The 61,888-nt window shown below is 40.6% G+C and overlaps 6 protein-coding genes across 10 annotated transcripts; 3 read left to right on the forward strand and 3 right to left on the reverse strand.

The window, feature by feature from the left end:
- Positions 1–11,871: 11,871 nt before the first annotated feature.
- Positions 11,872–16,233, forward strand: nr2c2ap (nuclear receptor 2C2-associated protein). The gene is made up of 5 exons (XM_008300248.1): positions 11,872–11,946; positions 12,130–12,220; positions 14,322–14,427; positions 14,547–14,614; positions 15,635–16,233. Exons 1-5 carry the CDS (start codon positions 11,909–11,911, stop codon positions 15,755–15,757), a joined length of 426 nt encoding a protein of 141 aa, XP_008298470.1. The 5' UTR covers positions 11,872–11,908; the 3' UTR covers positions 15,758–16,233.
- Positions 16,062–19,659, reverse strand: rfxank (regulatory factor X-associated ankyrin-containing protein). Of its 2 annotated transcripts, none has more exons than XM_008300237.1 (9): positions 19,552–19,659; positions 18,909–19,013; positions 18,683–18,784; positions 18,532–18,597; positions 18,356–18,456; positions 18,159–18,284; positions 16,685–16,751; positions 16,517–16,597; positions 16,062–16,429 (listed from the first exon to the last, which is right to left on the reverse strand). In XM_008300237.1, the coding sequence occupies exons 2-9, from the start codon at positions 19,006–19,008 to the stop codon at positions 16,377–16,379; spliced, it is 696 nt and encodes a 231-aa protein (XP_008298459.1). In that variant the 5' UTR covers positions 19,009–19,013; positions 19,552–19,659; the 3' UTR covers positions 16,062–16,376. The 2 variants fall into 2 exon arrangements, with proteins under 2 accessions (XP_008298459.1, XP_008298450.1); XM_008300228.1 differs by lacking the exon at positions 19,552–19,659 and adding an exon at positions 19,108–19,214.
- On the forward strand, positions 19,388–25,051 carry borcs8 (BLOC-1 related complex subunit 8). 3 transcript variants are annotated; one of them, XM_008300202.1, is made up of 6 exons: positions 19,388–19,514; positions 19,732–19,844; positions 21,791–21,855; positions 21,963–22,070; positions 23,135–23,226; positions 24,661–25,051. In XM_008300202.1, the coding sequence occupies exons 1-5, from the start codon at positions 19,478–19,480 to the stop codon at positions 23,202–23,204; spliced, it is 393 nt and encodes a 130-aa protein (XP_008298424.1). In that variant the 5' UTR covers positions 19,388–19,477; the 3' UTR covers positions 23,205–23,226; positions 24,661–25,051. The 3 variants fall into 3 exon arrangements, with proteins under 3 accessions (XP_008298424.1, XP_008298438.1, XP_008298431.1); XM_008300216.1 differs by having other exon boundaries at positions 23,162–23,226; XM_008300209.1 differs by lacking the exon at positions 23,135–23,226.
- On the reverse strand, positions 23,314–27,486 carry tmem221 (transmembrane protein 221). The gene is made up of 3 exons (XM_008300191.1): positions 26,578–27,486; positions 25,197–25,282; positions 23,314–24,381 (listed from the first exon to the last, which is right to left on the reverse strand). The coding sequence occupies exons 1-3, from the start codon at positions 26,877–26,879 to the stop codon at positions 23,840–23,842; spliced, it is 930 nt and encodes a 309-aa protein (XP_008298413.1). The 5' UTR covers positions 26,880–27,486; the 3' UTR covers positions 23,314–23,839.
- Positions 27,487–34,914: 7,428 nt separating this feature from the next.
- mef2b (myocyte enhancer factor 2b) lies at positions 34,915–48,663 on the forward strand. 2 transcript variants are annotated; one of them, XM_008300265.1, is made up of 9 exons: positions 34,915–34,950; positions 39,090–39,166; positions 40,967–41,170; positions 41,446–41,574; positions 41,730–41,919; positions 42,877–43,025; positions 43,290–43,404; positions 45,414–45,534; positions 46,380–48,663. In XM_008300265.1, exons 2-9 carry the CDS (start codon positions 39,113–39,115, stop codon positions 46,687–46,689), a joined length of 1,272 nt encoding a protein of 423 aa, XP_008298487.1. In that variant the 5' UTR covers positions 34,915–34,950; positions 39,090–39,112; the 3' UTR covers positions 46,690–48,663. The 2 variants fall into 2 exon arrangements, with proteins under 2 accessions (XP_008298487.1, XP_008298483.1); XM_008300261.1 differs by lacking the exon at positions 34,915–34,950 and adding an exon at positions 35,050–35,112.
- Positions 48,664–50,245: 1,582 nt separating this feature from the next.
- tmem161a (transmembrane protein 161A) lies at positions 50,246–58,086 on the reverse strand. Its single transcript, XM_008300276.1, has 11 exons — positions 58,004–58,086; positions 57,422–57,525; positions 57,259–57,342; positions 56,459–56,550; positions 56,114–56,270; positions 55,571–55,786; positions 55,246–55,389; positions 55,033–55,146; positions 54,723–54,897; positions 54,484–54,580; positions 50,246–53,285 (listed from the first exon to the last, which is right to left on the reverse strand). The coding sequence occupies exons 1-11, from the start codon at positions 58,004–58,006 to the stop codon at positions 52,981–52,983; spliced, it is 1,491 nt and encodes a 496-aa protein (XP_008298498.1). The 5' UTR covers positions 58,007–58,086; the 3' UTR covers positions 50,246–52,980.
- Between the last annotated feature and the right edge of the window lie 3,802 nt (positions 58,087–61,888).

The following is a 61,888-nucleotide window of genomic DNA, read 5'->3' on the forward strand; positions in this document are numbered from 1 at the left end:
TTATCGCGTTTTGAAAATGCACCAGAGGGGGCTCATATAAGATAATACTGACTGGGCCGATAACATGTGTGACGGCAGGAAGAGCGACGTAGATACAGCTCAGTCTACATATATGTTTCTACACGGTTGCAGATCTCTAATTTTTAAGTGATTGGTATCTGCAAGAACCGAAGTCCCATTATTTGATTAGATCCATTGTCACACGCATTGCAAATCTGAATAATTCCTAATATGTGCAGCAATATCAATCAATAATTCCCTTTTTTAAAAATAAATGTAGCACACTTTGTATAGTCATCCACTGATGTTGCTAGTGTTAGAGAATTACTGTCTTCTCCGCATGTTCGTTTCTAAAGATGAGATCGGATGCAATTCGGTCTCAATCAATCAATTTAATTACACATTGAATATTGCATTACAGAGCTCTGGGTCAAACTCTCCCTGGCATCAGACAAAGCAAGACTACTCCTGTTGCCTCTGACCCTTCTTTTTACTACTAAGTCACGTGATGCCTGTTCAGGTCGTAAAACAACTGATTGGGGCCCATCTTCATCACACTGAATGGTTGCATCCTTATATGGACTTCTTTTCCTCCGTCTGTTGCTTGTCCTGTGAAACCATAAAAGAAACAGACCCAAGCAACTTCTTCAAAAGAAGACATTTCATGACTATGTGCATATATGTAACTTCTTTTATATCTTTAAACCTTAAGGACTATACTTCACACATGATATAATATATTTATACACTACACGAGCCACCAGCAGACACATTATAAGCCACGAAAGCAACTGTGACACATGCCACATGGATGTACAACTAATGTACTACCTAATCTCAACTGGCCTCAATTTATGGGCACTAACCGGGGGTCATTAGGCCTTATAGACGACTTTGTCATGGTGCCCCTTTGCGAGCTAAAAACCCATAATATGCCACAACTCTAACTGCGCATCTCCTTTGGTGGCTATATTATCAGTAAGAGGCTTGTGGCGCAAAGAGGTACTACAACTAATCTGCAATAGTTGAAGTGTGTATTATCTAGGAAACTCTTGTTGTTGTACATCCTGAATATTAAATGACTCAAATTGAATCGGGGCAAAAAGATTCTGATTGTGACATCTTAAAAAAACTGTATTTGAATCCAGATAGATGCCATTGCACGCCATTCCCAATCTCTCTGTCTCCATCTCTTTCTGCCCAAATGTTCTGTTATCTTTTTGCTATCAAATCTCTTCTTGGAAGACAAACAGACAAGAAAACCCTGAAGTTAGGGCTAACACTCCTTGATTAGGTTAGAAATAATAGTACACAGATGCAGTACAAAGAGATCCAGACCAACAATGTTGTCATTTTTTTCTTGATGGTACAAGCACAGTACCTCCTTGAGTGAAATTCGCAAGGAAGTGGAATCATCACAAGGCAAAGTAACTCCACACACACACACACTCTCTCTCTCACACACACACACACACACACACACACAAACAGCAACAACAACACTGAGACTAGAGGAGAAGTAATTATTCGCTCTCTTGTAGCTCATTCCCACTCACATTATAGATGACAGTTTTCTAGTCTGGACCTTTTTGTTGTCAGCACTTATAAATCCTTTTCCAACCTCATTTAGAAAGTTGACTTTAAAAAAAAAAGAGAGAAAAGAAACTCCTCAAAACACAGGTTACCACTTAAGGGAGCAATATCACAAAAAGGCTGGCAAACTCTGCAAAATCATGCAGCATAAATGCGCAAGAATGCTCTCAGATGACTGACATTCAATGAAACGGGACCACTTGGCCTTTTTGAGTCATTATATTTTCATAAATACAGACTCTATTTTAAGACTATCTATGACATTTGTTTCCCCCAGAAGTTAAGTTAGATTTCCCTGATCTTTCCTGACAGACAAAATTTCCTCTCTGTCTCCCAGCAGGCTATTCCGGAAGCTATTTACATATGATCTGCATTATTCATGGGCAACTACTCTTTACTGTGCTATACCATCATACTATAAAACTACCTCAGGTTTAATGCAAATTTCCTTTTGCTGCATCCTTAGTGCAAATAATGGCCGCAACTTGAGACGGGTAAAAAACAGTTGGCGAACAGAAGAATGATCACCAATGGGAAGAGAAGAAACCTGCTGATGCACAGAATTGTATACCTTGCCTTCAGAGAAATAAACCCTCCAAAAGGTTGAATTTGAAAACGGCACTCACGTGTCTTAATAAAAACATACATTTTTAATGGCAAGTAAGCATAAAGACACCAAAGGGCCTGAAATGTTTACTCTTAAAGCAGTTTACTGTTTATCTTAAATGCAGAACTATAGCTACATGAGTGTAAGTGCACAAATAAATACACAAATACTGGACTGAGCAGATACTACAAACAGCACAGCCTGGAAGTAATCCAATAATGACCGTGGAGGTGCAGTTTTCTGTCAAGAATATTCTCCTCATTACGATCACAAGGGCCTTTTGCATGTGTATATTCTGTAAATGAAGTGTGCATTAGTGTGATCAAAGAGTAAACGGCAAAATAAACTCTCTGTTCTCGCTGGAAATGAGCGACAGCAGCAAAATTCTGTTCAACAAACTGACCTGTCTGAGCAAATAGAGATACAGAGCCTTTAATGTGACATCTATTAGCGAATTAATTTCATGTTGCATGCTTATCTGTTACTGTTTGGCGAGGAGTGTTTAACAAGACACCTTAAGCTGTGAGTGCTTGCAAATAATTGAACTTCACGTAGTTGGTCATGCAATTAACTGACTGGAGCAGTTCTCGGGATTCCTGCCATCAATGCACTTCTGCAACAGTAACTAGGTTAGTTGTGCTACCTGTGCAATACAGTGTAATTAAAAAGATCTGACCACATGCTCTGCAGATAGACTTGGGATGGATGGGTCTCTCAGCCACTTCCCCTGATGGATAACTCATTCGCCTTTAGATGCAGTAGTTAATTAGGCTTGACCAGGGACCCTGTCTCGGTTGGCTGTTAGTTCTCTGCATACAGCCTGACCTGATCATAAATAGTGTCTCAAGAGTTGCTGCGAGTCAGCTCCACTGGAGATACAGGCGCGAGGTGGTTGCATTATGAGACTATGGGATATTATTTTAGCGGCGGTGCTGGAGCATACTAATTTGAAACGCACAGACATTTCTTTATTGTTGTAGAAATACGGCAAGATTTTTTTTTTTAAGCACTTCCCGTCCATTTGGTGTCATCTAAAAATGAGCGGTAAGACAGCACTGATACCATTTGTGCCCATGAAATGAATACCTGCTGCCTGCTCGCTTGCATATGGACCGGTCTTTTTATTACGACTTTTATGACAGACATCTCCCCTAACAGTTGCATAATATGCTATGCTTTTCCAATTTGAAATATGCTTCTATTGTGAACACGTTCCAGTGAAAGCACTCTCCTCTGCGAGCTTTAACATTAAAGTGCCTGACAGAGACAGAGGAGGGGGGGGAGGCGGGGAGGAGGGGACAGGAGGGAGCTGTTGAGTGTCTGCTGATGGGCTAACTCAATTTCAGGGAACACAATGGAGCCAGAGGCTGATTTCCAAAAGGCAAATTGTCATTCTGAGCAGTATGGCACCTGTCTGGTGAGTTCATCTCCTGTGCGGCGGGTGTACTTTGGGGGGAGGAGGCTGGGACCAGAGCAGAAGACCACATTATGGCGGGGGCCCGTGATGGGGGAGAATTGAAAGTGAAACTGTTTGAAATGCATCTGAAAGGCATTGAAATGAAAATCGGGCAGACTCTTACGGCTGCCTTTGGAATCCATTCAGACAGCCACTCAATTGGTTTTGACCAGATTGAGCGGGCGAACAGGTGGAGGATCGAGTGAATCGACCCAGACAATGATGCTGTTGCCTCGGTGACGGACCGACAACCTCCTGATCCCGTCGCCGCCAGCCCCCGTGCTCTCAACCCCAACAACCCCACCACTACAGAAACACACACACACCCACAACACGTGCACCCATCCTCCACCTCTATTATTTCTCCATCCTTCCGACCGAGGGTGCCCTATCAGCTGCAGGTCCTCCCCTCTTCACGCGGTGCTCCAATTACAAAGCTGTCTGCACAGATTAAAGAGGAAGCCCATCTGACAAGCAGCTAAACACATACACACACACACATAGACGCCAACACACAAACTGTGCTGCGCATGCAAATAATACATCTCACCCCCATCAACCCACGCACAAGCATCTGCACCTGTACATCCCCTGGCTGCTCTGCTCTATAGCATAACAACTTAAGCGACACTCTCAGTGACACACACGTAAACACACATCTGTCAGTCCGACACGCTGACCCTATTGACTGTGCGCACACCTACGCAGCAGCAAACCCCCACAGCAACCTGCACGTCTTTGCCACTGCTGTCTGTCACATCCAGGAAGAAACAACAAGCCATAATGAGAGTGAGAGCTCCTAATTGAAGGTGCCATCGTTTTTAATTGTTGTAGAAACAATTTGCCAGGGTTAAACTAGATAGCCCTGCCCGTTTAGGTGCACGATCACAGCTGCTCGAATGTTTTTTGTTTTTTTTCTTCCCCCCAGCTCACGTACCTGTGGCTGGTCCTCCAAGACGAAGACACAACCTGGAGAGGGCAGGCTAATTTTCCCGCTATTTAAGTCTTTTTATGTCCCCATCATTCACTCACCTGTCTCTGGGATCATTATCTGCTTTATATGTGAATAAGTACCTCATGCTTGGAAAAACAGTTCATCACAATCAAGAATGACAAGTGTGAATGTGGGAAGAACCATATTGCCTGTGACACCTATTCAGAACGGAATGAGATTAAACTTGTTATATTTACTGGTAACCAAGTGAGGACTGTGGTATGAAAACAATTCTAGTGACTAATTTTGCTTATCTGTTGTGTTATGATGGGTGGGTAGCAGACAATCAGCTTATCAGAAATATATATAATTATTATACAAGTATTATAGAAAATAGAAATATAGCCAACTGCGTCTGGAAACAGTAGTGGGTCATAAAATTCTTCAAAGTGCAAAGTAGAACAAAGCCACACTACAATCTATAACTGCAAGCATCACCTTTCAACATACACATTTTCTCTCTAAATCTGTAGTCTCCAGGTCTTGTGGTCGATTAACGAGCTCAATTCTCATTGGTCAGACGATCACCGCAGTTATTTTCATAAGAAAAGTGGCGCTACATAAATAGCCTTTTATTCTTGACAGCAGGAGGAACAGACTACTTGAGAACAGCCCCGAGTTTTCACAGCTTTGAACTCACCCAACCTAATGCAGAGTGCTTGGTGTAACCGAACACTTACTGAACTTTCACTCAGAGTTGGCCCAGACTAACTGACATTGTGTCAAAACGGTCATGGGTGTGGCTGTATTTTGTGACCAAAACATCAAGTGTAAACTTTGCAGCTCAACACCCATTATGGAATCGTTATGGTCGAACCTTTGAATTCAGGGAGACAAGCACGAGCATTAAATGAGGTATTCCATCAAATAAAGTAGCAAGGCGGCCTTACTGTCTGATCCAAATTCTCAGCAAAAGTTGAAACGTTCTCTTTCAGAGGTTGTTGTAATTCTTACCAGTAGTGGAGTGGATTTTGAAAACGGTCACACGCAGACAGCAGAAGTAGAGGAGAAAGTTAGGTGACAGGAGCGGCCAATGGCAGACTTATACCCTCGGTCTCCATCCAGTGAGTCAGACTAAATATCATCTAAAAACAGGAGGCTCAGTTCTCTGCCATATTATCAAAAATCATGTGAATACAGGCAGTTGCATGCTTGTCTTTTGTTGTAATTTCAGGATAAAATAACTAGATTATAATTACTGTTTTAATGTTAATTTATTGTTCTTTTAAGCCAATAAGTTAAGCAGGTAGAACGCACTCAACGCACTGACTGATTTGGTTCGATAAAATGTTATTTTTTCAAGGTTTTTTTTTTTGCAAATATAATTTCAGACTTCAAATTTGAAGATTATTGGTACAAACATACTAATTACAGAAGCTGCAGAACATGGCACGCCAGTGTGCAGGTATTTTAATTTGATAAAACTCCTTTCTGTGTACCCAGAGGAGACTATTTATTAAAAACAAAGAATAAAAAACATTTACCATAAAGTGTTTGCGTGTGGTGATGGTGGAGTGGTCATGGTGCACATTGTGAGTGTATCAGTGCTCAGGTGAATGACTCTACAGCATTATTTTTAGATTGTGACAGTACAAACAACTGCAACAAACCAGCACTGATTCTGCCTGTCATGAAGTGAGCTACTGCTGTATATACTGCAGCTGCAACACCCAGCCTCAGGGGCTTTGCGGTAGCTGGAAACAGCCTTCACCTTTTTATTGTGATGTTGTGACTTTGAGTTTCTCTCTTTTTAATCAAACCGTTTTCGCTTTCCTTCCACCGACCTTCATACTCCTCCATATATAGTGGGAGAATTTGGAGGCAGAAATTGGGTAATTAAAAGTGTGTACATCATTGGTAAGGCAGGAGCATGGCTGTATATTATCACCACAGGCTGATTCAGCTCCGCGTGATAGTAAACTCGGATTACTATAATCGCACCACATCATTGTCAGGCAAAGCACACAAATAAAGCTAAAGGATCCGCGCTTTCAAGTTTTCTGCTTCCATCTGTCAGCAAGTATTTAGGAAATCAAATACCATTGCCCCATCCCAGCCTTCAAGCCTGACATGGAAAACAACAACTGACAAATGGTGCAGAGTGATCTCTGATGATGTAGTGCATTTCCTTCTCTTACCTTGAGAGAACGGGGAGGAGGACGGCCTGTGAAGTGCCGCTCTGATGCTTGGCTGCTCATGTTCACAAGGTGTGTTGCTGTGAATAAAGTGAGACAAAGAGATTAAGAGGATGGGAGGTTGGGTCTCGCATGCAGCCGGGCTAGCCCGCCGGAATACAGAGCACGAGGATTAGTTCTCCTCCTCGTCTAGACAGCTGGAGCTGAAAAGAGGTGAAAACAGCCACGTGTTTGACATCAAAGAACAGAAAACCAGCGCTGGTTGTATTGTCTTAAACATGTGCTGCTATGTAGCTGGTGTGTACTCGCAACAGCACCTTCTAAAAACAACAGAATGTTACAGTAGTTTCGATTCTATTGTTCTACTCTCACACTACAAACTGAATCTGTACATTCACATAAAACTCCCTGAACCGTGAGATTCCCTGCTATTCCTCAGGACAAATCCCCACGACCTCGCCATAAAATGATACGCTCGAGCTTCTCCTCTCCCTGCGGTCTCCTGTGAGGCGTGCTGGTGCTCCAGTCATTACTACAGGCCCGTGTCCTTGCTCAGATCTCAGAGGCCAGGCATGCAGTTGCGGTGTTGAGACTGCAGACTGAGTAGGGGTGAGCGAGGCATGTCCTGTGAGCCTCCAACCACATCATGAGCAAGCAGGGATTCTGACTGCTGATGCATGAAGTAGAAGAAGGCACACTTCATAAATCCTGCCCGCAGCGCCACTGCACATGGTCAGGGTTGGGAAGCCTGAGGAAACAAAGACCCTGCTGTCCGTACACAATGTATTCAGCTGCACGCCGTAGTGGACATACACCTGTATTATAGCCTGCTGTCTTCGGGCAGCGCGGGTATTACGCTGCTCCATCTCGCATTCGTAAACAAGTACTGAATTATTTAAACTGATATCTGAAATTCATGGTCTATATTTGCGTGTCACCTTGTATTGCTGCTGTCCACGAATACGCAATTACAGTATATTCTCTCTAGAGTTCTGCCAGCAAAGTGTGTCCAACCTCTTGGACTCAACACTTAGTAATCCCAGAGTTCCATTATGCTCCAGTCATCCATCAATCTCTCAGTAATTTAAAGCCGTGAAGGCATGAATGTCCACCTCTACACTGCCCGCAAGAACAACACAGGGACGGGGAAGAAAGCGAGCTCGCCCAGCGTTCGCACAAACACATCTGCAGACGGCAAACGAAATCCGACGCTCCCTCAAATAAATCACAAGTGATTGTGCTTTGTAATGAAGGCAGCAGAGCATATTGTGCAAATGCTCTGCTTTTTAATGACTTAATTAGAGAACCTCGCTCAAACTGGAGCAGAAAATTTCAACATGGAGATGAGCAGAAGAGCCCTGCCAGGAAACAGCACCGCGACTCAAGATCCTGTTAATTGCTGCAGCAGCCGACAGATGTGCCTCACGTTTCTGCCCATTTCCTGCTTTATTAAAATTAGTTGGACCCCAAAGAATGCCAAATGTTGTCTGACTAAACTAAATGATTTACGGCCACTAAGCGGCGTCGTGTCATTCTAATTTCCGACGTGCTCGCAAAGGATGCTGTCAGTAGCTTTAGGCAGCTGAGCTTCTTTAATCATTAACCACAACCATCATCAGCTACAGATTTGTCTTGACAAATCGAATGGAAGCTTCGGAAGCTCTATAGATTTGTGTAGTTTAGCCTCAAAGTGCACAATCAGTATGACTATTTTCACACTAACTGATTCCCCCGTCTCCTCAGAAAATTTAAACTTTCCAGGCAGAAAGTCAAAGAACCAGTCAAAGGGAGGAGAGCTCGATGTGCAGCCCGAATGCTGTGTCCCTCGGAAGCATTAATCACCCAACTCATTAAGGCAATCTGCACAAGCACCCACAGCTCATAAAGCCTGGAATAGACCACAGCGACTGTTTTACCTCCTGAAGCATCAGCTTATTTACCTTAATGCAGCCGACCCACCCATAGAGCCGTTTCACAAGACACAGTGCCACGACTTCTAAAATCCATCATCCGCATCTGTAGTCTGAGTTTCTTATAACAAAATCCTTCTCACATGCTCGCGAGAGACAGTTGCAGAAGGTCACGTAATGAACCGTAACCTTTAACAGTTTGATTTAAATGTTAAATCCCCCCAATGACAAACACTTTTCTTTATGTATCTGTGAACAATAAAAAGAAAATTTGATTTCTTCAATAGCAGTGCCAATGAGAAATTGAATTGAAATCACAAACGAGGGAAAATGCAGCTAAGAAATAGATTTTTTTTTTTCCTTTTCTGAAAAGAAAAACTATTAGAATAAATAAAAAATGAGCAATATAACTGTCAAGCATGATCCTGATTCTGTTGCCAAACCGAGTGAGGATTGCTGGAGGCAAACTGTAGATAGCTTAAATGTTTATCATCTAAAATAAGTAAAAGAGAAGGGAAAAATAAAAATAAAAAATGCCTCCACTTCATCATCCAGGCGCAGTGGGTGTGTGTTTTTTTTTAGTGAAACCATATTTAATGGTCATGTCGAGGCTTTGAAAAGATTTTCTGCTTAGAAGGACAGCCTCAAGTTCACCCAAAGCTGCATTAAATGGAGCACTCCAGGTGGGAAAGAAATAAATTTCAACTGAATAACATAAAGTCTTGCTGTTAATTAATAAATGTTTTGGTAGAAGCTCTTTGTTGGAAGTCAGTGTGAGCAAACACACTGTAGCGTCACCAGTAAAGGTGAAGAGGTTCAATTCAAACAGACCCTTTTGTTGAAAATCAGTGAATGAGGAAAAAAATAATCTAAAAATTCTGGCGCCATTCGCCGAGCGTGGATTGGTGAGGACTCGAGACTTTTGCGCACTTTAATCTGACGGCCCACTCGGTTACGTGAGCCGGCTAAGTTACCATGGTGATAGTGAAAAAGCGAGTCACTGCAGCGAGACCACAAACCCGAGCCGAGGTTAAGCCCAAAGTTGGTGTGCTAACCGCTAATCCTGCCTCATGGGACGTAACCCAGAAACAGAGGTGACACACAAAAAAAAAAAAAAAAACCCAGAGAGCAACAGCAGCCGCTTCGGTGAAAGAGTGACGAAGACGGCTGAGGGAGGGAACACGAGGGTTTAAGCCGTATCAGTGACAAGAGGTGAAGATAATCCTCTAACAAGCTCAGGAAGCAACAAAGGCCGGAGATGTGTCATTGCAACGAAAACTGACCAGAACAAAGGTGCAAACAAAAGCTGATTTTCCACAATACAACCAAATCACTGCATATTTTTAGACATTTGAATATTTAAATTGACTGTGTAACATTTCACTTACATGTACAACATCGTCAGTGTAGTGTGCAATATTTCCCTTTTTTTAGGAGCAATGATTAATTTTCATGTGTCGTCACTTATTATCTCACTAGAATTACTTTTACTGTTAGCCTCATTTAGGCTTATTTTATTTCAGTTATGTTACATCTTGATTCTTTTCTACGCTGCATTTTTTGTGTCATTTTGCAGTTTTTGAGCAAAATCTAGCACAAGAATTTCCTTTAAGATTACTACTTTTATCTTATCTTATCTAAACAGTTACGTGTTTAACAGAAATGTTAATTTGCTATTAGCCTGACGGTTAGATGAGATATGAAATCTGGATACAACCAGCAGCCATTTAGTTTAGCTTAGCATAAAGAATGGAGGCAGGAAAAAAAAACTGCTTTTTCCATTCAGATGTTAAAAAAATACACCTACCAGCACCTCTTCAGCTCACAAAAGCTGTTTTCTTGTTTGTATAATCCACACACTACCTGAAGTGTAAAAATGACAAGTTGTGGTTTCATGCGAGTTATGTGTGCACCGACTTCCTGGAGTCCCCCGCTGGTTGCCTGGCAACCTCACAGTCTCTAACTGGTCCTTTAATGGACACAAAAAGAGCTCATGTGGTTTCTGAGGATGACTGGCCCACTTGCAGCCCACCTTGGCATTATTAGCGGCCCACATGGGCACAGTTTTATGGCTCCCAACGCCAGCTCATCACTCACCCATGAGAGGCCCCTCGTGGGAGTGTTGGCCAGGATGCTATCCAAGAGGGACAGAAAATTAGTTCTGGCGTGCAAATTAAATGTTAAGGCATCATTTCTGTGTAGCAACTTTCACAACAAAAAAACTTCAAATACATAGCCTAGTTCTGCAGCTTTAAGGTGCCATTTAAACTCAATTGCACGACAGAGGGTTTGCAGGAGCTGAAGCACCAAACCAACGCTGGAAAGTGAAGCGAGAGTGCTGCAGGTTGTGCAGAGGGTGAGGATGGGGGTGAGGATGGGGGTGAGGGTGTGTGTGGGGGGGGAGTGTCCAAACTTTATAATACAGTCACTCTCCCCCCAAACCCCTGCGCAATTTTCACGGAGGCTGGGTTTCATCAGGTTTTGTATTTCAGACCTATTGATTATCTGCAGTGAGGGGGCACTGTGACAAAACCTCAGCAGGAGTTCTCCATCTGCAATGAACCATGTGCCAAACACACACCAACACACACACACACACACACACACACACACACTTGCTCTCCTGTGTTATTGGCTCCCAGGTTATGAAACAGAGATATAGGGATATGCTCGGTAATAAAAGCAGTAAAGGCTGCAGCTGATATTGGTTCTTTTATGAGATTACCCAATCTGCTGCGAATCAACACCAAGCACTTTCATCTGTAACACACATTTGCCTGATTGTCCTTTTCTTTTTTTTTTTTTTTTTGCATGTTTCATTTGAAGGTTGCAGTGGATCGATTAGCCTTTAGTGACTGTGGTTCCCCCTCTTTTCTAATCGATTCTTATCTCTATGACCTTTGAGTCTCGCGTGGGCACACCACAGCGGAGACAAAAACAAAGATGGAGAACATCGCAACACCTCACTGGACACGCAGCAGAATTAAGCTGAATATTTTATGCGCTTAATTATTAACTACGAGCCGCCAGGATGTTGCATGAAGATGACTTTACCTCGTGGTTTGCTTTTGCTTTGGAGTCCGACGCTGAATATTTCCGCGGAACGTGATTTCCATCTAGCGGTTGAGAGAAAAACAGTGACCGTCGCTGTCGTAAAAATACCAACACGCGGCAGCAACATTTTACGGCAAAGTGTAGTTTAAACAAATCGGCATGGCTTCCTCGTTGGTTTGCAGCGAAACACAGAGCAGGTAAGCGGCATTTAAATGTTAATTAAGTGAAATTAACCCAGTAAAGCATGTCTGGTGTGTTCAGCTGTCGTGTTTGAACGACAGTCTCTCATTTCCGATAATATCCTGCTTTTATTTCACCTCTTTTAAGCTAGCAGACGTGCTGTTTAAAGTCATATTTTGGATGTTTGACGTTAATTTCAGGGTGAGCTCAGTGCTGAACAGAGACGTAAAGCAGTATGGAAAGAAGTACATGTTTGACTGTAATGAGGAGACTTGCTGGAACTCGGACCAGGTAAAAATACATGTTTCATTCTACTTATTGTACATAGCATATGCTAATTGTCACAGTACTGTAATTACTGTACACAAAAACACATGCCTTATATTGGCAAGATATGAAATAAACTACACTAATTCAGTAAACCTCACCAAACAATAGTTATGTTTCTCAATCAGTTTGATCACTAACTACAATTTTAACAGCATGCAAAATGGTTTCTTTCATTTCTACCTTAGAGAAAAGGTTAATAATGTATTTTTCATTGTTCTGAAAATAATTAAATGTAGCCAATTGTGTACAAAAAAATTTGAGCTGTCCAACTGGTGGCAAATTCTTAACCATGAAGTTAACTCACATCATAGTCAGGAGTGGCTTTAAAGGACAATAATCAGATATGTGGCCAATACACAGACAATCCTCTGACCACCAATGCCTCCTTAAAGTGCAGCTTTATACAGATAACATGATGCCAAAGATGACAATAGAAAAATGAGAATGGGCTGCCGGCCCAGTGGATGCTGGCATGTAGGTTAGGGCTGTAGCCAGGCACACCAGTGTCCACTACTTGACTATTTGTTGTCAGAGAAAACAGACAGTGTGGTAGTAAAACAGACGTCTGCCACATGATGCCCTGGATGCATATGTCTGACAATATGAGCTCATCCCCCAAAATACCGACTTCGCCATTTCCTTTAGGAAGCGTGGAAAACATTCCACAGGCCAGCATCAACAACCTCAGTAACTTTTTGTATAACAGATGTATGACTGGTGGCTGACTTGTGATTTCTGGTCTGTGACTTCACTTTTCAATATGGAAATTATAATTTCCAGTGTAGTGACGTAGTTTATGACATCCATTCTTATTAAAGATGCCACGTGTTAGAGTAACAAGTTATGATTCTCCTGTGTTATAAAACATGGACAACATACAGCTATTTTGGGTCAAAATCATCCTTTCTGTTGCTGAAATTTTCCATAAAACCTGATGTTGCATAAGTTTACACAATTACTTTTTTTCTGTGCAGTATTTCTGTCCTGTTCCTCGCTCATTTCGCTGCACATATGTGAAGCCTGCATGGCAAACAACTCAATATCTTGTGTTTTAAGTTTTAAAAAGCTCAGAGTATCCAGATAAAGCAGAGTACATTATGTTATTTTAGACTTCTCTTGTAGATTAGTCATGGAATACGTGAAGTGTGCAGGTTCTCTTTTTGTAGGAAGCAGCAAAAGAAGTTGTAGCATAGTGTGTTTCAGTTGATTAGCCTTACTTTACATTGCATTTCCTGCAGTGTGCATGGACAATAGTCACTATTGTGATTGCACACACTGATGTCACTGCTGAACTGATATATTATGCAGTCCTACTTGAGGCTGAATAATGCAGCATTCTTAAGCTTCACTGTCCAATAACAACAAGATATGACACAAAAATCAAACTACACTTATTCAGTCAGTAAACTTCTGCAGTTAATAGTTATATTTCTGAATCTGTTTGCTCATGAGACACGATTTGTTTCAGTATTTCGCAGTTTCACTTTTGTTTATTGTGAAAAACGAACATACATCAACAGCACATTTTTTAAAAAGTGCATTAGTTAGTGTGCATACCGACTTGTTTGCGATGTTTTCCCCAGTTTTCCAGAATGCACGAACTATGTTTAAAACCTACTTGAAGCAAAAGGCTTCAACTAACAATTATGGTCATTATTAGTTCATCTGCTAATCTTCTGTTGTTGTCAGTAAAACAGTAGAAAACAAAAAAGTGCATCACAATTTCCTAGAGCTTAAATTTATGTTGGTAAATGTGTTTTTTTAACTTGACAAAGAGTTTGAAATACCAAAATATTCAATTTACTCTAATATAAGACAAACAAGACAAGTAAAAGTAGAAAAATCTCAAATTTCAGACCTAAAATATCCTTTTTTTCCCCCATAAGATGACAGTTGGCATTAAGTTCCTTCCATTAAATCAAAAAACTAATTCTTGCAGCTCTGCTTACAGTTCCTGTGTTAAATGGAATAAAGAGATACACAAATGTTCTCCACACATGCCTGGATGTTGTACTGCACGCATCATGGTGAGCTGCCATCATCACTATCGTATCTTTGGCAGGGTGAATGTCAGTGGGTGTCCCTGGAGTTCCCCAAATCTGTCAAAGTGTCAGAGCTGAAGGTCCAATTCCAGGGAGGCTTCTCAGCGAAAACATGTAGACTAGAAGGTAAAACCCGGATATTATATCACATATGGCTTTTTTAATGTAATTACCCACTTCTTTGTCATTTTAATGCTTACTTTTGCAGGTTTGTGTGCGTTATTTTTTACTTGTGCTTTCTGCAGGTTGTCCAAAAGATGGAGACTTTGCAGTTCTCAGTCATTTTTACCCAGAGGACGACAACTCTCTTCAGATATCCTTTATTCTCACTCTGCAGCATTTGCACGAGGACATTTGATCAATCAGTGGGGGAGTTATGGTGAAATTAGACCTATCCTATGTTGGAATTTTCTTAATTTAATGGCAAATGGGGGAGCAAATTTTGAAAAAATAGCCCTGATATTTAAAAAAGCACATCATTTATTTACCTGTAGCTGTCAAGGTAGCTAGAAATGTTGAATTTAACTGCAATAATACATAAGTTATAGTTTACCCACATTGACGTCTGCTGTAAATAATCTGAGTCCAACAAAGCTGCTATATCACCATGTATGTGAATGAGAGATGGTGTTATGCTGGGCACGTTAGTGTTAAACAGCAGCGCTGCACAAAGGATGTTGAACTACTGGCAGTTGGTTTGCGGTCGTTTTACCTGCCGAGGGAGTTTTCACACGTCCTGGCGATTGCAGTTTACATCCCCCCCTTAGCTGATGCTGCTGCAGCCATTGAACTCATCCATAGTTCAGTGTCCCAGCTGTAAACATCACACCCTCAGTCTCTGATCGTCATCTCAGGAGAGTTTAATCTCTCTCTACCACTCTCCCCACATTCAGCCAGTATGTGGACTGCCCAGCCATAAGCGGTGGGGCCTTGGACCTGCTGTGTGTGGACACAGAGATGCATATTACTTAATTATTGTTATTTTCTTGTACTTTCTACATTTTTGGATGCTCCTGTGGCGTGTAAACTTCCCCCAATGGAGGATCAATAAAGTATTTTATTCTATTCTGTTCTATATCAGGCTAAAATTGCTATTCGGTGATGATTTTTCTACAAATAATAACAAATGCAATTTTGTTTTAATATGGTTTATCATCAGTCTATGAGTCCAAACTGGGGATATTACAGCAGCTCAAGCAGCACCTGTCACACAAGGAACACAGCGCGTTTCCTGTTTCTGTACTAGATGGTTCATAATAAGCATCAGACAATATTTTCCTGGACATCCTTTTCATTATTACCACGCTTATCTTGTTCTTAACTCCACACCCACAGCTTTCCCATACAGGAGGCCCCTGCAGTGGACAAAGTAAAAATAATGTTTGAGAATAGTGCCGACTTTTTTGGGAGAATTATTGTTTATTCCCTCGATGTCCTGGGGGAAAGAGCCTCTTGACCATTTTTTTTAATCCCCTCATGAGAGAGGAAATGACCCCTGAGTAAAGTACAGGATGCAGGGTGGTGCGGTGGCACTCGGGAAGCATGTCATCTATACTGCCACCTCGTGAACTGATGTGAATGTGGCCTTTTTTGGTATGAACGCATTCAGGGATCCGTCGGGCGATCTCGCTCTTCATTACTCAAACACATACAGGGCGCGTTGCAAGTTTTGACTGCAGATTTAATCGGTTGGCTGCGATCATAAGAGCACTTGTATTCTGCTCGCTACACCTTTATTGTGCCTTTGAGTTAAAGCGCCATTCCAGTATAAAAATAAATTTTTATTAAAACATGTTTACTGCCATTTCTTGCTGCTGCACAACTGTCACATTTAGTCCTTGTTCATACAAAGTTGCTGTTTTTTTGTTTTTTTTTACATTGTAATGCTTACAAAGTAATGCATTCAACTGGAATAAACAGTTTGGAAATCAACAAACACCGTTTACTGTGTGAATGTTTCTACATATGTATTGATCTGCTGCAGTGACGCACATCCTTGTCCTCTCACCATCCATCATAACTGATTGGAGATCAGCTATGTCACTGTCCTCTCTATTTGTTTATTTTAACTTGTGTCATGTCGGTGGTTTGTAGAGTTTCAGGATATGGTCCTCCAACACTTTCTGAACTGGGAAACAAAAAGAAACTTCATGTAGCAAAAGCAGTTTTTACAAAAAAAAATAAAAAATGTCAGATAAAAGAACACAAAACATACTTTTTTTGTGTCCAAGTGCAACAGCTAAAGCCATCGGACTGTACCCAGAGTCAGACTCAATGGTCATATCTGCTCCTTTGGCTGAAAAAGAGCATAGCAATAGGAATTATTAAAGCATTTATACAGAGTTAACCAGGATTTATAATGACTTACAGACATTGAATGTACCTAGTAGTGCCTCGACACATTTGATATGGTTCCCTCGTACGGCATAAAGAAGCGGTGTTCCACCATTCTGAGAATAAAATATAGTGTTCGTTAAAACCACATTAGAAAAATAACTTTGTAGTTATACTGTTAGATACAGGGTTATTCCATCTTAAATCATCAGGGGCCTTCTGAATCGACCATCTCTGATTTGTTTGAACATTTAAAATGGTAATTGAGTCTTTTGGCTCATTTTTCATACATAAAAATTTGAGGCTATGTTTGAATAACAACATCCCAGAAACTTTAAAAGATAAAAGCCTGAAATGTTCACTGCCAATCATTTCATTGATTCAAAATCTGCAATATTGGACAAGTAGATCAAACAATCTCTGATTATGGCTGATTTGAAATCTGAAAACAAAATAGAAGCCGTCGTGGAGGGTCCATCTTTAAGCACACATTACCATAAACAGGGATGAAGCGGGAAGCTAGTAATATTTTCTGAACCATATGTGGTTTCATGTCACAACAATACAAATCAAAACATATCAATGAAATACTTTTTGTGGTACAACTTGATGTACCCTCTCAACCAGTTATGAAAGTTACACCATTCTTTCATTTTGTGATAAGTGTTTAATGTTAAAGTACCTGATATGTTTTGTGTTATTGTGACATTCAGCTACATATTGTTCAGAAAATATCACAAGTTGACGTCTGCATTTTTTTTTGTTAACATGTCCTCAAAGAAGCCATAATTAGAGAATATCTGATCTACTTGTCCAATATCGGGGCTGCAAGGTGGCGCAGTTGGTAGCACTGTTGTCTCGCAGCAAGAAGGTTGCCGGTTTGCGTCCGGGATGCCAATCGGCGACCTTTCTGCGTATAGTTTGCATGTTCTCCCCATGCAGCGTGGGTTCTCTCTGGGTTCTCTGGCTTCCTCCCACACAGTCCAAAAACATGTTGCGGTTAATTGGTGATTCTAAATTGTCCGTAGGTGTGAATGTGAGTGTGCTTGGTTGTCTGTCTCTACGTGTAGCCCTGTGATAGACTGGTGACCTGTCCCCTGCCTTCACCCTAAGTCAGCCCCCCATGACCCTAGTGAGGATTAAGCGGTGTATAGATAATGGATGGATGTCCAATATTGCAGATTTTGAATCAATGACATGATCAAAAATAATAAAAAATTCTGGCTTTTATCTTTAATAAGTCCTAAGATACAGTTGTTCAAATGGCCTCAAATTTCAATGTGCAGAAAACATGCTAAAAGATTAAACGATTTAAAAACGATATCTTCACAAGTATTTGATATATCGTTTAACGTTTTTATAAATATCTATGTTTTATGCTATAAAAAAATTCTGACAAATCAGAAATGGTGGAGCAGAAATTGTTCTACGAGTCTAAAGATCTGAGATGGAATGACCCCATAATTTTTTTTTTAACAAATCATACAGATTTATGATGGCAAGTCATAAAGGCATGTTCATACCCAGTCGTAGGTGTTAATGTCCACTCCATGTCTGAGAAGAGACTCAACAATGTCCACGTAACCTCCAGAGCTGGCCAGCGTCAGGGCACTCTCCCGCTCCCTCGCAATGGTTTTGGGGTCTGCGCCCTAACACATAAATTCCATTAATCATCAGTGATGTAGTGCATTTTGTCTTAAAGACATGTCTTATTTCTAACCTTTTCTAAGAGAAAGTCCACCACTGCTTTCTCTCCAAACGCTGCTGCCCACATGAGAGGCGTGAAGCCCCGTTCGTCCTGTCTGCTGAGCAGCGAACTGTCTGCAAGATACAACAGGTTACAGTCCACCAGTGGGTTTAATCCTTGTGATGTACTGCTTGGTTGTGCTTTCTCACCTTTGCTCAGGTGTGCGGCCACTTGTGAAACCTCGCCTTGGGCTGCCAGCTGGTGTATAGACAGAGCTGATGAGGGTAGAGAAAAAGTTTCATATGGTTACGACAGTGAAAACGCAAGACCAACGTCAGAGCATCTTGGCCTTTAACTTACAGTCTAATGTTGCTGGACGCACTGTAACCTCATTCCCACGCTGCTTGTTGGTCAGAGTGGTGGAGTGTTTGAACAAATCATCCTCATCCACATCCAAGTTCTCTGGAGCCCAACGCACATGTGAAGCAAGATATTTGCTGTTTAACTGGGAAACATCATGTGACTTCCAGGTGTTGCACACAAATAGATATGAAAGTGTTCACAGATAGGAAACGGGATTAAATACCTGTCGACTTGTCCTGTCTCGATTCGGAGGGACATGCATTAGCGCTGGACGGCGGAACATGTTGGCCATCTGCAACCTCATCATCACCTCTGGCCTCCATGATCACTGCAAGAAAAACAAAATATGAACTACTGAACAGTGCGATTCTTCTATGAGGAAAGAAAGTTAGTTTACAAAGCAAACTGCATTTTCCACTCACCACATCCAGCCTCACGGTCTAAAATTGCGCTAACTTCCTCTTGGAAAAACTGAAACTAAATTATTTCAGATCGCACACTGGACCTCGCTGGTCTTCGTAGAGCTGAGCAACGCCATTACTCGTCGCCCACTTGATTAGCTACTAAGCAAAACAATTATTTTTAACAAGGAAAATGAAAACACGTTTGAATCAGTAACGTATCCCCGCATCTGGCACTCTTTGAAGGAAGAACTGTTGTTTCTAAATCGATATTTCTGTCCGGACGATTATCGTGTGGCACACGACAACAATAATACGGAAGAAGCAGGAATCAGGTGACACTGCTGGCTGCATTAGGTTATTAGTTTCTGACGGTGGGGTAAAAAACATAATGGAGGACCAGGAGATGCAACTGAAAGTCAGACGAGGTAAAAAAAAATGAGCAGACTAAATAAGTGTACTTACCTCATCTTTACCTCGCAACGCTGCGGCTGCGCTAGCCTAGCCGCTAAGCTAATGCTAGCTTAGTTATATTGCGACATGTCCGCGTATCGTGTTGTTTTGGTGTTTTCATCCGTTTTTTATTTTTTTTCTAACACGGCTCATGCATCTTCTACATTTCTCTGTGCTTCTTTAATTCTGCAGTGACTGACAAATTCACGGAGAGCATGTACGTCCTGGCTAACGAGCCGTCGGTGGCTCTCTACAGACTGCAGGAACACGTCAGGAGGTCGCTGCCTGAACTGGTGCAGCACAAGGTGCTCACACTGTCACACTGCTGCAGAGAAACACCTACATGCAGCACATCTACAGCAGTAAAGGGGAATTAACCTTTAAATAAATCTCCTTATGCTATTCCAATAACCTCAGATAGAGAATTTTAACAAGAAACAAACAGATATAATGACAGTATCAGATAACAGGTTGTTGGATTCACCTGTTTACATCTCAGGGCTGATACTGATTTATATTATTAGTAATGATGGAGACCGATATTTGGAACAGTCTACATTTGCAGTAAAAATGAAGATTTTTGTGTTAAAATTTAGTATAACACAAACCCACCACAAAACTTAATTGAAATTCTTTTGTTTATGTCTATATGTGTAGTGTTCTGAACACACTACAGCAGGGGTGTCCGATCCTGGTCCTCGAGGGCCACAATCCTGTATGTTTTAGATGTTTCCCTCTTCCAACACACCTGATCCAAATGATCAGCTCATCATCAAGCTCTGCAGAAGCCTGATAACGATCCTGATCATTTGAATCAGTCGTGTTGGAAGAGGGAAACATCTAAAACATCCAAGATTGTGGCCCTCGAGGACCAGGATTGGACACCCCTCCACTACAGGCAAAACATTAAATCAGTCGTGAACAAGGGAATGTGTTTGTAAAAGTGGGGATATTTATAGAAAAAAAAATGCATGTATAGCAAAGTCAAAATCCTATTCCTTCCATGACAGGCTGATCATACATCACTAATACTCTTATTGCAAATGAGAGCCTGAGAGAGCTTGGTGTGTCAAATCACAAGTCACTGCATTTGAAATTGTCATACTGCCTATTAAATAACTGCAAAAAATGTAATTCCCTCCCTATGTCCTAGGTTTAGCACCACCATGACATTTTTGATTGATTTAAGAAAAGGCAAACAAGCCAAATAGTTTTTTTTTCCTTATAGCAGAATGATAATGCGATTCTGTGCAAGACTAAAGCCAAAGGAGTGCCTTTTTAAAGTAATTCTGTAAAACTGCTAAATATTGGATCCACTATTCAGCTAGGTCAATAATCTCTCAACCCCTATTGATCTATAGGAGTATTTCAACTGACAGTGTTGTGAATCCCGTAAAATAGTGGGCGGTTCATATGGACTCTAATTGTGAACATGGTAAACAACTCGTACGTCTATTGAGCTGCGTTTCACTGTGTCACTGCTTAAAGCTGAGGTAGAATAATAGTTAAAAATACCACGTACTCTGCTTTATACAGCATTTCTCTTATTTTCTCCTGTTACAACTTTTATAACTTATTTCTTATCTCAAGCGCCTTTCTTGTTGTTGCCGTGGTCATCAACTTTCATATCAACAAAGATTCTCTGATGCTAAATAAGGGATAAAATTGTGTCATTTTGTTTGTCTGCTGTTTAAGACTTTAATATATTTTTTTCTGGACAGACACTTGACATTGTAAACTGTTGTGGATCGACTCATTATGTGCCTGATTGATCACTGGTTCCAAAATGTAGCATTTTTACCATGATCAATATAAGTACTTGTTTAAGCAATTCTAAAAATGCGCTTCTTTGGCTCTGATGCAGCCACCTCTCAATCTGTTGTTACTCTGTGGTCTTGGAAAATTGTCCCAATGACAACACTATATGACTGTTTATACATCTAGTTAAAACCTGTTATCATTACTAAAAAAAAAAAAACAATTGTAAAAATTTCTCAAGAAAGGCATTCTAATGATGTTTGTGTTAAAATTTTCACAGAGCTTTACATTTTTAATGTAATTGTGTATCTGTTCTAAATACCAGTTTCCTTGATTATGAATAATCAGTATCAATCTAAACCCTTATAAAACATAAAGGTCAATCTCTATAAACTGTCTTCTGTAATTAAACACAATTCACATGTACCATAATGTAAATAAACTCTTTCTCTTGAATTGTTTACGGTTTTGTTTCCTGTCTTTTCTCACACAGACAGACATGCAGAGCTGGGAGGAACAAAGTCAAGGAGCCATCTACACTGTGGAGTATGCATGCAGGTGAGATGTTGCCAACTTCAACACCTTTTTGTATGAGAAGAACCCTCACTTGCCTACAACTCTGACTGTTAACACTGATCTGCTGTTGTTTTTTGTTTTTTTTGCAGTGCTGTGAAGAGCATGACAAACAGCAGCTTGTATTTCAAAAACATCGACAGCCTTCTCCGTCAAGCCATCAGCATGAAGGAACAGATCAGTAGCTCTCAAGGACGCAGGTAGGAGGCAGCAACGGCTACGTTCACCGAGTCACAGTGCTGGTCAAAGTGTAGGGGTGGAAATATTGTTTAAGACTGTACTGACATATTCATAGATTGCCATTGAGCATTGTTGCTAGAAACTTTTATCTTCACTTTAATGGCATTATTTTGCAAACTCATGAGATAGGAGCTTTGCTGTTGGTGGTAGTTGTTAACTCCATTTTCAAATTTGGAAACATGCAAATGCCTTTTATATGTAAAATATTTGGAAGCTTAGTTATGTATGACAGCAGCAGATACTCCTACAAAACACCCACCTATTCTCGACATATTGTTGTGATCTCTCTAGTGTCAGTTTCAGGGACAGCATTTCTTGCTTTACCAAAAGCTTATGTTAGTATCTATGTCTTTGATCATTTTCACTCGTTTACTCATTTGTCATTCAAACTTGGATCACAGTTAGATCTGGAGGCCTCTTTTACAATAAAGTAAGAAAATTAACCAAAGATGCAGGCACACGAATACAAAAATTGCATATGAATGACGATAAAAATGTTTTTAAAAGTTGGCAGAGTTCCAGATTAGAGGTGCACAGGCCTGTACCTGTATTGTAATCCAGTCATTTCAGCATGTTTGGTAAGGCAGCAATAAATGTGGATGTGGGGCAGGCATCAGTGGAAGTGGTTTTCATAGTTTTTTTTTCAAAAGCAATAATAGTCATGAACGTAATTTTTTGTCAGCATTCAATGTCAATACTTTAAAAAGCCAGAGAACTAGAACCTGCCTCCACAGAAGTGTGAAAAATGCACTTTTACTTGTTGCTTGAAATTCCTATTTTTGCATTCTGTCTTTGGTCCACATCATGCCTTTGCTCATGTGTAACCTTTATTTTTATTTGTCTTATATACTCCTTCACCTCAAATAATGTTTTGGCTTTCTTTTCAGTTTATGCCACTTTAATCAGTAACTGCAAAATAATATGTCAGTTGAGCTTTTTTCTAGTTAATGGAAACTTCATGTTTTCTGTTACTCTTGCATGTGCTGTTTTTTTTTGTTTGTTTCCAATTGTAACCTGCATGCAGCTTACATGATGTGACTCCCTCTCCCAGCCCCCATGTCTCTGCTCCACATGCTCCATCCACTTCCTCATGATCTCTGGTCAAAGGTGTTGCAGGTTAGTAGCTTCTTCAGACCAATACATAGAAAGACTTCCTTGAAATGAGTCGACTGTGTATTTAAATATCATTTTAAGATAACAAGCTTTTGTGAATATTGTTTTAATATCTTCATTTTTACCTCAAATTATATTTTCTAGAATAAATTTATTTAAGATTTTTGTGAAATCATTTTGAACCGCACATAATGAAACACATCTGCATGCTGTGCACATATATACAGCAGAATAAAGTATTTACATTATTACAATGAAAGCTATAAATTTGCCCAGTTGATACTTGGGTGACATTGGTGTGTTTATAGTGAGATTTAAATCAAGTTCATTCATACAAAACACTACAAATTATACAATATATTTTCCACCAAGTTAAAAAATGCTCATATATGATCTGAAATAAGAAGGTAAAAGGGGAAAACTAAGTTGTGTTTTCCAGTCAGTTCCATGTTGTCTGCAATCAGTCAGGATAAACACACTGAGTGGAAAATGTACAAACTGACAGCTCTACATCTGCGCTCGGGTTTCACTTGTTCGCATCCACATGGAGTACTTGAAGGAGATCAGTCTTCTGTAGCCACTGTTGTGTTTAACCAGGAGCTCAGCTTGCTTTGTGTCACACAAGAGTGGAGTCTTTTGCAGAAATCCCCGACTTGCGTGCAAGGACACTCCTCATCTCATTGTTGACCCCGTTCCAGGGTTTAACTTGGGCCTGCAGTAAACCAGATTCAGTAGACAGGGTCCTGTGCATTCGAGGACAGCTGCCGCCACTGCTGTAGCCATCTTTATCACTGGCGTGTCCCTGCGAACCTCCTGCAGGGGAGTACTGCTGTTGGTGGTACAGTTCTCGCTGTCTCGGGCTGCCACACTGAGAGAAGGAGATCTGGTGCTGGAGGTGAGACTGGCTGCGGTGCATCCGCGGTTTGTCCACACCGATCTTCAGCTCGCAGGGCCGAGAGAGCGGCGTGCTGCTGCTCCCGTGGTCGTTCTGATAGAGGGTGTCGAGGCGGTCGCTGTGGTAGTGCTTGGCTGTTTGGGAAGCTCTGACCAGGGAGTGTATCACGGCCACCAACAGGATCAGGATCCCAGAGGAGAGTACACAAGCACTGGCAATACCCGTCTCCATCTCAAATATGAGGAGCATGAAGATGGACATAGCTGCCAAGATAGAGAAGAGAGTGGTAGTGAAATAGAGAATTTATACATATTGAAGCTGCAGATAAAACAACCAGGAGCTTTAGTGGAAAACAGCTGGACTAAAGAAGCTCCTTAGCTAAAAGAGAAGTGTAGGTGCTATCTCCTGAAGCCCCGAGAATTACCATGACTTAGATGACTGAGAATCTACCCAAACATGTTGGTAACAGGCTAAGTAAATGCAAACAAAACACACTTTAAAGGTTGCTGTTAGTTTCTAAATTGTCTTGTCTATGTCTGCAGGAAAAGGACCGTGGATTCAGGCATGCTGAAGGACGGGGGAGAGAAGCACAGCTCTGGGATGTGACGTGACTTCCTGAGTTGGCGGCGTCACCTCTACAGTCTCTCGCTCTGCTACCTATTGATTGCGGTTGAAGTGGGGTCATAAGAGCGACACCTCCTCATCACAATGGAGTGACTGCCTCCACTGACCCCCCAGTACAAGCCACTCAGTGGAACAGAGCACACCAGCGCTGCCAGGTTCAGCATTAAAAACACTTAAGTCATGGCTGCTCAAAGAATGCATTGTTCTCTCAGACTCGCTGGACGGATCAGCGAGAAAGCAGCAGCGCTGTTTTGCCTCCGCTGTTGAAAACCCACTGCACCCGCCAATGTTTTGGACACTAGTTTTCAAGCTTTTGTGAGTTTGTTGTTAAAGGTTAATGTGCAAAAAAGTGGCCTGCATGCCAGATTGGGTAACACATGCTTAATCAGAAAGTGCAGACTCTTAAAAAAATAAAAATAAAAACTTTTTTTCTTTTTCAGTCTTTTGTTCGTACCTGCCAAGTAGACAGAAACCCCCAGACAGAAGAGTCCAATGGCCACATGTCGCACTGCTCTGCTGTCCAAAAGGAACCAGTCTGCTCTGTTGAAAGAAACCTCACAAGATTAAAGTCATGACTCGGACAAATTTACACTTGAATGTTGCTGCTTATTTTTGTGTTTGTGCATGAACTAAGAGCGCTGGATGCAACGTAAATTTTGTTCTTGCTTTTGCAATTCAACTACTTCTCTTCTGAGTTTGCACCGTTCAACTAACTTAAAACGCTTGATTATTGGTTCCTTGGATAATTGTAGGAATTTGGTGACACTCATTACTATTCACATTTCCTTGGAATGTCCCCTCCGTCAGCAGGGAGGTCCTGGGGCATGCTGTCGGATTTGTATACCGACGTGGGAAAGGGCCAGCTAGGGGCCGTGCACTGGGTGCATAATGAGAGGAAGGCCATTGTTTAGATAGGATTCATAAGGTTCGAGGGGTGGGGGTGGACCAACAACATTGCAGTGCGGGCCTCTGCACTCTGACACATAAGGCAGCCCCCTTTTATGCTTCTGAAACTACATTTTTGTTTTTCATGAAACCAAACAGATAAATTTAATAACCAGGATAAGTCTGCGGTTTACAGAGGTAACAAAAGAAGATTGTGTGGGCACGAGGCGAAACGCATACTAAACAGATTAAAGGTTGTTTCCCACTTTTAGCCACAGTGTTGCTCACCAAGTGTGTGACTAGAAAATAGGATCCCACTGAGCTATAACCTAATAAGTAATACTACCTTACTTAAAATGTGTTTTTGAAAGCACTGATTGAAATCTGGGGTATTATTTGAAGTTACAATTTGCGGTAGTGTTTTGTTTTGCCTTTTATTGAGAGAACGTTCATGTGAGTTGCATATGCACCATCGACTAACTACACCTCAGTTGCTGCCTCAAAGTTTAGAATAAAGTTGCATCTATCTGACAGTAACAGCTGTACAGGATTTAATTTCCTAGTGCACTTAGAGAGCAGTTAAACAGGGAATTATATGATTTTTACCAAATAGTACAAAGTGTGGCTGCAATTGGCGCTTACAGAATATTGGAAATGTACTAGTTTGATGTTTATTAAAGGCAGAGAACAGTAATTTAAAGGCAACTGGTAAAATCAAACCAAGTGAGGCTGCAGCATTGAGTTAGGAGATGTATGATTGATTAACTTTGCAGCTATGAGAGGAAGATTATGGGTGGTGGTTGTTTTTTTTCCATCTCTGCACCAGTGTTGTTTCTCTGGTGCGTTAATGTTATTAACTATCCAGAACTACCTGCAGCAAAAGTGCAGTTGAGCTGAGTGCATCTGCAGGTGTTTTCTAACAGGTGGCTGCGTGCTGGGGGTCCACATACCTCTCGGTGTCCTGCTCTCCTCTGCAGACCTCGGTGGAAAAGTAGCTGTGGAGCAAACACACCACCACGGAGCTCAGGTTGAGGGTGAGCGACAGCGCGGAGAGCACCGTGGACACGGGCAGCAGCACGGCCCACACATGAGCGGGGACGAGCGCGGAGGTGGACGGCGGAGACTCCTTCACCGCCGTCTGCTGGGACTGCAGCTGGAAAATCAAAATCACCGACAGAACCGACATGATGGCGGATAAAATCCCCAGTAAAGACAAGACGATCAGAGAGCGCTGGCTGTACTTGTGCGTCATGTTTATCCAACAACGTTTCCCCGGAGGAAAGAGAAAGTTTTTTTTTTTTTACGATCCTAAAGTCCCAAAAGGTGCACAAGCGGCATCGCAGTGCGTTAAAAAAAAAAAAAAAAGCGTCTCCCTGTCCTTTCGGGATGAATGGTTTCCTCCTCAGTGCTGGAGCTCCGTCTGAGCATGTGATGGGCTTTAAATCCCGGGATTAAAAAGTTCGCAACAACAATGGACTTTTTCTCCTGGATCGTCGGAAACAATGCCCCCGACGTGCTGGTGGGAGAGGCAGACACACAAACACAGCACACACAGCACATTAAACATATGTCCTCTCGCATTACTAGCTCATTACAACGAACACTTTATTATATGTAAAGTGTGCAGTAAAATATTTTTAAGCACTACAGTGTAACTTAGTGGTTCTTTGTGCTTGAGATACGGTACCTGTATTTGTCTGCTATGAATGACACACACTTGGACTACATCATCACAGATTATGTAAATTAATGTCAAATACAAAGAGGTATGTTGTACTCCAGTATAGCTGTAACACTACTTGAGTTTGGATGTAACAATTAAATTAATATGCTAAAAAAAAAAAAAAAAGATCCACACTAATAAATGTATGGAAGCACGTTAATAAATAATAAAGACGGAACCATGAACTGGGAAGACTGCAATAATAATAAAATAAATACAAAGTATAAGTTAAATACAATAAAAAAAAATAAATACAATAAAAAAAACTATATATAACTTAAAATAAAGAACAATAAAGTAAAACCGGATGTGTGTTTTGTCAGAACCCTCCTCGTGCCAAGCGGCCATTAAAAAGCTAACGTTATTAGCATTTAGCTTCAAAGCTAGCACTAATGCAACACTTCAACTTAAACTAGAGAAAATACTACAACTTCAGATTATGTAAGTGAAACAATTACATCTACAACACAATGGACACTATGCAAAAATATTTGTGGTGAAAATTTTTACTTTCTTACCTGGAAAAATCAGGTTTTTTTGGTAGTTTTCAAGTGAGAGGCCTGAGACTTTACTGGTGAGCTCAAGTGTGCATAGACTGTATTGATAGCATCCCTGACTGCTCAAACTGAGAGTGTTACAACCGTCCCCGGTCTCACTTACTCCTGAAGAATGAAAAGAAGCTGTATGAAGTGGCTTTACTAATATTTAAACAGCATGAAAAACATTTTATTAGCGACAGGGACTTTAAAGAAGTATGTTTGAGGTAAGATGCCACTGCGACAGTCAAATTGAGCCTGCCTAGTTGAGTCACCTCTTGTTCCAAGAAAATGTCACCGAACATTTTTGAAGAAGTCTCCATTAAACTCTCCTAGTACAGAGAAGGAGCACATGGAGTAAGAGGTGAGCACATTTTAGTTCACAAAACTGTTTTTTGCTGTTATGGTTTTATGAGTTTTGTGTCTGAACAAACAATTTTACAAAGTGCATCAGTAAGCTACAATCTGAAGCTAAACTGTTAGCATGAAGTTAGCGCAACACTGCCTGGATGATGCACGTTTGTTAAAATGGTGGCAGTGGGGTTAACTGAGCCAAAAGGCCAGGGTTAAGTTAAGCCATTGGCTCCATCTGGATGGAAGGGCAATATTCACCTTCAAGGAGAAGGATGAGGGAATCATCCGTAGAAAGAAGGTGATCAAGAAACTACCAACATATCAAAAACCCAAGGGAGGCGCCAGAAGGGAGTTTATATTCCCCTGCAGTGTGGGTCAGTGGCATGGTGAATAGTTAGGAGAATTACAGTGGATTTGGACAAAATATTAATCTTTCAAATATGCCTGACATGTTCTGTATTGAACCCAGTTCTGTGAGAACTGCAGTCAATTTTATTCTTGACTAACTTGATTTTGTTATGAAAATGTGAAGTACGTGGGCCTTGTTGAAGAAAAAAGGTCTTTGGAGTTGTAAACGTCAGTGATGTTGAAGCGGATTTTGTTCTAAAAATGTGACATCCTGAGGCCTTAGTGAAGACAAGTGTCCTTTAAAGTTGTAACCTTTATATAGGTTGAATAGTAGCACAGTTTTGTAAATATGACTATTTAAAAAAAAATAAATTTGTTGATTTTGAACATGATTTTGTTCAGAAATTTGTCATCTATGGACCTTGTTGAAGGAAATTGGTCTTTAAAGTTGTATATTTTATCTTTAAATACAACTTTTAGTATTGAATTTGTCTTCTTTTGATATAGCATTGTATGAGGTAATACAAATTTAAATTTTACTTGAACACAATCAGTGGCACAATTTACCCCAAGTTGAGCCAAGACAACACTTTTTTTGGAAAGCAATATTTTAAAAACTATTCATTTTAGATCCAAACCAATTATTTTCAGGGATGCCCCATATCCCAAAGTATGTACATGTTTTATTTTTAGAGGTTACTGTCATGCCCCTACTGTAAAGACACCTCAAGTAAAAACTGGCTCATCTCACCCCCTCTCCCCGACAGTTTTTATTTATTGTCAAAATGAGAGGCATGTGGAGGGTTGTAATTTAATTTGAACAGAAAAATCACAAACTTTTTCTGTAATAAGTAAAAAAGGAAGAGTAGGACTTTCAATTATTTTCAAAACTGTGGCCCTGCTAATGATAGATTTCTGATCACTTATGTATACCACAATCTAGTACAACAACATGCTTACCAGCAGTAAAACAAACGTATTATAACGTGTCTAAAAGGCCACCTACCTGGCTCTCTGTTAGGATAATAATGTTACCCTACATTAGCTAGCTGTAGCACTAGCTAGCTAGCTTGAAATGTTAGCTATGGTGGGCTAAATATAATTTTTGGTTGGACACAATTTTCATGTCACAAATGTAAATATCAATAATGATCAAGTAAAGTTCTATCTTCTGTTCTACAGGCCCCTCAATTGTAACTAAATACACTAATACAGTAAAACAATAGCTAAAAAGCAATAATAAAAAAAAAAAGTTACCTGTTTACAAGGCTAACTAGCTGACTTTATGTTGAGCTGATAATGTTATGCTACATTAGCTTGATGTAGCACGAGCCAGCTAGCTTGAAATGTTAGCTACAGAAGAAACATCCCTGTTGATTTGATATTACTTTTCTGACACAAATTGAACTCATAATAATAAAGTTAGAACTTTTGTCCAGCAGGCCTCTTATTTGCAAATTCTGTACTCTGTTGTCTAACACAGTTGCATTACAGCCGACCTGCTGTAAACCAAATGTTCTAAAATCTGTCTAAAAGGCTCACTAGCTGACTTAATGTTAATCTAATAACATTATGCTAGGTTCACTTACTGTCGCACTAGTTAGCTTGAAATGTTGACTACTGTGGAATACATTATTTTTATATCATGAATTCAAATATAAATGACATTTTTTTGTCCTGTGGGCTCCTCAATTGTAAATTAATTTTGGGGAAAAAATCCAACTATTTGTTTTAAAATAAAGACAGCATATACTAAAAATTATTTATGCGTGTTATCTTAACATTTATGTTGCAGTTAAAAGAAGAGCAACATGACATTTGGTGAGTATAGTTAATGTTATGCTTAATTTACAAGTTTGTATTACTCAAAGTGAATCCCTTTTCAGGAACAACAAAACTGTATTCTGTTTTTAGTCACTTACCTTCTACATTTTTCACTTGTGTACAATTGTTTCTTTGTGTACACAACAAACAATATTCAATATATATACTGTTAAAAAGAGAAAGAAAAAAGAACAGTATTCTTAAGGGGAGGAACCTCTTCTCAGTTTACTGTATATGCAGAACAGGTCTGATCATAACAAGCGTGTGTCTTCCTTAAGATTAGCCTACTTCTTCTGTTGTAATGTACACCGGTATCCTCATCAAGTGATTAAAGGATTACTGTACAGGCACATTGACTGTCTGCTGTGTAAGATAAAACTGCTAAAATGAGATGCACTATATAAACATTCAATACATTAAAAGGCTAAAAAAAAAATTGCATAAAAAATAATTAAAGTTCTTTACAAATTGTACATATATTCTGGGACTGTTCCATACGTTTATATCCAAGAAGAGGTTGACTTTGGTTCTCCTCCTGTTGTTTTAAATGTGCCTTATAAATAATTTTAACTTGACTATATAGATATTTTTCTACATTATGTTTTATTGATATGTTAGATATGCAAGTAGTAGTTGTGTTTTGCACACTAGATACATGCAAATCATTTGTACACTGTGTTTTTTACTGTATTCATTACATTACAGATTTAGTTGCATCTTTGCACACTGCTTTTTTTTGTTCTCTCAAATTGCTCCTCAGCCAAATAGGATCCCTGCAGGTGTACATTACAGCAAACTCCTGAGGAATCTGCAGCAGAGCATCCACCTTAACTAACTCTTGTTCATTGTGAAATATCCCTTTTACCCCGAGTCCAGCTCTCACACTCTCTGAATCTAATTAACTTTTCACTAGTTGCCTTGGAAACATGTACAGATTAACAGATACCTACTTTTTTTCATCAGCTCAACTCTTATCGGTGCTTTTACTTCTATGCGTGTCTGTATTTTAATAAGTCACTCGTCCAGTATCTGCCGGATCGAATCAAATGTTCACTACACGTACTCTTCATAAAGGCGCTGCTCGACCACAAGCACCTTGACATACTTTTAAGTCCTCGTCTTGTGCTACACAGGCCTTATTGTTCTGTTAGAGGCTGGGGGCTGTTGGGGAGGTAAAGGTGTAACTCTTATTCTGTTGAGATGTAGATAAGACTGCAGCTATAAAGGTACACAATGTGAACAATTGCTCTCACACATGTACACTGACCATGGAGGCTATTTCTGAATTCGACAGCCTCACCACATGCTCTAAAAAGGGTCATGGCTGATCTTGTCGAAAGCAGAAGTGAGAAGTTTCAGGAAAATGAAAAAAAAAAAAAAAGAAAGAAAAAATACGGAAAGTTCTCAAAGGCATCTTTATCTTTCTGCAGCTTCGACTTTGTGCCGTGTGTAGCAGATACCAGTGATTCTGAATATTACTTCCACCTGCACCGATGATGAAGCTCCTCGCCGTGTTTACGAGAAACGTGGTGAAGAGTACGCTGTGCATAAACACCGCACTTAAGACATAATTTCCCCTTCGCTGCAGGTGATTAGCTCGCCGTATTTACAGATGGGGATTTGCACTATTCTCCATCGGCTCGACCGGGCCCACGCACATGAATCCTGGCGGTAAAGGCTGTGGCAGTCTGCAGGGATGTTGCTAACTATTGCATCAGATGCTCTGGGGATCTCGAACCGAGTGTGTTTTGCGTGCGCGCAGCTCTTTTGTGTCTATACGTCTGCAGGTTGATATGTTTGTCAGTGTGCGAGGGAGAGAAATAGAGTTGTTATCCACGCTTACTCAGATGATCTGTGCTAATAAATTGACACCGTATTATTTTTGGAGTACATTGTGTCACACCCCAAAAATAGTCAATAATGCAGCTCATGCAGTGATTTAGTTATTACCTCTAAATATATCTATTAAGCTGACAGCACGTCTGCTGTCCACCAGCGTCTTGGCTTGGCTTTTGATCATTTTATCGTCACGTCTTGTCCGCGTTCTCGCTCGCTGGAGGCGCTTTTTAGCAGATGCGTTCATTAGAGACACCCGGGGTCAGCTGATAAACACACAACAGCAAATGTGCTTCAGCTGTTGGGACACATGGCATTCTGACTGAAAGATTGTGTATCAGCGGCGGATAATTGTGAACAGCAAAACACTCCATCTGCATGTGACTGTATCTTGTTAGGCATCATAAAGCAGCACTGTTGAAGCTTTTAGGGGCTCGTATTTGAAAATTTGAGCATGTTTATGAGAAGAAAGAACAAGAAAAGAAACCCCCCCGAAAGGTGAAATGTACGACACAAAGCTACAAATGTCTCTGTAAGACTCTGATTTGTAGATGAATCAGAAGACATGTCTTTCTTTTATACATTCCTTAAATGACATGCGTTTTATTTTATTTACTACAGAGGCATTCATTTAATTCCTGAACAGATGAGATGCTAGTTTCTCACTATGAAACAGCAACAACAAACCGTCGAAAGGATCAATTCTGTTTTAAGGAAAACATTTGAACTGAGCCATGTTGGTTTTTTAAAAAGCTGACTTTTCAGAATGAGACAGATCACTTTTCTCCTCTGTAGCTTTTATTAAACTTTTTGCTGAGATTACCTGAGAGTTTATGATTGTGTTTTAGTGTGATGTTGTGTTGCATCATGGACGATTGTAATTGTATCCCATATGTGCAGCCATGTACAAAATGACAGTTACAGTTTCACATCAGAGTTTGGTGTCACTGTCATCTCATCATCCACTGATGACATGGAGGCAGTGAACATATATGACACTCGTGTTACACTAAATTGCACTTTAGTGAATGTCTACCTATATGGAGCCTCTTCTGGGTTTTTTTTTTCATGCAATAACCTTTTCTTTGAAAGACCGTGATGTGCACAGAGGCTAAAATAACTCGAGGGTTTCCTCTCGAAATAATGTTGCGTCGAGAAATGAAAGCCTGTTATGAAACATACAGCACATACAGAACAGGTATTTACTGTTCACTTGTCCTATTTGGGGGATTCTCTTGTTTTTTTCACCCTGTTGATAAATATATATTCTTTTCCTTTTTTAAGTTTTCTCACTACACCATCCTCCAGATTCATGCTAGTGAAGCATGTTGAATTTAAATCGAAACCCTAAAAAGTATTTTTTTTTCTTTTTTAAATGATGTATCAGTTAAAGTAAAACAGACATTTATTTTCCACTCATGTTGAGATAATTAATTCAGTGCAACTTCATAGAACCCTTGAATAGATGTTCAATTTTAAGATCATGTAGAAAAACTCATATTAATGCAAAATGCTGTTAAAACATAAAACACCTCTCCGACCTGAAATGCATGAATAACACAAGGCTTGTGTCTTGAAGCAGTTTTCAACCTGTGGATCGGCACCACCCTTAAAGAATCAGAATCAGCTTTAATGGCCAAGTACGTACACAACATACAAGGAATTTGGTTTCAGCTGTTGGTGTCGCCCGAGGAATTTGCAGGAATAATAGAAATAGGACCATTTAAAAAAATAAAATAAAGTCAAATAACTACAGAAAGAAAAAAATAAAATACAATAAATATTAATTTAAAAAAAAAGACAAGATAATAAGACAAATATGTACAAGAATTTACACATCCGAGCAGAAAAGGTATATGTACATTAGTGCAAAGAGGAAAACTGAGGTATTTATCTGAATTAAAAAAAACAAGAAACTTTCTAATTATTTCCTAACATTTTTTGTTAATCTTTACTTTTTCTTTATAGAACCGTTGTTTGACAGTTTTAGCTCCTTGGGCCTCATATTCAGGTCAAACTGTCTAAAAGGGGAAATCACTGTGACCTGCACACCAGTCTTGATGCCTGTGACAAGAGCATGCAGGCAGACTATAAAGGAATCACAAGAAACAACCGTCTAATTCTGTCATCTGTCACTGATTAGTGTTATTTTCAACTTTTTTTAGGGGGGGAACAAAAAAAAAAGAAGAAAGGATGCTGGAACCTCTAAAGATCTAACATGGAGCTTCAGGTTTTTCTCATTTTAGCAAAGAATCCCTCAACTTTCCTTTATTCATTTACACTTCTGTTAATGTCAAAAGGTTGTTTTATATTTTCCATACCCAGCTTAGTGGGTGTTGGGTGTGGGGAGGGAAGAAAAAAAATGCAAATTGTGCATCACAGAGCAACACTTTCCCCTGCAGTTTGTCCAACTCCTCCTGTCCTGTGATGAAGTTCAAATCAAACCTATTAAAACACACACAAACAACCCTAATCGTACGTTTTTAAGCGCAACTTTCTGCTGTGATCTTGCGGACAGCCTTCAGTCGACGGCTGCGTTTGAAGGCGGATGGGAGGCGGTGGAGTGTGTCCAATGGCGCGGCCGAGGAGGCGGTGAACGGTGACAGAGAGAGAGAGAGAGAGAGAGGCGGGCAGCAGCAGCAGCAGCAGCAGCCAGCTGTTGGAAAGCAGCGCTCCTCAACCATCCGCCGCTACTGCATCAGGTGAATATCTGCACATCAGCACACAGCACCGGACACCTGCTCCTGCTCTTTTTTTTTTCTTTTTTTTCTTCTTCTCTACTTCCCAAAACTTTCCCTGTTTTTGCTGGCCTGGATCAAGTTGTTGGGTGAAACTCAGAAGTAAACAAGGAGATCGAGGAACAGGTGAGAACCGATGCTCTATTTTGGTTTTTACGCACGTGCTAAGTGCGCTCTCTTTTTTTTTGCCCCTTTTTTTCCCCCCCTCCTCTCAAAATAATTTCGGTTTTTAAGGCAAATGAGCAAAGTTTCCTGGGGTTTTCCTGTGTGACAGCTTTCATGACACAGCTGTGAGCTGGGTACCTGTTGCTGTGTTATTGGGGGGCTGCCTATAGATGAGGCTATATTAGACGGAGGAGCTTGGCAACCCGGGGACAGACTGGCTATTCTTAAACGGCCGCTTTTGAATGACGTCAGCAATTTATCGGGACTAATTATTCGCAAACATTTTTTTTTAAGCTATGTATTTTTACAGTTTTTATTTATAGCCCCCGCTGTGCAAATTGAATCTGCGTCCTTGGGCAACAGGCACATCTCATGGCATGACTGGCTGGACTTTTGGAGGCATCTCAGCTCAATATATTCAATTTTTTTATGTGTATAATATTTATTCTCTGTTATGAGTTGTTGCATGAGTCCTCCTCTGGCTCATTAATATATAAATAAATAGAGAGAAATTCATTTTTCTCATCCCTTCAACCTGTTGCCCTTTCACTCAGCCAGCTGCTCTCTAGGTTTCCCTCCAAATGTGCATAGATGGAATTGTTTTTATTAAAAATGTGACTTCATTGGCTCAAAATTAGTTTATTTTTCATATTTCCAAGAAATTCAGTTTTCCCACTGTGCCCTTTAAAGTTGTGGCTCCTCCAGAGGGACTCTCGAAAAACTTCTTTTTCTCTATTTCTAGAAGCATCAAATGCTCAGCTCACGCCCGTGTATACCATCGCCACTCTGGCTCTATCAAAAATATCAAGGCAATTCAATTATCTCCAGTTAAAATTAGACAAATATTTCCTCAACATTGCTCTGTAAAGGCCCGGTGAGCGCATGGACCGTCTGACCCCCCCAGAAGATGACACATACAGGCAGACATTTGTGTTGTATTCCCCAGAGTAGGTAGAGCTGCTCGTGCTTTGATGTACAAATGACATTCTTTAGGTTGTCATGCGAGCTATGCAAACCTGCGTCATGGACTGTAAAGTGTGATAAATTCGCTGAGAAACTGATTGTCACCCCGAGGCCTTTCGCTGCTTGAAAAATGTTTCTGTTTTCATATGAATTTCAGTTGCAATTTTGAACTCGAACCCTTTTTTAACGTGGGTTTGTGAGAATGCATCTGTATTGTGTGTATTGGTTTATACAGGTGAGGTTTGGGGACAGTTTTGGACCCAGTTTCACATTTTGCTCTCTTTACCCAGGACTTTGATGTTACTTTCGCGAGTCACTAAAACAGGGAAAGTCCTGTTAGATGTAATTCACAGCTGCTGCTGCTGCTGCAGTTCGAGTACGGCATTAGTCATGTTAGGCTCAGTTTCTCTTTAGATGGCTGTCATTGTATAATTAATACATGACTGAGCGGAACATACAGAAATTAATAATTTGCAGCAGAAGCAAAACCTTAGTGTTAAAACATGCCTCAATATTTGAGTTTTGTTTTTTTTTTGCAACTTCATTCATTTGGTTATTTGGCCTTATTTAGCAGCTCATGCTGCTTTGTTGCCACACAATAGGTCATTGGCTTTTTTGGTTAATGCGCTTACACGTGTTTACCATGTTTTTGAAACGTTTAGCTGCCACCATGCTCCGAATGACTCACGGAAAGAAAACCGCTGAAGCAGAACCTCCAATACTTAACAAATGCCCTACTTTTTCCCCCTTCTCATTCATGCATGTAGTTCACAGCAGCACGAAAAAACATCCAGCGCCATATTAACCGGTAATATCAGAGCAGTTGAAATGATCCAGTCTGTTGATGTGCGAGCTGCGTTGTGCATCGTTGTCCCAGGGAGTTCCCCGGTGGATAGTCAGAAGAACCCAAGGTAATGTCAGTGTTTTCCACCGTCTCGCCTCTGGGAAAGCATCTGACAAAAGGTGCTGTCTTTCCCTGTAGAAGCCTGAGACCCAGGGGCAAGCGTGAGTGCGTGCAATTATTGCGCTATTACAGGGCAGACAGCGATTCTGTTTGCATTCGTGTCTTGTCTTCTTGGACTACATAGCAGTAAAACTAAATCTGCTACTTCCTTTCCATGTTCACCTTTTCTCAGAGATGACATGATCAGGAGTCGACCTTGACGATAAAAGGTCACAGGTGGTAGGTTGGTGCTGCTTGGCTGGTTTCTGTGCCTTCACAGACCTCAAATGACAGTTGTCATGTGGGAAAACATCCAGAATTAGCTGTGGGGCACAACCAGGCTCTTCCTGCCTGTCTCGGTCTTAAGGCCCTTCAACAAACCTGCTAAACCACATAGAGTTCTGTAGCGAACGACGCGCTTTTTGACTGGAGGTGTTGCTATATTTACCCAGCTAGTCATGCATTTTCTAACAGAGCTGTCTGTGGCGCTGATAATTGTCATTTGGTTATATCTGAGAGGAGAGGAACCTCTGGTAAAACCCTGAGATAGAGATCTGTCTGTCCTGTTTAGATCATACCTCCCACTTCCCCCTCTTCTCACCATTAACATGCCTTGATATGAGGTAAATAGTCTCACTTCTGGTACAAAAAACAGAACAGCTTAACCTGGTGTGAATTCGTTGTGGTAGCTGAGCTGTGAGTTCGACAGACCAACGCCGTTTTTTGTGGTCCTACGTGTCTTGTGTTTGCTCTTTACCCCAAAGACAGTGGCAGCCATGAGACCGTCTGCAGCTGCTGAGGTGCGTCTCGTCTCCGCAGCGTATTCAGCGCAGTAGATATCATAGGACTTTATAAGGTAATCATGAGGGCAAAGAGGTGGATTCTTCCAGAAATGCCCCAGATGCCTGTGTGCCAAGCTTACGTTGAGGGACAGCGGGCACTTTAGGGGTCGTGGGAACGCAGGCGCCATATCCGCTCAGGCACCATCAGGAGGGGCAGCCGACTAAATATAGAGATGTCCAATACATGTCCAGAATTAAGGGGGAAAACCAGTAAAAACTCCTCTGGGGCTTTTGAGAAGCACTGTATGGTCAGGTCAGAGGAGTCAGACCACCACTTAATGCCGTTGTTTGACTGATTGATTGAGTGGAGATGCACTGAGCAAACTAATGTACGCATTCGATTTTGTGTGATGCAAAGAGTGAAAAATGATGCTTGGATTTGATGTTTCGCTGTAGTGTCTGCTCTGTTTGGTCCGTCAGGGGGAAAGAGTTTTCTCTATGCAAAAAAAACAACTGAAAAACAACTGGTGTGACTTTCAAAAATGGACATTCTCAAGCCAGCCGCAATCCATCCATGTCTTTGCCTTCTGCCCCTCCAAATCCTGCTATTTTTTTTCTGACCTGGCTGTGCATGAGAGAGGAGTGGGTGGCTTTTTTTTTTTTGCGTCAGCCATCCTTCAAAAACACACCGTTTTCCTTCTGCTGTTTGGTTACAGCTATTGCCTGCTGAACCTTTAAAAGGAGCTGTGGACTGTATTTTTAACCCTGTCTCTTGGGGCTACGCGGTGCAGTCGAGCACTGTGCTGTTGGCCCGGGGGGTAACCCAGACTGCGAGGGTGTCAGTCTGTGTGGACTGCTGGCCCGGCAAGAGTCGCTCTAACTTTAGACTGCATCGCCTCGTGGTGGTAAAAATAAACACCCTGCCCCTACTGAGGGGAAGGAACTCGAGTCACTTCAACCAAACGGATGACATTTTCCCACCAGAATCGTTTGAATGTGAGAAATGTTTTTGAACGTTTGTTAGGTTTTTAACTATGAAATGCAGACGCAGATCTCCCTAAATTGCTGCACAATAATTAGTTCAACAGTTTGCAAATAAAACTGTAAAGTTGCATTTTCTTTGCTCTAGAAGAGGAAAAGTGTAAATAAGATCATATTTATTTATTCTGATGTTCACTGCAGTTATGTGAATGCTCGGAATTAAAGTGTATTGTATTATTCTACTCTATAATTTCTTTATTTTTTCACAGGTGTCAACACATCAGAAGCAAAAATGGGAAGAAAGAAAATACAAATTTCTCGTATTCTTGACCAGAGGAACAGACAGGTGAGCCAACATGCAGTAGTTCATATGTTTTAGAACCTTTCATTCCAACTTTAAAATCACGTTGCTAAAATTTGAGAATCAACAAAAAATTAATCAGGGACTATTTTGCTAATCAGTAAAATGTTTTTTAAAGTAAAAAAGCCCAACATTTGCTCTTCTCAGCAGCTCCAGTGTGAGAATTTGCTGCTTTCCTCTGTTTTATATATTTGAAAAGTGAACATCTTGGGGTTTTCGACAGCTGGTCAGGCTCTGGGGATCTGTGATGGACACCTTTTCACTGTTTCCCTGACATTTTATAGACTTCACGATTAAGTAACAGCAGCAGGGAGATACTACAAGTACCGAGAGTAACAGGGGAAAGATAGAAAGACAGATAGAAACAAAATATGGAAACAGCAGCGTGAGTCTAACACACCGCACATGCATAACTTTAAATGTGATCACTAGCAGCACTGTTTAGAATGTAAAGTCATGGAATGTGTGTTGTGCATCGTGCAGCAAGAGCACAGGACATTTCTCAGTAGTGTGAAGGTGAAATATCACTATATTTAGAATGACACAGCTGAATAAAATTTTATTAATATTGCACTAAATTCACGAGACTTTAAGATATTATATTATAGAGAGAAACCCAACAGTTCCCTTTGAGCAAGCTCTTGGTGACAGTGGAAAGAAAAAAACTTTCCTTTAACCTTTTAACGAGCACCTTCACTGACTGGTTAACGAAGAGCCAAAAAGACAGCAGTGAGAGACAGACACATTATGTAGTCAAATTTTATGATATCTGATGCATGAATAAATCTCTAAGGGCCAAATTGCAGCCACAATTCAAGCTGTCTATTACCAAAAAAGACATACTAACCCACTGCTGTAAATGTGACCAAATCCAAACATAACTAAGATTTTTCAATCGGCGTTAAAAAGAGCACTTATGTTCTTTCACGCTGAACAAAGTGAGCGCGCTAAGAGGCCGAGACGAAAAGAGGAAACATGGCTGAACTCTGAAAAGAAGATAAGATATATTTAACACAAGAGGAAGTTTTTAATCAGCTTGATGAAAGATGAATCAGATAACACAGATTACATATAGAATACAATCGTACTGTCACTTTACAGCTTGCGTACGGTGCGTTTTCTCAGAAAACCACAGAGCGAGATAATGTTAGCAGGAAGCCGCCACCTGAGAGAAATGTTTACATCGTGCTGATAGCCGATTAATATTTTAATAAGAATGTACATTTTGATAAATGTATGCTGATATGAACGTGAAACAGTTATTTTGTGTGAAAAAAAACCCACCAAGGAATCAGTACAGACGACCAGAAAAACGTATTAAAGCGTTTTCAGAGAGCTGGTAAACACAATTTATTTCTCATATCTGATCTTTTAGAGTGAATGTTTTGTGGTGATAAGGTTTGTTTTTGTGGATTTTTTCCTTATCTGAATTGAGTGTCTGAGGATCGACGGCGTTGTTTGCTGTACAGATTTTAAAGCCCTCTGGGATGAACTTGTGATTTTAGGCAATATACATACACTTGACTGTCAAGATTGTTTTCCTTTCTTGTGTTTGCAAGTGGGTTTGTAGGTCCTGCTTTCACTAAACGAAAAAAATAAAGTCAGTTCTATCTACCGTATTTCTTTAAAAAGCTAAAAATGTTCATGTTAATGCTTTGAAATTTAATTTTAATCAACCAACTTCTTCCATTTGCTTTATTTTTTTCACTCATTCACTCCTAAAGTTGTATATACTCCTCTAGCTCATGAGGAATTAACTGAAGTTAAATGTTTATTTCATCGTAGGTGACTTTCACCAAGCGTAAGTTTGGTCTGATGAAGAAGGCCTACGAGCTGAGCGTGCTCTGTGACTGTGAGATCGCCCTCATCATCTTCAACAGCACCAACCGTCTGTTCCAGTACGCCAGCACCGACATGGATAAAGTGCTGCTGAAATACACAGAGTACAGCGAGCCGCACGAGAGCCGCACCAACACGGACATACTGGAGGTACTGTAGAAACTAAGAAAAGGAACTGTGTGAAGTGGTTTTGATACACAGAGCTGTGACATGACAGTCAAGTCAGTTATGATCTCATATTGACGTTAAGATTACCTTATAATGGAATTTCTTTAAAAAATAATGAATTGATTTTCAGATAGAAAGCAGAACCAAGAATTTCAGATGGCAGACGTATACCAAGATGAATACAGGTTGTTGTATTTTGAATGAAAACCTCCTGAACTATCAGTAAGTTTCCACATGTACTTTCTGTTCTGCATCAGACCCTGCGGAGGAAAGGCCTGGGTCTCGACGGCTCAGAGCTCGACAGCGAGGAAAGCATGCAGGTGGCAGCAGATAAATATCCTCTCAGCGAGGGCATGGATCTCTCTGTGGCTCGCCAGCGCTTCTACGTCAGTCAGCACACACTTCTGCTCTCATACGTTCAACACAAACACACGCACACTCACAAACATGCTGAAACCATGTAGGAAGAAAAGCATTAAGCACTCATTTTTATTTAACTGAAACAGATCATTTACTCATGCCGTGGTGTTCTACTGTTCAGGCTCCGTCTCTGCTCTCACCGGAGGCACAGTTTCTGGTGTCTGCAGGCTGTGAGAACGGTTTCCCCAACTCCTCCGGATCCAGCATGGCCTCCCACAGACCTCCAGGATTTAAATCTCTGAGCTCCAGACCCGGTTCTGCCAGCCCTGCTGCGCCGCACACACACACCGCGTTCATGACCCCGCACTCAGGTGAGCCCGGATGGTCTGAAGAAGCACTACCAGAAATGCATTTTTATTACAAACTGAAATATTTCCTGGAATTCAGCAAAAGCCTGCTATCAGTTTACATTTTACATTACTGTAGACTGTATGCTGTTGTGGCAGCCACAAACTGCACTGTTTAACAAATCTAATCTCTTTTTAATGAGTCCAATTTGACTTCTAAATGATACCTTGTCAGTAAAAGAGTTAACTGCAAAATGAAATGTATGAAACAGTTTTTTTTTTAAATTGAGTGCCATTAAACTATATATGTAGCATATGTTTGAAATATTGAGCACAAGCATTTTTCAAGCTTTTCGCATGAAAAATCCATTAAACGCTCCTTTCGCTAAATGCTTGGTGTAAATTTCACATGCGTACCGCCGTCAACCATCTGTGCAGCTGGCTGTGAACTCACAGGAAGTGTGTGTACGAGTGTGTGTGTGTGTGTGTGTGTGTGTGTGCACTAATCCGCACATGCAGTCGGCCTGTTTTGTGAAACTGGCCCTCCACCAGTGTAGCAGTGGCTATAACATTTCTGTGGTTTCTATACAGAATGCATCACACCTGCCTGTCTTGTCAGCCTCTTTTACAGCCTGTAACAGTTTGGAACCACTGTGATGTGAAGTAATCGCCGACATTCACAGCGTTTCTAAATGCAGAATTGTGTTTTTTGGTGAGAATCGACGCTGATTGATTCAATCAGTACAAAGTGGATTCTGTCAAATCATCAATACATTGGAGTATGTTACAAACACTCCAGCTTGTTAATGATAGTTGAATCATGAAGATCAGATGTGAATTCAAAGCTCGAACTAAAAGAAGAAGTTTATTTTTATCACATTTGTAGGGAGGGGAAGAATGTATCGCAGAGAATAAGTGATTCCACTGTGAGTGAAACAAGTTTGTTTTTTTCACTTCCTGCTCCTTTCTTTCACTGGTTAGGTATCGGCTACTCCGTGTTCTCCCACGGAAACCTGAATCGAGCTCTGGACATGAAGAGCCCTCCTCCTCTGAACCTGGGCACTGACAACCTGCGGGCAGATGCAGCTACTCAGGCCATGGGGGCTGCACGTGTTAACCACAACTCTGCTGTAAGTAGCTGTTGGTACCCAATATGATAGACTCATGTAGGGATTGTTACACTACAGTATGCAATGCTGCCTCGAAAAGTTCTTTATTTAAACACAAATTGTTCTGCAAAGTTGTGCAACTGTTTTCACGGTTTCTCTGACTCACTCACACCTCCCACAGTTATAATAATCACAAGTTCTACGTAGTGTGTGTCCAGTGACATCACTGTATCACTAGAAACCTGAGATTTTCAGCTTGTCTGTTTGTGTTTCTCTGATCACCAGAGGGGCCTCTTGTATCAGGGCCTCCACAGCAGCAGCTCCATGGTGGCCATGGGGAAGGCCGGGCTGTTGGGTCACAGCCTGGGAGGCTACGGCCTTCCGTCCCCCGGAGCCTCTGGTAGGTTTGATCTGAATCATTAATGGAAAAAACATAGAAACTAAAAAGGTATTTTAAAGCAATGAGTTGGCAGTTTTTTAACAACCTAATTGCCTTTTTTTACTGAGAGTTAGATGAGATGATGTACAAACAGTTAGACCAGCTCTCAAATGCAAAAAAATCCACATACTGTCTCTAAAAACTTGCAAAATAAGTTTAATCTCTTTTTATTCTGTATATTAGGAATATCAGGGCTGCACTTTGGCTTGGTTGTTAGCACCGTCGCCTCGCAGCTACTGTAAGCGGTGTGTGGATAATGGATGGATGGATATTAGAACTATCAATTTGTGTGTTTTTGCAGGACCATTTAAGGCTCAGAGAGCTCCTACAGTTTCTGAAGGTTGTGCAGACAACAAGTTAAAAGATGTTAACTAATGTGAAATAGAAAATACAGTTTAAAATGGGTTCATTTTGTTCTGTAGCTTTGTTCAAGTCAGCTGCAGGACCAACTGATTTTCTCCAAAAGTGCAAATATCTGCATATATATTGCAGCTGGTATTAGTACTAGTATTGCTGATACTAAAGTTCTGAATAGTTCAGTGACTGACTGTGTTTGGTTTGGAATGTGGGTCCATGAAGCATTAAAGTCTTTGCATAACTGTTGACAGATACATAAAACTAGTCAGATATCCTTTGAAGTTTTATATTATCATGTTTTTAACTTTGCTTATTGCTGCTGCTAAGGTGTCCTTGAGTTTTTTTTAAATACATCCATCTATAAATCATCTATCCATCCATCATCTGTACACCACTTAATCCTCACTGGGGTCATGGGGGGCTGGAGTCTATCCCAGCTGACTTAGGGTGAAGACAGGGGACACCCTGGACAGGTCACCAGTCTATCACAGGGCTACACTTAGAGACAGACAAACAAGCACACTCACATTCACACCTACGGACAATTTAGAATCACCAATTAACCTCAACATGTTTTTGGACTGTGTGGGAGGAAGCCAGAGAACCCAGAGAGAACCCACGCTGCACGGGGAGAACATGCAAACTCCACGCAGAAAGATTCTGGGTGTCCTCACCACGACACAAACTGGTGACATTCTTGCTGCAAGGCTATGGTGCTAACCACTGAGCCACCTTGCAACTCCCTATAAATACAATTTTTTATTATTCTTATTATTGTTATTATTATTGTTGTTGTTGTTATTATATCACAGGAGGCTTAGCCTGTTTTAAAATAGTGGCCTGTGTGCTAGAGCATTTTAAAGGATGGGTTGTCTGTTCTGCATCATCTGCTCTGTGTATAGCATAGATTTAAAAAGATAAATATAAAAAAACATAGAAATTAAAAACTTAGTTCTAAAGCAATGTGCTGGCATTCTGTGAAATAATCGTATTTGCTTTTGTGCTTAGAGCTAAAAGAGATAAAAAGAGACAAGAGATATATAAACTGCTCGGCTGGCTCTCTTTGTTTGCAACAAAAAAAAAATCACATACCAGCTCTTAAACTGGCCAATTAACTTTTATCTTTTTAAAATCTGTACAAAAAATTGAGAGTAAAATGATTAAGTTGTGGATGTGAACAGGACGGTTTCTATGCTTCTCTCAGAGCGCTTCAAGAGTTTCTGCAGGTTTCCTTCCAACATCACAGTGATGATGACGGCTGTTGCTACACCCATGAAATAGTCATAGTCTGAACTCCTAGTTGTGCAAACAACAAGAGAAGAAGTGTTAATTTGTGTGTGTAAGTGACAGAGTTCTTCATGTTTCCTGTCTGTACGTTGTGCGGAGTTCAGCTGACTTCGTGCTGACAGTCCCTTCCTATTTACTGAGAGTGTTTCGATCTTCTCATCTTACTCACAGCAAGAAATCCAACACTATGTCCCCGAGTGTTAAATTAGTCTTTTGGTTAAGTGGAGGTTATCCCTCTGTTCTTTTAAGTAAAGCTGTTTTATTTAAATCCATCTGTGTCGTATCTTTTTTATATCCATGTTCTTTCTTTCTTTCTTTCTTTCCAGAGTACAGCCAGCCTGGTTTTTATCACTCCGTTAGTTTACAGCGAGGAACAGTGAACCCCTGGCAACCAGCACAGCCGCCTCAGGAGCCTCACGGGTCCCACGGGCCTCACATAAGTCCAGGGTAAGCATATTATATGTTACTGTGGAAGTCATATATCCACTGTGTGGGTAAAATGTGATCAATCAGGGAACTGAGCCTGCATACGGCTGTTTTCTCTCAAAATGTTTCCTTGTGTTTTCAGTGTTTCTGCACAAAATTTCAATTAATCAGACACAAAACAGCAACAGACAGCAGCTCATTTACACAGTAACATGTTTCAAAATGACCACAATCAGACGCTGGTGTTGTCTTCAGAGAACAGTGAGATCAGATAGTCAGACAGAGCAACAAATGTGAAAAATGAGTAAAATAAAGTAAGAGAAAAAAGAAAAAGAAAAGCAGTGAAACATAAAAATGTAATAGATAATCTAATAAGATCAGAAAATAAGAAAAAAGAAAATAAATTAATATGGAAAGAAAATAAGAATTTTATATATTTTTTTAAAAATACAAAAAAAATCTATTTTTACCTTTTATTACCTATTTATATACTTATTGAATATTTTTTCTAATTTATAGTAATAATAATAATAACAATAATAATAACAATAAAAATAAATCACATATAATCAATATTAATATATTGTTATAATATTAGTCAGTTTGTTAATTAGCTGTAAAAAATAAATCAACTATTACTGGATTTTATGTCCAGTTTTTCCCCATTAAATTTGAAATCACGCATTCTGGAGTCTCTCCTTGTTGTTTATGTGAAAGGTTCTTGTATTATGGAGCATCCTTGTGGCGTTTTCATCTATAATAGTTTATTGTAAAATGTTGCATACACTATGTTTTTAAATTCTTTTCTTAACTGACGCCCTTTAGAAAACGATTGCAGCGCTGACGATCGCTCTTGTTGTTTCCAGGATGTCCAGTGGAGGGTGCTCCTTCCCCTCTCAGTCCTGCTCCTCCACCTCTCCACATCTGCCCTCCCTCAACCTCAGCATCAAATCGGAGCGCAGCTCTCCTGAGCACATGTCCTCACCTACCTCCCCTCCTCTGCACCACCTCAGGCAGCATTCTCCAATGAGCAACCCCGATTCTGCTCGCCATACCCCTCCGGAAAGCGGTCCGGCCAATGGCAAGGAGTTTCCCAAAGGCGGCTACCCGCAAGACGAGGAGGACGGAGGGCAGTCGCTCAGGCAGCTAGAGATGAGTGACGGCTGGCAGAGATAGCCGGCTGCTGCAGTCTAACACCATCTCCCATTCAACAGCTGTCTTTCAGCAGAACCAGATGGGGAGGATGTGTCCCCGTCATCCCAGAGAGCAACGCCTCTCTTTTCCTCCTCACACAGAGCTGGTCTCTCCTGGGCAGCAGAGAATTCTTCTCTGCATCTCTTGCTTGATCCCACGAGGAGATAGATGCATACAGACTTGCGCTTTCTGTTTGGTTAGGTTTAGTTTTCTGTGTGGCGCTAATGTGAATCGAAAAATGCAATTGGAAATGTGTTTGTTTTGTTTCTGTGACTTTGTTCAAGTTCGCTGCAGCAGCACAGCGGGACCAACTGAGCTTCTCCAAAAGTGCAAATATCTGCATTTGGCTTTCAAAGCAAGAAAACTTCTGAGTAGTTCAGTGCTTGACTGTGGTTTGGTGTGAAATTTGGAAAACAGCAAATTATGCAACATTGAAGTTTTTGTATAAATGTTCTGGACAGACACATAAAACCAGTCAGATTTCACAGGACAGTGAAGTGTTCCTGTGCACTCGGGCATTTTAAAGGACAGATTGTCATTTTTTTTAAGTCAGTCTTGAAACTCTGCTGATACATTTTTGGTCACCTGCTGTCCACACTGGCTATGAACAAGTCCTTTCATAATGGACTTTCAATGAGAGAGATGGCGCACAAACTCCCCTCTGTTGATTTGGTGTAAAGGTGCATTCTGAAGTCCAGCTAACAGGAGGTTTCAGCAGCCTGAAAAGCTATTTGCGTTGCTCAGATAGTGTTTCACTGCTGTGCTTTGTTGGAGTAACAGTCGAGTTTATTTGCAGAGTACAATCTAATACTAAAGCAACTGCTGCGAGGTAACAAAGAGAAGGAGTGTTGCTCTAAAAATACCGTAAATTTGCAAGATTGATTTGTTTAACTCATTCATGCATTTTTACACAGAGCCAGTCTTTCACTGCAGCGTTTCTTCAGGGTCGGTGTTAACAGGAGGAACAAGCCACATACGGTTTAAGACAGACTTCTAAAAATGTCCTTCTAGATGGTTTCTGTAGGAAATGTTAAAAAAAAAAAAGAAAAAAAAAAGCTTTCTTATCAGGTTTGTCTTCTAAGCTTCAGCTGTGTTCTTCTTTCACATGATGCTAATTTCGTTCTATTTCAGATTAAAAACTGATGTCCGCCTGCTTCAACTTAAGACCAAAGTGTTTGAATCCCGTCCAGATACCAAAACAGCCAAAGATTTTTGTTTAAATTTGGTCTAATTTAATTTCAGTGCTTTAAAAAAAATGCAAACTCTTTCCAAAGGCTTTACTTATGAAGTGCATATTGTAGATATTATGATATTTAGAAATACATGAGACACTGTTCAAAAGAAGAAGTATCTATAGGATGTTTTATTTAAAACACACACACACACACACACACACACACACACACACACATACACATTTTCATCTGGTTTTCATTACGTCTGTACTTTTTAATGTTGTGCACTGGATGTTTTAATATCGAACGCAATAATTCAGGCTATTTCCACTGATTGTCCACAAGGGGTCATCTTATTTCACGCCGTGGCTCTGATTGGAGAAACGTGCAGCATAGAGAAGACCTGCAGGCTTCTCTGCTTGCTGATTAATTATCTAATGAATCTCCATGACAGGACACGGGTTCGGTGATGCCGCCCCGATGACATTTAGCAAATACATCACGACAAACTCTGCAGAGATTCAGTAATCCGGCCGGTGGAGGTCTTCAAATGGAAGTTGTGCTGTGGAATTAGCTCTCCTTTCTTTATTTTTTTTTTTAAATGCAATTAATTAATATCAGCATGAAAAAAACAAGTTATCAGTATTCTGATGTTTTGGATTGATTTTGGGTTTTTTTGTATGTTTGCTGAATGCTTCACTAACAGAACAAAGACGGATTTTTATTTGACATTTGTTGTGATTCCTTTGAATTAAATAAATAAAAAACTGTTTAATTTGTACATTTGCCCTGGTCTGATTTCTTTTTTTCTTTTCTTTTCTTTTTGTTCAACAAAGAACGTTTACTTTATTATCTTTCTTTGGAGAGAAAATGTGATTCTGTTGCCTCCATGAGTGTGTGTGTGTGTGTGTGTTTTTAGGTACATTCAGTCAGAAGGCAGATAAAACACCCTCCACTGTGTAGCTTTCATGTGTCCATTTATTTCGTCTTATTCACCTTCGTTCCATCTTTTGAGCACACACACACACACACACACTCCCTCATTATCATGTCAGACCCCTGTCAGACAGCTCACCACCCCGCCACCGAACGAGAGCAACGAGAATGGACCACTTAAAAGCCTGGAGACCTTTATGTCTCTCTCTCTTTTTCTTTTTAAAATACATTCAGCACAAAAAAAAGGCTCATTTCCACAGCTGGTTGTCTCACAGTTAACATTTTCTTATGCTTCCCCTATAGAGCATTTGCCTGCCTTTTCCATTTCAACTAATAGCCAAAGGGGGAGAAACGTGGAGGAGTCGAGCCCGTGGTCCATCTCTGTCGTCTCTCCTCCCTAAATGAAAAGAGACTCTCGCTGGGGTCATGTCTGGTCTGCTCCCCGGAGACCAGGCTGGGCCCAGTCTGTAGGGCATGTCTGGGTCCTGCTTCTCACACACACACACACACACTCACACAAATCCTGGTCTCTATAGCAACCACAGCCAACCACGGCCGCCCGACTTGGCCTGCTGCAGTCCACGGAGCAGACCGAAAGGGGCCCCGAGGCCTCCGGCAGCACAGATGCACATAAGTAATGTGATTATATAAATATGTCAGCCCTGTCACCTTTCACTTCATTAGGCCGGACGCTCTCACACGGCTCCACTGGTCACGGTGGGCTGGAGGATGCTTCTCATCTGATGCACACTTCCAAATCGTGTTATTTATCAGGAGCTTTTTTTTTTTTCCTGGAAATGTTCCTTAAACCCCGCTGACATGTCGAGGTTGTTAACTGGTGCACTTCTCAGTGGCTTTGTGATTGTTGATATCCTCCAATGAAGCACGTGACCGCTGCATAAAAACACACAGAGGTGGACGTCTCAGCGACTAAATTGGAGGAAACATTTGTGAATTCTGATTGGACGTGCAAGTCATATGATATAAATCATGTCAGCTTTTCAGACAAGGAGCCTCTGCAGTGTCGTTCTGGTGAAAGGTCACGTTCCTCGACTGAATGTTCTGATAATGTCACAAAGCTTAAAAGAAAAAAAACACATCTGAATGATTATAAACTGCTGTACTAAACGGAAATTGTAATCTTTTAAAAATATTGTCCAGTAAATATAACACTTCCTGCTGCAGCCACAGATTTCTTCCCAGACTGCAGCAGGGCATCAGGTTCATAGTAATTACCAGTGATTAAAGCATGATCTTCTCAGGAGGTTGGGGTCAGAGATCAGGACCCAGCGCAGCGGCGAGACACCCCATTGTCATGCATGATGTCCTTTGTCAATTGGAGCACCAGTTCTTAAAAGGAAATGTTTTATCTGCGATATCTCCCACGCTCCTTGACGGAAGGCACAATTAAGCGAAAAACATTAAAATGCCATGAAAAAAACAAAAAAAAAGGGTATGTTTTAATTAAGTCGCACACACACACACAAACAAAATCAAAGCAATCTGGTTACAACAAAAACTGTGCACACCATGCATTCAGAAAAATCTAAAAAAAAGAAAATTTCAGCTTCACAGTAAAATGATTTCAGAGCATTCGATTCCAATATCTAAAAAAAAAAACCCACACACACTAAAAATCAAAAGAGAAATACAATAAAATGTACAGAATTACAGAATCTGTATCATTTCTGGGTAACAAAAATTAGAGGCAACGCATCATAAATAAATAAATAAAACACAGTGACGAGGACGGATTGAAAGAAGGCTTTGATTAATCTAACATGTACGTGGCTGAAAGACTATTTAAGAAAAAAAAAAGCAGAAACGAAAAGCTGATGGGACTAATTAAGACGCTGCAACTTATAACGTTGCTAATGAGTAGTGTTTGACGATAACAGCGAGAACAGAAATGTGTTTGGAGTGTTCATTCTAACAGAGTCTACTTGTTCTAAATACGCATGAACAGGGAGGAAGGAGATTTTAAAACTGACTCAAAATTCCTGAGCTCCCAGGCACTTCGGATTAAAAATAAAAAAAAGCAGAAGCTCGTCGGCGTTTGGCTTTCAGATACTAACACACAGCCACAGCTACAGTCATTCTCCATCAACCGTGGTTCACTCAATAAGAGCTCGACTAGGTCGTTGCAGAAAAAAGAAAAGAAAAAAAACAGCAGAAAGACAACAAAAAAAAACATTTAGCACTCTTGAATCGGTTCTTTCAGGGCCTCAAAAGGCCCCTCACAAAAATACATTGTCGTACTACTCAGGCTCAAGTCCGAATACCCACCCTGGTACCATTAAATATCTCAAATGCAGCATTTAACAGTGTTCTGCCGAGGACGATTCAGGGAACACTGGCATAGATACACGTGGAAAAAATGTTCTGCTAAAGTAGCTGGAAGATGACACTGGGGCCTGTATCACAAAGAGAGACTTGGGGGATGTCTTTGGGCTTAACTCGGGTTTTATGACTCACTTTTAGCCTGGGTAAGTTACCATAGCAACATAAGATGTAGGGCTAACCAGCGCCAAGCAGGGTCAGTTTCAGGGGATCACATCTAAACATAGTGACGAATCAAAAAACTGGATAGTTATATTTCTGTAGGATGCTGACATGTTCATGAGCTCACAATAAAGAGAAAGATTTCATATAAAGGTAAAATCATATCGATTACTTTGACAGATAAAAAGGTTTCTAGTCTGTGATTAGAGCTACTAATCCGTTTGTTGTCAACTGATGATCAATTAATCAGTTTAAATATTTCTTTTTACGAAAAAAGTCACAGTCTGCAGAATTTTAAATGAGCAAATTATCTGTATTTCTTTTAGTTTTCTGTGGCAGCAAACTGAACGTCTTTGAGGTTGTGGACAAAACAATCATCTGAGGATATTATCTTGGGTTTTGGGAAACACTGATCAACACTGTTACCATTTTCTGACATTTGAGAGGGAAAAAACTAATCAATGAATCGAGAAAATAATCAACAGATCACTCAACAATAAAAATAATCCTTAGTTGCAGCCTGACTGTGTCTCAAACAAGCCTTAATAAACGTGTTACCACCCAATGAATGGAAGTTATTGCTGCATATTAACTGAGCACATCGTTGCAATCACTGTTTATCAGCAAATAAGTAAAGTATACGCTAAGCAAATGATAAATGCAGCATACTTTTTGGTCAGATAGACATAATTCTGCATTTTTTCCATTTCATTTTCATCTTTGTTATCTATCTTTACCATTTTGATATTTTCTTCAAAATGAGACAAACAAGGAACAAAAGGTCACTTTTCTGGACTCCTGAACATGTTGAAAACGCCTGATTTAAAAAACAGCCTACATTATAACTCCTACACTCATCCTTGCCTTCTCCTATTTTTACAGCTTCTTATTTAACCGTCTAATTTTGCTGTGGGTGTCATTATGTCATATTACATTTTGCAGCCGCAGTTGCTTTGATGATCAAAGTGAACGTGCTTGGATCCTGCTTGGAACCCAGGTTTAAAGGTAGTCGGTGATACTAATCATTTACAGTTTTTGCGAAATTTAGAGAATACACAGTGTCCTGAGAGTCGGTCAGTTGTCGGCTGTGTGTGTGTGCACTGGAAAAAAATGATCCGGTGTTTGTACACAGCCGTGGTTCTATAAACGGGGAACAAAACAAGTGGCTCGGAATGAACAGCATTCTAACATGTCCTGTTTAAGTTTGTGTGTGCTCGTGTTAGTGCACAGGAAAGGGGACAGTAAATGTAGCACATGCTAACTAAACATACTGACTAGCTAATTATCAACTATGTTTCTCTAGAATCGTCGACTTCACCTTTAACTGAGGCAAAACCAGTTTTAGGATACAGGTTAATCAAAGATTGCCGGTCAAAAGAAAGTAGGCTAAACTAAGTTGAAGTTGCTTTGTGATACAGGCCCCAGTTCCTTCTTTATATTTGTGTTATTGACGCCAGTAGCCTCAACAAGTCGACAACGAGGCAGCAGACTGTGTCCAACCTTGATCAGAAATCCTGCTGCAGCCAGAAACCTGTCTGTAGTTGTGTTCTAATGAAACATCCCTGTCGCTGTCTGCAGGCATCCTTTGCAGCAGCGTAATGTTAGCGGAGAGCTGGAGTTGCATTGCATGTAGAGAAGAGCAGCTCTCTGATTTCCTCAGTTAGTTCTGCATGAGGTACTGGTGGAAGTAGATGCCGAACAGAGAGCTGATGACCTGGCAGGCAGCCACCCACCAGGTGAGGAAGGCGAAGAAACCTCGGAAGAAAAGGGGAGTGAGGACGGAGCGGAGCGCCGTGAAGGTCTCCGACAGGCGAGCTACTGTGGCCTGGATGTCCTCCTCCATGTCCTCCATCCCCTCCTCGTCTTCATCGAGACCACCGGGCAGGACGGGAGCTGCTGTGGGCAGCACCAGAGCTGGTGTCACCCCGGGGGTGTCCTCAATGCTGTTATCCCAGGAGAAGTTCCCTGCAAGAAACCAGTTCTTGTTAGGTTTCTTTAAAACTTGTATTAGATTAAGTTTTTCCTCTCGTATGTATCCATCCAGTAAATACATCGCTACGGCCAGCAGTTAAGTTGAACTCAGATTACGAGAGTTTCAGGTCGATTTATCCTCGTTCCCACTCTCTCCATCATCGGAAAAGAAACGCGGTCTGAGAACTTGATTTAATCTGATGTTCAGTCCAGATCATTCAATAACGTGAAGCGTTTACAGATCAATTCTTATCAAGACCTCTCTGATTAACATCAAACATATCTGATATTTACAAGCTAAAATAAGGATGTTTAAGAATTATCGCGCTATCGCCTGGAGCAATGGATACTGTTGCCAAGCAACGCTAAATGTTCCAGGCCTCAAGGTCAACTTTAGCTACAAATATTTAAGCTACAACTCAAATCTAACCTCTGTGTTGACCTCATCCTCCCAACCATTTGCTGATCAGACTTGCTTTGCCTTTTGCTTTAGTTTGTTCTCACTGTTCTACTGACATTACAACAAGCTGTTGCACAAACTTCTTAATTTTCTGTTTTTTGTTCTTAATCTTCCACAATAATCTTAAAAGCATCCTGTGAGATGTGAGATGAGGTGTGAAATTTTTTCCCAAAATTTTTTCTTCAAACCTTTCTATGTGAGAACTGCTCAGGCTTTAAGAACTTAAATGGCTGCTTAAGACCCACCTCTTATCATAGAGCCTGACACTTTGGCTTCATTTGACTTTGACTTCCTATGTGTGTAATGCAACACCATTTCAAAGTCTTTGTTTGTCCGATCTGAGCTACTGTAGAAACATGGTGGGCTTAATGGAAGATAGACATAAGACTCATTCCAAAATAACAAAAGCACAACCACTACTAGTTTGAAAGCTTATAGCTTTTGCAAATTTTCAACTCTTGTCATTGGCCGACATTACTAATTACAGCAATTGAGAGTCTCTGATGGAGAAAATAAAGTTTGTCCAAATGCATATCTATGATGTGGTGTCAGACTTTAAATCTAACTCTTGGCAAGAAAGAAAACAGACATATTTCCCAAAATGTCAATGTATTACTTAAAGTCTACATTCGGATGTTTTGAAAAAAAAATAATTCAAAAATCAAGATCAAACGTGAACTTTATTATTAAATGCTGTGGTTCTGATGATGACAGTGAGGGCATTTTACTTACCCAGTGCTTTGAGTGCCAGTGTAGAGAAGAGGATGAGCAGAATCGGGACCAGATACTGAAGAGTAACGACTGTCAGGTAGCAGAACACACGTGTGACCTGAAAAAGAGAAACACAACTGACTGTCTATAAAACTTAAATGACAACTCTCCTCTTCATTGTTCAAAGTTCTCTGTTTAGCTGCGTACGATTCAACCAGAAGATGAATTAAATCACAGCATGAGATGTGAAACTGTCTGACCTTCCTCTGGATGTCGATGGCAGCGATACGTCCTGCCTCCCTCTTCATCTGCTCCACCCACTTCTGAGCCAGGTTCAGGTAGGCCTGCAGGTGGTAGCGGGTCAGCAGCAGCCGCAGAACGCACAGAACCACGATGATCCACAGACGCATGCTGTCGAACGCTGCGCTGGACACTCTGCAAGAATAAGAGCGAGCGAGAGATCAGCAGCTAACCAGGTGGCCAGTCTCTTCTATTTCTTAATTGTTGTTTCTATCTTAGAATTGAAGCTACTTGTAGTGGATACAATTGCAAACATGTTTGTGCACTCACAGGGTGACCGAAGTCTTTCCCAGAGGTGCATTGGCCAGGAAGTCTCTTGCAATAGGTTTCACCCACAGAATCAACACAATAACTGGAGACAGGAAACTCATGTGCAGCAAAATCCTGTTGGGGAAACATTAGGGACACAGTGGAGAGAGATAAGCATGCTGTTGACATTAGAGAAGAAGAAGTGTGTCTTGTTTTTCCTGTAATGGTTCCTACTGGATGAGTGGGCGATCTGAGTTCATCTGCACAGCGTCTAGATGAGTCTGAGCCAGTCGCAGGCCGGGGAAAGCAAGGAGAGCACCGATGTAAGCACAGACAGCGGCCAGACCGAGCTTCACCGTCAGCTTCGTCACTGGGATTCTGAAATCAAAACAACAAGCAGGATTTGAGCGATTAGCGTGCATGTTGTCCAAGTGCAGTAGAGTCTGGCTCTTGCATTGTCTTAAATAAAAGCAGCGTCCCTTAATGCAAGAAGAAATGTCAACCACTTTAAAAATAACTAATCAGTATTTCAGTTAGAAGCTGTCGGACAGACACTTACGACCAGTCGGCGTAGCCCTGCTGCTTGGCAAAGATTTCCAAGTTGTCGAAGAGACTTGCAAAGCCAGGCTCTAGGCCAAACTCCAGGTAGTCCTCTCTGACCACCAGCACCAGCATGGCCACGAGCAGAGACAGAAAACCAAAGGCGAGGCACACCGAGCGCTCGCCGCCCTCTTCAGAGCGGAAGTAGTGGCTCATCAGAGTGTAAAGGGTCCGTCTGAGGGCTGTGGGTTAAGTGAAAGCAACTCCTCCCGTCCGAGGCGCGCCATACATTTTAGCAAGGACACTTCAGCTTTAATTTATCAACTAATTTTCATATATCAGGTTATAATTTCATATAACTTCTGACTGCTTGCATACATTCTGATCATAAGCTATTGCAATGTTGTAATTGTGATGAGATCTTTCATCACCTCCGCTGTTTGATCATGCAAAAAGTTAAAGCTTTAGAATGAGATAATTAGGTTTTATAAGGTCAGTCTGTACGGCACATGCTTGCAAACTTTGCTGTTGGACGTTAAGTTACTTCACAGTTGAAGGATACAGACCGAACAGCACGGTTAAGACACACCAGATGGCTCCGATATTGACCTCTTTGCTGGCATCTACCACGTTGTAGTAACACTCGGTGAACAGGAAGACGCCCATTGCGTACACGGCAAAATCTATAAGCCACTGGTACTCCAGGAAAAACCGCAGCACTGAAAGAGAAAATAGAAAGACTCTGAATTCATAAGCAGATACTTTTACTACTACTGGAGTGTTTCCAAGCAGAGAAATATATTGAAAAAATACTGTACATATTTTGTGGGGTCGACAGCTGACCTTAGAGCAGTATTTGTACTTGTAAAACGTGACTGTGATGTAGATAAAGGCGTGTTTGTTTTACCCAGAGCGTCCATTACGTTGACTGGAGCTTTCTCTAGGTGAAGGTCAATGTCTTTGGGCACAGTCAGAGGCTTGTTCTCGCCATTCTGTCTCCTACAAACAAACACAAAAGGACCGCATTGAGAGAAAGAAATCAGGTATACATGAACAACCACACTAACATGGTTGTGACTGTGGTTTTTGCTCATGAGTTAAGTTAGAATAGATATTATATATTACAGTGCAGGTACATTGGAATTCTTTGTCCATAGAACAAAAGGTAAAGAATAAAAGTGAGAGCAGCAGCAAAAAAAAACCCCATCAAATATACATTATAAGAAGAAAGTAAGTACACATTATAAAAAAAGCACTTTGTATAAAACAAATATGAGAATAAATACCCTGAGAAGCTATTGCTTATATTATGTAGTGAACAGAAGTAATATTGCACATGTTGGTTTGTAAATACAAGTGAAATTAGAATAGAAGAGACTTTTTTTTATTTATTTACACGCCACAGCAGGATCCAAAAAGTATAGAAAAGAAAGTACAAGGAAATAACAATAATTAAGTAATGAAATAAGTACGTACGAAAGATGACAAAAAATATACTATTGAATGAAAAAATATACAATATTTACACTTAAAACTATTTTATCATAGAAATGCTGCACATAAATTTGCACATAAATTGGGACATTATGTTTGAGGAGTTGGCAACGGGAGGAGATGGTCTGTCAGATAAGCTGAGAACTTGCGAGAGAAACTACAAATCTATCCTATCATTGTGCAAAGATTAAAAGATTTAAAGAAACCTCCCACCTGTCTCTTCTGTTTTGTTTGGGCATCTGCTTTCCAGCCAGTGCACACAGTTCTCCCTCTGAAGGGTGTTTGAATCGGAACAAACTAGAAAGAAAAACGGACGCATGAATATGAACAGTGCACAGAACAGCAATGTAGGAGCTGATTGTAAGGGTGACCATACCTGCCGTTGCAGAGGAGCCAGCGTGCGAAGGAGCAATGTGGAGCCATCCTCTGCATTATGCTGGCAGCCAGCAAGCTGACCACCAGCTGAACCCCCATCAGCGCCTGTCAGACAGAAGAAACACACTCATGATCAACTCTGAACACTTCACCTTGCACAGGAGAGCAGGATGTGTGAGTAGGTTGTTCAGCAGAAAGTGTAAGCGCCAAAAGACGCAAGAAAGTTTCAATAAAATGTAGTTTTCGCAACATCACAATTAAGCTCACAAGCTGTGGTAGAAGCTAAATCACACACCGTGCTGAAAAAAGCTAACAGCAGCAAAAGATGAAGTCCAGCAACTTTTAACACACGATGTGTTGAAAGCTCCTGCAAAATGAATGAAACTTAGCAAATGGCTAGAGTGCTAAATTTAGCTAAACTCCACCACCTGTCAGCGCTGCAGCAAGCGTTAGCTAGCTAGTTACCGTTAGCAACCTAGCTCTCTCAGTCCCCAGTAACGAGCAAAATGAGCTCGCTGGAAAGACACACACAGCACAGTGTTCGCAATTAGGTGTGTTTGTGCGAAAGTGTGAGTAAAGTTACCATTTCTTCTCGCAAAAGATGCGGTTAAAACCTGACGAGCTGCCGGAGCTTCTTCTTCTTCACATGCAGGAAAGTCTTGACAGCTGAACCAAATGACATGTGAAGCAGCTGAATGTCCCGGATGTAGTCGTGGAGCGAAGAGGTGCCTTCAGGTGCTCTTCGAAAGCTCCGGAAATCTCAGCGCTCATAATAGTCGCCGCTGCTTTGCATGAGTGTCGATCTAATTTGAACATCTTGGGTGACACATTAAGTGGGGATCCTGGCGTCTTACCCTAGGTGATTTGAAGCATCAAATGCTGTCTATATTTATAGTGGAAATGTCTTTATTCATGTAAAGGAAAACACACAATGCGGGATTTAATTCAAAATATAATAAAACATATTGCAGCAAGGCTCTCAGGTATTTTGTATTGCTTTCAGTTGTTTATTTTCCTGTAGGTCAGCTTTGTCATTTGATATCACCCTTGCTTTTTAAATACACACACAAATGTTACTCCTCTACAGTAAAGAAATAGCTGCGATGAAGTAAAATTCTAACAGCCACGAATAGTACACTGAACAGTATCTGTAAAAATCAATGTCATTGGTGTTATCCAGCTGCAAGTATTTCAGGTTATTCTGACTTTTGCCCTGGGCATCCACATTTACCACCATATGAAACCACACACTGGATGCCATTTCTGGCACAGCGAAGGAGACAGAAAGGAGGGTTAGGGTAAAATGTTCTGCCTGTGATTCATATCTTTGTTGTTGTAACATTAAGGGACCAAAAAAAAGCTATTTTATTTACTATATATTTTTTAAACTAATCGGCCGATTAATTGATTATCAGGATTTTTTTTTTTGCCAAATATCGGCTTTGGCCTCAAAAAATCCATATTGGTTGAACCCTACACTAAACCTGTGTAGAGGTTCTTACTTTTGTGCAGAAGCTGGTTAAAAAGAATCCTTGAGTCTGATCAAAGTGTTGCTGGTTTGGAGAGTCCCGTGAAAAATACAACAGGAACAAAACAGTTGATGGTTTATACTGTTACTGATATTGTGGTGGTCTGTGCTACACTAAACCTGTGTAGAGGGTCTTACGTTTCTGCAGATGCTAGTTGCGAAGAAGCCTTGAGTCGTCTCAAAGTGTTGCTCTCGTCTCGTGCAGGTTGATAGCTGTGAGAGTTTTGTCTCGGTGACCAGAATTTGTCCCCTCAGAGGTTCCACTACATGACATCTTTGTGAAATCATGCTGCTAATGTTCTGGATTCTTGTGGCTGGCCAACTTCATCAGAGGCACACTTAGAACGTTACACAGTAGCCGTGTCTCAATACTCAAGTACACAAGTCCAACTTAACTTTCCAGAAAGTAACTGAAAAAACTCTGACAAGTGTTGATGTTACACGCTATGATTTACTGTTCTGCCTTCTTATGTGTCTTTTGTCTGGCACCTGTCCATGTGAATGATAAATGAATTCCTTTCAATTAATCTATAAAACCCACGGGCCATAGCATTTTGTTACATCTATAAAACAAGACGAGGGGTCAAAGCAGGCCTGCAGCAGGACAAGATACCACCTATAAAATAAACTGTAACATTTGCAGAGGAGCCAAAGCAGGGCCTCTGTTGGCCCACATACAATCTAAAAAATATATATGCTGTGAAACCAAAGTGGACTCTCTGTAGGCCCAGATACCACTACTAAGATAAGCTGAGGGGCCAAAGTGGGCCTTCTGCTGGTCCACATGCTATCTGTATAATAAAGTGGTCCTGAATGGAACCCATGGATTGTTTGGTAGGAAAGACCTGTCGAAAAAATGTATTCCTATCTGTCTCCTTTTGCACTATGGCTGCCACAAATAATTTAAACATTGTTTTATTTTGTTATATTTCATTTTATTTGTATATAAGTGTCCTTTGTTCTAATTGGGATAATGAAGGAAAAACAATAACACTACTGAAAACCTAAATCACTGTGAATTTGATAATATAAAAGCAAATATCGACATTATTAATGTGTTAGTAAAATAAAATAATTTATTTGGTAGTAACGGAAGCTGTTATTGTTATTGTTTATATTTAAATTTTCAAACCGGAAACGGAAATTGAACTTTGACACCGGCGCCAATTCTGCTGCGTTCGAGTGGCGCTAAACTAAAACTAAACCACCGACCTGCTGGCCAGAAACGGACTTTTCTTGTCAGAGTAAACATGTTAACAGAAATGCAATAGGTCTGAGTGAGTAAAAGTGTTTTTAAAGGTTCGTCTGGGTTTGTAATAAAAGTACGTTAGTGGTACGTTAAATTTGCTTGATGGTAGATAAAAAAAAACAAACAAACGTAGCGGTTATTTTAACTAACGCTGACTTTTTCTGTAGTTTTATGTCACCTTGGATAAAGACATATTTTTTGAATTTGAGTTTTGTCAGTGTAACAGGGTTTTTGTTGTTGTTGTTGTTGTTGTTGTTGTTTAGCATTAGCTAGCTAGCTGGACCCAAAATTTGCTAAGGAAATGTGCTGCTGTAATTGCTGTTGAAAGTCAGTGAAGACTTTGGTGGTGGAGAAAAAGTTGTTGGCCTTTGTGGGGTATAGACATGGATAGATATTTCAGCTTTGAAGTGGAGAAAGAGGGAACAATTTGCAGAAAATGGCACAAATTGTAATGTAACTATGTGGTAAGTGTGCTACCTGCTGAGCCACTTTGGAGGCCCAGTTGTTTTTTTTTCTTCTTGTTTTTAAGTGTAAACTCAGCCATTTGGTAGTAATTTTCAACCTGTGCTTTTAAAAGTATGAAAGAGTTGACAGTTGGGATGACTTTTTGCCTTTCACTTAGAAGGATGTACTGCACTGTGTCCACCAGTGGATGTGCTGGACAGTAAGTCTCATCAGCCTCTTTGGTGTCCCATGAGTCGACTCTTCTGATCAAATTCCAGTCATGGATGAAAAGTGGTAAGCTGATGTACAGTTCAGTTTACGGGAATTTAACAACAGAGTCTCTTTTTGTAAGTGCTTTGTAGCTCCTTCATATTCTAACACTGTATACAACTGGTGATGGTAAGCAGTGCATAAATCTGTAGGTGTTGCATAGCTGATGTGATTTTAGCTTTTACCCAGTCTCAGCCATCCAAGTCTCTGTCTTTAGTTGGTTCGGGCTCTTTCAGTATTTGATCACCTTTTAATTAAGCTTTTCTATGTAGATTTTATCATTAGACTTGGCTTAAACCAGCAGATTATTCCCCTCTGGTGTTGCTTTGTCCACCTGCCGACTGAGTGTCCTGAGGTCCACAGGTGGTTGTGACATTGCAGTTGTTTAAAAGAACCACCTCAGTTCCTGTTTAATGCTCAATTTTCTCAAATAGATTTCAGCATTTCTGTTTATTATTCCTATAGCTTCCTAGCCATACAATTATTAAACTCTAAAACATGCTTTAACTTCCTCCTCAACACCTTTCAGCCGTAGAACGTAAGGCTGCCAACAAGAAACCCTGGATGTCCAGCAAAGTGATTCATCATCACCAACGTCAGCGCGCAGCTTCAGTGAGTACATTTAACTGGTAGTCTTTTGAACAAGTACTGACCTTAAATGTTTCATTTATATTTCTTTTCATAGCTTTCTCGTGTCTCAGTGTTCACATGAGTAATTATGTGTCACTGCCCTGTAATGTGAAGTTCATCAAGGGTCGATTTTTGGTTCTATCCCATTCTTCTGATACCTTTTGGCCACTTCTGGAGGAAAACATACAGCTAGAATTCTCTGTCATCTAATATGACTACATAGCTTGTGTCATCGCCTTCCTTTTTTTTTTTAACTTTGACAAAACGTGACGTCTTTGTGCTTGACCCTGACTATCCATCCATCCATTATCTATACACCGCTTAATCCTCACTAGGGTTGCGGGGGG

The sequence above is a fragment of the Stegastes partitus genome, unplaced genomic scaffold (assembly GCF_000690725.1).
Source record: "Stegastes partitus isolate 25-593 unplaced genomic scaffold, Stegastes_partitus-1.0.2 Scaffold33, whole genome shotgun sequence".
NCBI classification, from domain to species: domain Eukaryota; kingdom Metazoa; phylum Chordata; class Actinopteri; family Pomacentridae; genus Stegastes; species Stegastes partitus.

Coding starts and splice junctions, on each gene's coding strand:
- tmem161a (XM_008300276.1), bottom strand. Junction 57,343..57,421: donor TGGCTCCTCTGCAACGGCAG/GTATGGTCACCC, acceptor TTTTCTTTCTAG/TTTGTTCCGATTCAAACACC. Junction 56,271..56,458: donor CAACGTAATGGACGCTCTGG/GTAAAACAAACA, acceptor TTTCTCTTTCAG/TGCTGCGGTTTTTCCTGGAG.
- rfxank (XM_008300237.1), bottom strand. CDS start 19,008: ATGGAGGCCAGAGGTGATGATGAGGTTGCAGATGGCCAACATGTTCCG. Junction 18,598..18,682: donor GCGTCCAGCAACATTAGACT/GTAAGTTAAAGG, acceptor TACCCTCATCAG/CTCTGTCTATACACCAGCTG. Junction 18,285..18,355: donor TGGACTTTCTCTTAGAAAAG/GTTAGAAATAAG, acceptor TTTATGTGTTAG/GGCGCAGACCCCAAAACCAT.
- borcs8 (XM_008300202.1), top strand. CDS start 19,478: ATGGAGGACCAGGAGATGCAACTGAAAGTCAGACGAG. Junction 19,515..19,731: donor GCAACTGAAAGTCAGACGAG/GTAAAAAAAAAT, acceptor TTAATTCTGCAG/TGACTGACAAATTCACGGAG. Junction 21,856..21,962: donor ACTGTGGAGTATGCATGCAG/GTGAGATGTTGC, acceptor TTTTTTTTGCAG/TGCTGTGAAGAGCATGACAA.
- mef2b (XM_008300265.1), top strand. CDS start 39,113: ATGGGAAGAAAGAAAATACAAATTTCTCGTATTCTTGACCAGAGGAAC. Junction 41,920..42,876: donor GTTCATGACCCCGCACTCAG/GTGAGCCCGGAT, acceptor TTCACTGGTTAG/GTATCGGCTACTCCGTGTTC. Junction 45,535..46,379: donor GGGCCTCACATAAGTCCAGG/GTAAGCATATTA, acceptor TGTTGTTTCCAG/GATGTCCAGTGGAGGGTGCT.
- tmem221 (XM_008300191.1), bottom strand. CDS start 26,879: ATGACGCACAAGTACAGCCAGCGCTCTCTGATCGTCTTGTCTTTACTG. Junction 25,283..26,577: donor GGAGAGCAGGACACCGAGAG/GTATGTGGACCC, acceptor TTCTTTCAACAG/AGCAGACTGGTTCCTTTTGG. Junction 24,382..25,196: donor GGTTTCTGTCTACTTGGCAG/GTACGAACAAAA, acceptor CTATCTTGGCAG/CTATGTCCATCTTCATGCTC.
- nr2c2ap (XM_008300248.1), top strand. CDS start 11,909: ATGGCTTCCTCGTTGGTTTGCAGCGAAACACAGAGCAG. Junction 12,221..14,321: donor CTTGCTGGAACTCGGACCAG/GTAAAAATACAT, acceptor TATCTTTGGCAG/GGTGAATGTCAGTGGGTGTC. Junction 14,428..14,546: donor GAAAACATGTAGACTAGAAG/GTAAAACCCGGA, acceptor TGCTTTCTGCAG/GTTGTCCAAAAGATGGAGAC.